Source organism: Tachypleus tridentatus, chromosome 8 (assembly GCF_004210375.1).
Source record: "Tachypleus tridentatus isolate NWPU-2018 chromosome 8, ASM421037v1, whole genome shotgun sequence".
Lineage (NCBI taxonomy): Eukaryota > Metazoa > Arthropoda > Merostomata > Xiphosura > Limulidae > Tachypleus > Tachypleus tridentatus.
In genome coordinates this window covers 1,276,765-1,348,853 of record NC_134832.1, presented here as the reverse complement: position 1 = coordinate 1,348,853, position 72,089 = coordinate 1,276,765, and positions in this window count along the sequence as shown.

Sequence of the window (72,089 nt, the reverse complement as noted above, 5' to 3'; positions counted from 1 at the left end):
AGAAGAGTTTTATTACTCAATCAATAGAGGTTCCTCATCAGTTCTATCGAGACATATATTATTTTTGTACTGTGTTATTTTCCCTGAAGTATAACTTGAACTATGTTTTTTGGTTTGTGACGTTATTTCCATAATGATTCATATCCTTTAGTTTGCGTTTAAGCATCTAAACTCTGTCATGTAGCATTTTATGAAATTGTTAAGATATGGCTTGTAAGAATTATGTATCCATACGCAAACATCTATCCATTCACGTAAATAAAACATTCACCATATAAGCCTTATAGACATCATGTTACACCTATTAGTTGTAATATAATGAATCCCAACTGACAGTTAGGAAGTTTTATTAAACAAACTACTGAGTATTAACATTTGTTATGTGATGAGTAGAATAGTTATCACGTCTGGTCAGTTCCTTTTTTAGCTGTTAGATCATGAAGAAGATGACGCAAGAGGGAAACAATGTTAAAATGTCTTAGTTTAAACTTCTCACAATTATGATAATACAGAGATAATATTCCCATATAACAAGTCTTAAAGTAAGTACGGTTAACTGGTCACTGGTAATCTATCAGTTAGACTAAACTCTCTTAACCAGAATGAAGAAGTTATGAAAGTATAAAAGTGCTACGATTCATCAAGACAAACGTTGAAACCTTACCTTTTCGTAGTGACTCTCACACTAATATCTTTTGGCACTACTTAAACCATATATCTATTAATAAAACTTAAATAAAAAAAAAAACGTTCAATTATTATTAAAAATAAAAGCTGTGAACGAACAAATTAGAATATTGAAAACTTATTATAATAACAATCTTGGAGTAAGAGTTAACAGCATTTTAAGACAATATCCTTAAATTATCTTCAACAAAACACAAAATGTGCGTACATTATCATCTATTCATTTACACGTTACAAAATTTACTTCAAGCCTTCCTCAAAATAGCTTACACAGGTTTGAATTCTAACATATTAGAGTTTTCATGTATTTACGTAAAGTCTTATAATTTTAATACAGTTTTGACGTAAAGTACAAAACCCTAAGGTTAATTTGGATTTGATGATGTTGGTATTTTGAGCGTCCACGAAGTTTGTTGCAATGTTATCTGAGTTCTAAACACTACGATACTACTTTTGATCTAGTGAGGTCAAATCAACACAGCAAAAATACAAAAAAATCAAAATAACAGCTAGTGAACTTGAAGCTATTTGGCTGCAGGCCTCTCACATCGGCCTGTATGTCTTCATAGGCAAGCATAGCAGGAAACAGTATTTTCGTAATATTAAAACGCAATGAATTACAACTAAATAATTCAAACACTTGCTTGTGTGCAAATTATGTAGTTTTACATAATTGTTTACAATACTGGGAACGGATAGGACTGGTAGGGTTAAAGTCCTACAACATTTTATGCTAGTGATTACGTGACTTTAATAAGAAAAATATTATTGGTACATAAAGCAAAGAACCTTACTAGTTTTATATAAGCGATATAAATACACACTTGATGGCCCTACTAACAAAATGTAGCCTCCCCTGGGACTAGTTTGTGTATTAAATATTTGAAATTTGAGTTATAAGAATGTAAAAAAAAATAAAGGATAGATTATATATATGTCAAGTACATAATTTGTGAAGATAAACCACATGTTATCCAGTTCGTGCCTTGTACTGCATAGCTTACGTATCACTCATCCAGAGCGTTTATTTTATCTTTCCTGGATAAATTTAGGGCTTGAATATTTTTTTAAAATTGTTTTTACCTTCCTGTCGTTCCAAATCGCATCACAGATGTTATAAGACTGCCTGAAATATTCCTTGAAGGATCTCAGTAGTCAAATATTAGCTGATTAGGGCTAAAGATGTTTCATTGGATATGTGAAAATATACTTTAAAAGGAAGATACAGGAACTTATAAAGCTCAATATACAAATATTTAATTTTTCTAAATTAATTTATCTAATAGTTTTAGCTTGCCTTAGATGATGGGACAACCGAGATGGACCAATAAGTCTCTTGTCGTCCCTTAGCATTATGTTATGCCAAATTACCTTTTAGTAGACATGTTCTACATGTTACATTTTTACAGGGTTGAAAATCGGTATGTAGTTCCACCCATAACTTATATCTAAGGAAGAAATTCACGTGACCAACACTTGTATGGTCGTTTCAATTTTCTATTTTTCTTATAGTTGCTTTCTCGACATGGTCAACAGCTAGAAATCCAGAACATATTAGTGATTTATAGAAATTAAACCTTTGACCGTTTAAGTCGTAAAGTGCATTCTCGTGTTTCCCACTAAGTGGGATTTATAGAGGTTGCAAGTCCATTAGAAACATTTGTCAGAGAGCCTTTCAATGGAATTCCTTGAGGACTGTCTTCTCTGTGACCAGAGTGGATGACGTCATTTGGGACAGTAAACGCGACTTGGTAATCTAGCTACTTTTTTTTAACAGATTCATTAATTATAGTCACTCTCTACTAACCTAATTAGTGTCTTATATCCTTACCTACATATGACATCTAGATTCCTGAAAGCTACGTCTGTGTGTGATGTAATTTTCATAAAACTCTCGAAGTTTGAAGCTTTAATCTTTAAAAACACACACACACAAAGTTGCTAGAGGTATTCTTGTATCACTGGAAGTCAAAATTATGCAAAACTTATTAACTCTACCAAGTGAATAATGGAATGGACATCACTTCACACTCCTTAGAAACGAAAGCAAAACTGATTTTAAGGAGACTAGAATAGACTGTGATACTTGTAAATAATTTTCATCCAATACGCCGAAATTTAATTTCAAACATACCTATGCTTGAGTACAATAATCTAGAGCTTAACATTGGAAATTAAATAAATGAAATGATATATATCGAACAAGAAATCGGATTCGTATAATAAATACACTTCATGACGTGTTAAGATTAATAAGTGAAATAAAACGAAACTCCAGGCTTAACTACCTGTTCTAACAATATCTCTCATTGTGATTTCTGTATTAATTATATATTTTTAATACTTCTTGACTCGGAAATATAGTTACTGAAACATGATAAGTATCCATATTTATTTGAGTTGGTTTTGTAATTTAAACACTCCAATATGGAAGAAACAGCATCACTGAAAAACACATGTGTCACTTATTTTTACTTTCATTTTGTTATTTCAATTACTGCATGATTTTAACAGAAACTCACTGAAGTATTTGCTTAGGTGCGCGTGCCCAAACAAACACACACACACTCGAAATCATTGATTTCGATATAGTAATTTTATAAAAGTTTTGTAGAAGAACAACTCAGATATTTTGAATATTTTGTGAAAAACTTCACGTAAAAAATGTGAAGTTTCGAATACGGTATATTTACTAATTAGCTCAAACTACATCGTTCGTTTTTTTTAAGCAACGTTCAAACTGTTTCATCCATGATACTCATATATAGCTTTACGAAGTTTTGTGTAATAACACACTATGAATGAGATTCTTTTTTTGCATCAGGTTTTTAATTCATATGCTGCTTTTCGCTAACATTCAATTCCAGCTACATGTGATTCAGGCCCTATAATCATGAAAACAATTACTATGTTTTTTAAATGTCATTATGATCTCGTTTCTGTTGTTTTTCGTGAAATTTAAATATAATTAATGAAATTAATAAGAAGTTATTTTACAAAAACCTTATGTTTGTTTTTACATAGCGTATTTAAATTATGAACTCCTTCAATAATTACATTCTCAAAACTTCAAAAATACCTTGCGAATTTGTTGTTATTGTTGGAATATTTATGAGTTTTAAACCTTCAAGTCTTGTTACTTTGTAGGCTTAGATATTCCGATATTTTAGACGTCCTTTCACAATTCTGAAATAGCCATTTTTCAAGTAACTCATTATAAATATTAGACTTGTTTAGTAACTCATGTATTTATTCAATCACAACGTTAGCAAAGTTGCAAGTATTCTTTGGAGTTTGATTACATTAGTTGGTTGTTTATTTGTCACTTTAGCACGAAATTTCTGGTATTTATGGGAGATCGAGATGTAGGACTAATGGGAAATCAGGCAAAAAAAGAGGAAAATAAGTTCCCTTCATACAATTTGTATGCAAATTTCCTATAGTATAATTAGAGATAATGTATTTTACCTTGAACGAATTGTAAACTTTATTACACAGTAGCAGACAGTTTACTTGGTCGAGGTTTCGGCTACAATCTTCTTGTAATTCTAACTATACAGATTATAACAGAACAATAAAATATATCATAACCTGTAATCTATTAACTACTTCGTTTCCATGCTTGCTTAATGAAAATTAATTACATAAAAGATCGTAATGCGAGCTAATTCGATTTCAACAGTTTAATAATAGCTATTTTGGCTAATAAATTATAAAATGTTGTAAAGAAATTCGTTTCAAATATCGAAATTACCTGGTTTAACTTTTTTATCATAGAAATTCTTTATTGAATAGTTGTGTTCAATCATCAGTTTATCTCTTCCTTGGGTAAAGCCGAAGGACGAAGACGAAGAATACGTAGCATATTTGTGAAATTAGATATTAGTCAGAATAATGCTTGGAAGCCCTTCACGTTTATCTCTGTCAGAATTTTAACCTCTAAAGTTGAAGTTGCCAATTCGTCAAACTTGCCAACTGGGTTAAGACCATAGAGTTTTCTAACCAGCCAATGCAGAGCGAATCAGGGCTACCCAACCAGAACAAAGGGATGACTGGAATACGGTACCTTATACAGCTGAGGTGTTCTTTTTGTAAGAACGTTTGAGGAAGTTCGTTACGTTAATGGACTGAAAAATGTTGACATTAGTAAGTTTCGTTTCAGGTCTTCATCGTTGCACACAGTAGTAAACGTAAACTGCAAAGTAAATTAGTGCGCTATTTGACATTTAAGGATGAGAATGCTAATGGAAGTTTGTAATTTCTAAACGTGTATCAGATATAGCTTCTAACATTTCCCAAAAATGGGACTAAAGTCGTTTTAACGTTAAATAACGTTTGCAGACGTAAACAGTTTTTTGTTGTAAATCCAGAGAACGTGAAAACGGAAAATAAATAATGCTTCATCACGAACAAAAAAAAACGAAACGAGCATGTTAACATTTAGCGACTAAAGTTTTCGTAAAAATAAAGTACAAAGTTAATTAGGGTGTTTTTTTGAACCTTCGCACTTCTTATCTACTTCAAAACTTGATAACTCACATACTCTTTAGGATGTTGCCACCAAATAAAAAGAGCTATTCATTTATTTCGTTGAAAGGTAACTAAATTTTGTTAATAGTTTACTAAATCAAAAGTTCTGAATTATTAGTATTATACGTATATATTTAATGTAGATTAATATAGATGATTAATTGTTCTGTATTTAATATCCAGCATAGCTAGGTGGTTAATGCACTCGATTCGTAATCTGAGGGTTGCGGGTTAGAATTCTCATCGCACTAAACATACTCGCTTTTTCAGCCATGGGAGTGTTATAACGTGACAGTAAATCTTATTATTCGTTGGTAAAAGAGTATCCCAAGAGTTGACGCTGAGTGGTGATGACTAGCTAGCTGCCTTCCCTATAATCTTGCAACGTTAAATTAGAGACGGTTAGAGGTCGTGTCGTTTTGCGCGAAATTCAAAACAAACCTGAATTCAAACAATGTATTTCACTTATTTTTGGTGTTTTATTATTTAAAACGTATTGATAATCTTTTTTTTTCTACTGTATTCCTTTCAACATTAAATAACACCATATCGAACTTACATATCAAACCGCAGATACAAAAGTAGCACAACACTGAATCGGTGTAGTAACCTAGGAAAGAATAACTCCATGTTAACCGCTCAACGTGCTCTGTTCTTTTAGCTGCGGGAATTTAAATTTCATAACCAATGTTGCTAACTGCCGAAAAATGACTATGTAATCAGCAGATGCTACTGATTGCTTGTCCGCTTTCAGGTCAGCTGTTCTAAATTAAAAGTGACTATGCTTGAATCTTGGGCAAGGTGGGAACATTGATCGAGTAGTTTAACCCATGTTTTGTATAAGGTGGGATAAGTTTGAAAACAATAAAAACTAGGTACTATACTAGATGTTATTAACGTTGAAAATAATAAAAACCAAGTATCACACCAAATGTCATCCAGATTGAAAATAATGTACCATACTATATGTAAATCAGCATGAAACTAACAAAAGCCTAGGTACCATATGGATTGAAAATAGCAAAAACTAGGTACTACACCAGGTGCCATTCAATTTGAAAATAACAAGAAAATAAGCAAGTACCACAATTGGTGCCTTTCAGACTGAATGTAACAAAACCTAAATACCAAATTCGATGTACTTCAGGTTCAAAATAACAAACACCAGGTACCATGCTAGGTACCATTCAGACTGTAAGTAGAAAAATATCAGGTACCCACTAGATGCCATTCTGGTAAAATAGTAAAAGTCAAGTATCACATTGAACCTATGTAATAATCCATAAACACGAAAATACTGAAACGATGTAAACAAACGTGAAAATGTCAAAACGTTATTCCAATGTGTCGACAAATATGTAAACATATGTAATAAAGTACTATATTTCACCAATAGCCGTTTGACTAATATTCATAACAGTTCATCTCTAATTTTCATAACGTCAGTTTTGTTTGTTTTAGAAAAAGTTATCAGTGAATTAAATAGTTTCTTTCACTGAAGCAAGGTGTCCTGGAAGCTAAAGAAAAGTAAACCTAATTTCTTTTTTTGCGACGTTCACCAGAAAATAGGTGGCTGAGTTGCTTTTGTTAGTGGCTAATGGTTTGTGGCATTCTCTCAGATTAATCGTGGACCTGCTGAATCAGGTGAAAAAGACGTCAAGAATGATTAGGAACAAAGAACCCCTGGTTTCACTAGCAAAGAAGAGACATATATGAGTTCGTGGTATCTCTGTTTTTATCAGTATTTTTTCTTCAACTTCATTTAACTATGTTCATAAGACCTCTTTCATATATTATAGAACTAAACGTTTTTATCAATTTATTGTTATTATAGAAGCTATTTTCCCTCTCTTGTCGTCACAACCTTTACAACTTCCTCAAACGTTAAAATTAACTTATCCTATTAAAAAACTTTATAAAACTAATAGAAGGATGTTTCTTACTTTGTATAAAAGAGAGTTTCGTTCAGATTACTTTTGTGCTAGTAATAACATCGCAGTGTACTATGAATTTCAATTGTATTCTGCTCAACGAATCAATAACGTCTGTTTAATGTGTAGGATTCGTTCGCTCCCAGTGTCCCTAATAATTTCATTTCTAACGCTCATTTCTCGTCGATTTTTTATATAGTTTAGATGATGATTAAAATTTTAAGGGGAGATGCACCCCTTTTTTTCTCAAAATTTATCTTGGCTCTCATCTTTCACTCTTAGTTTTTCTGCTGCGTCTATACCAAAACCGAAAATATATTATTTTCGTCACACTAAAACTATTCAAAATATTTTCTTGTTCTGCTCCAATATAAAGCTGCATGCTCGTGGCCAGATATGATGTATTTTTTGTTTTTTAAATAATGATTTTAGACATTTCTCCGCCAAACTTAAACTAAGTAGAATTATATTTACTGCCATCGCTCTTCTAAGGAAAGCTGAAACTTATTATCAAATAGTAAAGTTTAGGCTAATCTATAGGAAATGTTTTTTATCATCGAATAATCCACTGTATCAACACTTTACGACCGAAAAAACAACGTAGCCTTGTCACTAAGTTACTGCTTATGATCGCTTCTAGCAACGTTCTTTTTGGAGTTTTACTTTATGTGTAAAGTTCAGGTATCAATTCATGTTTTACACTATATAAGATGAACAAGACTTTTTGCCCCTAGCCTTTCAGCCCAAATGTATTATTCTTCTAGCCACGGATAGAGGGATGATTTTTATACAAAACGATATATGTATATATAACCTTATTTTGCGTTTTAACAAAAATCTCATAAATTTTACAGCATATTGAAAAACCGTTGAAATTCCCTCCCACCACGTCCTTTATCAAACGTATCTATCTCTCACCAGATGTAACTCCAGTACATAACGTTTTCACTTAAAACTTCTACATATTTAAACGGAAACCAAGAATATCAAATCTAAATTATATAACGACACAAAAGTATCAATTGCAACGAGGTTACCATGGATGTTTGGTTATTTAATGAAATAATTTTATTTAAAAGTCTTAGCGATGGGACATTATACAATAATTCATCATACTTTGTTTGGTTTTTGAATTTTACGCAAAGCTACACGAGGGCTATCTGCGGTAGCCGTCCCTAATTTTGCAGTGTAAGACTAGAAAAAAAGCAGCTAGTCATCACTACCCACCGCCAACTCTGAAGCTACTCTTCTACCAACGAACAGTGGGATTGACTGTCACTTTATAGTGCTCTCTCGGCTTGGAGGGCAAGTATGTTTGGTGTGACGAGAATTCGAACCTGCTACCCTCGGATTACGAGTCCAGTTCCTTAACCACCTGGCCATACCGGGCCTTTACCATAATAAACCATTGGAAGACATTAAATGTAAAGTAGGCCTAATACCTGTTAAGTTTACTTTTCACTTTCTTTCTAATGTGACTTCAATACTTTTATTAAATCTACGTAAATAATGAGATAAGTTCTTTTCAATGCCATTATTTATATATATATAAATGCATGTTTTTATTGTGCAATTTCTCGGCCGTGAGTTCAACCTGATGAGTCTTTTTCACCTAATTACATTCTAAATTGTTTTAGGCTATTACACAGTTTAAGTTGTATAAAATCACAATTCCGTTCATGTTTTCATTCGAAATGCCGAAGATTACTCGTCTAAAAATCTTTGTTAATGAACATCTTGCACCAGAAGTGTGATTATGGTCGAATCGTTTCACAATAAAAATATTCTTTGCAGTTATTGAAAGCAATTAATAGCAAAAGTAGTTTTTATTAACAGAGACAGCTGATCTTAGAAGAAAGTTGGTATTTAAAATGACGACAAGTTAAGTCAACATGAAATATAATGTTTTAATGTAAACTTGTTATCTCAAAACAGAATTTAAAAAGGCAACAGCCTGAAAGCCAGTTCAATGTCTTTAAAATGCACCCTGTGTGCCACCGAATGGCACAGTGATATGTCTGTTGACTTATAACATTAGAAACCGGGTTTCCATCCCCGTGGTTGGTAGAGCACAGATAGCCCATTGTGTAGCTTTGTGCTTAATTACAAACATTTGACACTCTGTGTCAAATATATTATTATTAAATTGATTAAACATTTAAAAATAGAAAATACGAGTTATAATTATAATCTACAAATATTAATGTTTAAAAATAATCGGTTTGTCGTCTCCAGGTAGTTATGGCACTCGAATCGCAGTCTGAGGATCGTGGGCTCGAATCTTCCTCCCACCAAACATGTGATACTCAATCCCACTAATCGTTAATAAAAGAGTAGCCCAAGAGTTTATGGTGGTTGATCATGACTGACTGTCTTCCCTCTATTCTTACACTGCTGAATTAAGGACGGCTAGCGCAGATAGTTCTCGCGTAGTTGTGCATGAAATTTAAACCATGTCTAAGTCATCAAGAGTAATAGGCCAGATATAATGCCATATTGGTCTTCCAAGTAGAAAATTTTGTTTGTTTGTTTTGAAGTTAAGAAAAAAGTTACACAATGGGCTATCTGTACGTTGTCCACCACGGGTATTGAAATACAGTTGTTTGATCATCCTATCTTGTTCTGGAACTTTGCAATTAAGTCTGAAATTGGAGTAACAAATTGTTTCCTGCATTTATGTTTCCTGGGTCAACGAATTGTAAATTGTATTAGGACTTAATAACCTTCCAATAATCAATTATATATTTTTTATTTATAACAAATATTAGGATCAGTTAAGTTTTTCATATGCTTCGAAACTACTCCATTAACGATTTGTCATTGTTGTGTGAATCTTTTGAGGCCACTCGTTTGTTTGTTTTTGGTCATGCCCATCAAGTACATTAGAATAACTGATCTTGGCCAAACACGTTTCCTCTTTTAAATCATATTTTCAGCTTCCACGAGGCTTTTGATTAAAATATCTTTACAAATGGATCAGGCAAAATTAGGCCTAAATTGGTGGGTTTGGTTGTTGATAGTTTGTACACAATGGGTTATCTGTGCTCTGTCCACTAAGGGTATCGAGTCCCTATTTTTCTAGGGTGATAAGTCCGCACACATGTCGCAGCGCCACTAGAGAGCAAATTGGTAGAAATTTTGAAAATTGATTCCTATTGACGATTTCGCTTTTAGTGATAATCGATCATATCTGAACGACATGAGGGTCCATAGAAACTTCTCCAGGAGGCGGGTGGAAGCAAAGTCTAAATCAAGAGCATATATCAAGATATATATATATACACACACACACACACATGTATACTGAATAAATAAAGAAAGAAGTGTCTTTGTGGATAATTTTCAAACAAATCTCCGAGGTATTTTCCTTTCTTTTTTAATTCTCAATAGATATTTTAATCCCAAAATTTCGCACAAAACACGATAGTGGCCGCACATATTATACAATACAAGATCTAGTTCCTCAACTCTATCAAACCGTTTTATCTACTATACAGTTTCCGCGAATTCTGTCTATAGATATAGTCGACGAGGTACTGTTGCATGTCCAGGCATTGTTGTCTTGAATGTGATGATTTCTGCTTAGAATCACAAGCAAATACTTTTCAAATTAGTTGAAGAAATTAATCTGATATGTCATGGACAAGATGGTACTACTGATAAAATTAACTGTAGTAGACCAGCATGTGTATTACTTGTATCAGGGCATCATAATCGATACAGTCCAAGAGAGAATAATGTTTAATCTTAGATCAATCAAAAGATAATATTTATAATCGCTTTTTATTTGACAGTTATGGTACAATAACATGAACACTTCTATTAATGGTCATTAAATGACACAATTGAAATAAATAATTACAGACTTAAAATGTATCTCAATACGGCTGATATTAAAACTTTTATTAAAATAAAGTGGAGAACTTCTTAGGTTATAAGAGTTTTAATACCCATATCAGCCGTCTTGAGATACATTTTTACTTCAAGTGGGTTTCTTGCCATCAAGAATTACAGATTTATTCCAAGTTAGCAATTTGATTTCGTTTTATTCCATCATATTAAAAACTTCCGAGTGCTATACTGCTTACACCTAGGAACAGTAACGATGGTTTGATTTAGAATAAAAAAAATATTCATTCGAATATTCACAAAGTTTAAATTATCACTAAAAAAGTTAAAGTAGAAACAGTATTTCACCATACAAGTTAAAGTGACTTTGAACGATGAATTTCTGAACAAGAGAGAAAATTAAACAAAATACTTTTGAAATGGAAATCACGTATAACAATACAATTCTAAGTAAATTATTTTTAAAAGATATAAGCATGCCTTGGTGGTTAGGACGTTTGACTCGTAACCTGCCTGTCGCGAGTTCACATCTCCTTCACCGAATATATTCGCCCTATCGGCTATAGAAACGTTGTTGTATGACAGTCAATGCCACTATTTGATGATAAAAGAGTAGTCTAAAAGGTGGCGATAAATGGTGTTGACTAGCTGCCTGTCGGTCCTAAATTAGGGACAACTGGAGCAGATAACCCTTGAAAGACATTCAAAACAAACAAACCAAATTTTTAAAAGATGTATTTTCTACCAAAAGGCCTAAATTTTCTGACAAAAAAACAGTTACACAGAAGATTTGGTTTTCAATTACACTTAAGTTTCCCTTCACAGTTTTCAAATTATAGTTGTGGATAATAACATTTCATCGGTGTTTCTTCTCAACAAGACACGACCGAATGACTTTTTTGTTAAGTGACAGTTGGGATGGACGATGACAGTCAAAACGTTAGACGAATCATTGTTGATAACTACAGTATAGCTTGATTTCTATCATTAATATTAGGTTTGTTGGTTTCAAATACTTTGCCAGTTTTCGCCAATGAAACCTTTCACTTGTTCAGTGCCGTAGACGAGATAACTCGTCCAAGCCTATCGGTAACACAGTGCCACGGACGAGTTTATTCGTTCTCAATAATACCTAACTTCAACGCTAGTTGTCAGCATCATACATACATTTGACCTACTTACAAATTGTTTCACTTTCGATCCAAAATGGCGTCACGAAAAAGTTACAAAATAAAGAAACATTAGAGTTGGATTGTAGCAGCTGAAATACTTGGCAGTCAACAGGTTAGTACATACTTAAAGTTGTAATGCTTAATGCTTTTCTTACTCTTAAGTCATATTATTCTTAATATAAAATTCCGTTGTTTCGTGTAACTTTAACTCAAAACGTATATCACTTAATTTTATATTGAAACTTAATTGAGCTGTCAGGTTTCTACTTTGAAACCTATTTTATTTAGCATTTTTTTACTTCTTAAGGTAAAAAAGAACGGTGTTTACACACACTTTATTTCACATTATTTGAACTTTACAAAAAAAAATTAGCGTTAAATAATGCAGTTTAAAATTGAAATAAAGTAAAATAACACAGGGCGAAAGGGCGTTAAACTATAGAATTTTTATACAGAAATTAAGTAAAATAGCTTGTGCTTAAAGTAAGCATAACACTAAGCGTTACAAATGAAAGCACTATTAGTTTACACGGGTAAGCTAATACATCAACTTCGCTGAAACCTTGAGTAACTGGACAAATATTCTCTTCTAAACAGAAAGACAAATTCATCCGAAAACATTCCCAAGGGAAATACTTGATAATTTACAGGAAGAGTTCTCTTTAAATCAAAGCTTGGAATCTTTACTCTGGCGTAGAATCTTCTATTGTGTTCTCATTGGCACGTATTTACTTTTACTAGTAAAAATCGATCGAGCTTTTCAAATCCTCTAAAGCCACTTTACTATGATATGTATACACATATATATATATACTATGCTTCCAGTGAGACGAGTTGTTTCCAATCGACCCATATCCTTCTATGTTGGATAGTGAAACCGAGTTCTTCAATTAAGACTGTTTACCTCTCAGAATTGGGCTAACATTTCATGTTAACTTGAAGAAGGGAATTCTAGACTCCCCAGTAAGTCCAATGATTAGCAAATGGGGAAGTCATATAACGACTATCTTTTCCTGGGAAGAGTACTTTTTTTTTTTACTATGGTGTGTGTGGGGAGGTATTATAATGCGTATTGGAAAATACAATTTTCGTGTTACTATGATATTAATGTGTGTGCATTGATTGTTACGCGTGTTAATGAGTACGAGTTTCATAACTGAGGGAAGCAGTTGAATCTGTAATTTTACTTTGAATTTAAGACAAAATTATATTGGGCTAACCGCTGTGTCTACAGTAAGAAATCGAACCCATAATTGTAGCATTGTAATCCGTAAATGCACTGCCGTTCCACCTTAGGATCTTATTTATTATACTGAGCAAGTTGAAACCAATACCTTAAATCTAAATAATTATTCAACGCATGCGCAACCAGTAATAACATAAACATCGTTTCTGCATATGCACGTTGTGCGCAAAAACTTTGCAGACGAAGTTTGACTCATAAACCAACAATCAAGCTTGCAAACTTGGTAAATCGAATATTCTATTATTGTTCATGGCCTCGTGGTTGAGTTAAAAGTACTAGTTTCGTGACCTCTTCTCTCAATCTTCATGCAATCCTGAATAAAATCTGACACTTCTATAGTACTAATACTAACACTTCTGTAGTTTCCAGAGTCACAAACACTTCTACAGTATCATTACTAACACCTCTGTAGTTTCTATCGTACCAATACTGACATTATCTAGTTTGCAAAGGTATCAACACTTATGTATCTTTCAGAGCTACAAATACTTCTATAGTAACATAACTAACACTTCTGCAGTTTCATGAGACACAAACACTTCTGTTTTACCATTACTAACACTTCTATAGTTTCCAGAGGCATATACACTTCTATAGTACCATTACCAGCACTTCTGTAGTTTCCGGTGTCACAAGAACTTCTATAACACCAATAATGATATTTTTGTAATTTCTTGAGGCACAAACAATTCTATAGTACCAATACTTTTCTGTAACACAAACGCTTCTATAGTTTCAATATTAATTAACCGTTCCCTAGATGCCAGAGACACAAACATTTGTATAATACCAATAATGACTCTTCTGTAGTTTCTAGAGAAACAAACACTTCCGCACTACCAATACTAACACTTCCATAGTACCAATACTAACATTTCTATTATACCAATACTAACACTTCTGTAGTACCGATACTAATACTTGTATAGTACCAACTCGAATATTTCAATTGTATTAAGAGGATATTAATACTTTTCTAGTACCCAAAGATTCAAACACTTTTTAGTCCCCACATTAACGCTTCCTTACACTAAGAGGGTAAGTGACATGAACCTAGCCAGTGCTTACTGATACAACAAAAATAATTATTCATTTATTAAAGGTTAAGAAGAGGATTCTGATAGTAAATACAGTGAATTTCGTTTACACAATAATTCGTCTCATTTTTGATAAACAATATTTCTCTCACTTAACTGTAACTGTTTGCTTTAAGCAACATATACTGCATGCGACAGTATACTTACTAGAACTATAACAGTAAAACCATACATGGCAGTGTATTTACTAGAACTAAAATATTAAAGCTAAACATGACAGCGCATCCAATGGAACGATAATAGTAAAACAGTGCATGGTAGTGTATTACCAGAACTATAATAATTGCACGGTGTATGACAGTGTATTTACTAGCACTATAATAGTAAAGCTAAACTTGACAGAACTAAAATAAATGTCTACTCAACTGCTAACAAGGTTACAATTTAAAGAACTCTAGTAATATTAAAATAGAACTACTGTATTTGAAATAGGAGCTGTAGACCATAATAGAACTACTGTATTTGAACTACTGTATTTGAACTACTGTATTTGAAATAGGAGCTGTAGACCATAATAGAACTACTGTATTTGAAATAGGAGCTGTAGACCATATTTTTTACCAGTACCAAAATAAATCAATGCATAAACATCAACAAAGTGAAATCGTTTTTGATTTAAATAAAATATTTCGATTCATGAGTATAGTTCAATGTTCATCAACACACTTCCTTCTACTATTATGCGTTAAAATCTTTTTTGTTGTTTCCCGGCATTCCTTTTCACCAACAACCCCGCACACCAAGACATTGAACAATGCTAATATCCGGTATTATTAAGTTGTAATAAATTTCTCTTGGTCGATTCTTTTACGTCTTTTCTCACTATTACATGCTTGTAATTTACCAGAAATTTTTGTCAAGTGTGCAATATATTATCTCTTATAGTAGACAACTATGTTTCAAATTAACTCAAATAATTAACCCTGGTGACGTTGAACTGCAGATTTTAAAGTTATATCAAAGAAGAAGAAAAAATACATTTATATTTTAATAATCGAATTAAATGTTAAGGGATGAAAGCGCAGTGCGAGGTTTGTGGTGTCTTCTAACAAAGAGTGCGATTAGCTGGTTGTCTTTTACTGAAATGATTTTTTTTTCTGGAACTTTTACTCGATATTTTTTGTCATCGAGTGACGTTGACTATATGTTAACATAAAGAGTCTGCAAGCAGCAGTAGATGGCTATCAAAGTTTCCCTTATAACCAACCTTTTGGGGTTAGATAGAATTAACAACTAAGGCGCCCTCCTAAGCGTCTGCACAGTATTTGTTTTTAATTAGAATAACGAATCTCGTTAATTTCTGTTAAAGACTTTTTACATGCAAAATTAAAACTTGTGAGCCGAATTTGTTAGCACTGATGGAATAAAGATGGTTTAAAATTAAATTCGAAACAATTTTAATTAGTTCGACGGAAAGCAAGCATTCGAAAGTGACAGTGAAAAAAACGGTAAAAAATGAAATGCGATTTCGACACAAAGTTTATCCAAACATGCTTAAGATCGCTTATTTTTCAAATGAAAAATAGTTCCGAAAAATGACTTCTGATCTAAAATCTATCTAAGACTCGACTATCCCACCCCATTAGAAGTAAGTAAAACAAACAAATAAGACAGGCTCTACCATTGAACTCACTCTGCTGTCCTAGTTATAGAGTTTTACACTACTGAAAAACTTTGTTTTAAATGCGATGGCATGACACCAAGGTTAGGGGGCTCGACTCTCAATCTGAGGGTAATAGATTCCAATCCCCATTCCATAAAACGGGCTCATCATTTCATCCTCGGGAGTGTTATTATGTTGCAATATACCCTACTGTTCGTTGGAAAAAAAAATCCCAAGAGTTGGCGGTGAATGATGATGACTAGCTGCCTTCCCTCTAGTCTTACACTGCTAAATTATGAACGGCCAACGCAAATAATCCTCGTGTAGTTTTGTGCAAAATTTAGAACAAACCATATGTGGTTTGTATGTTTCGACTGCTTAGGTAAAGTGAGAAATAACCCGGAATCAGAAATCAATAGTTATAATAGTAAGAACACGTGTTTGAGAGGTTACATAGTATGAATAGATCACTAACATATTACCGATAGAAATAATATAAAATAAAAAAGTTGTGTATATAGCAACGAAAAAACTATAAAACTTAAAACTGTTTCGATTACACTGATGTTATAAGAGCATATTCAATTGTATGGTACCAGTGGTATATGTTTGATGTTACAGAAATGTCATGATTTTGTTTTCAGCAAGAATTTCTTGTACGAGATAGCACCCAGATTACGGGAAGTTCTGAAGCATTCCAAACACGTGGAATCCTTCTGTTTTTCTCGGTGTCTTTCCCTATTTCAATATCATTTTTCAACACCATCGAATCGTTTATACTTCGCCGTGAGCTTCGCGCATCCAGCTTGTGTAAATGGGCAGTGAGTGAACGAAGTGAAACGTTAGGACCAATATACACCCAACTAAGTAATTACATGTCTCAGTAAATAGAATAGAACTCGTAAATTAAAAACTTCTGCTTTTATCAACCCTAAAGAAAGCGTACAGCAAGAGAAACATTCCGATCTTTTTTTCCCTCAGAGCAATTTTCTCTCGAAATCGGGATGATATATTTCCCCATGTTCAACACTCTTGTTGGTATTTTCAATTCCGTGCCAGTGGACCAGTTTAAGATTTCAGTCTACTAAAAAAAAGAATGGAAATGGTAAGAATTTTCCGAACAGCTAGAAAGAAAACCTTAGAAATATTTGGATGTATGTTCATAAAGCTTGTGGAAAATAAAAATTAAATAATAAAAAAATGAAAGAAATCACTATGTTCCATTACATCATAAATTCTTACTTCTATTTAAAGAAGAAAAAAAGTAAAATTTTGAGTAAATCAGAGAAACAATATGTTAACAAAACAAAGGAAATATGTCGTTAATCATCTTTCAGAAAATATCTCAAAATATTATATAACTCATTTTAATTTTTCTTCAAAGCTTTGATAACCGGTAAATGAGGATATGGATAAAAATGAGAGTATTGAGGACATACGTATAGAATGGAGTGCTGAAGATACGCATACAGAACAGGTGTATTAAGAACGTATGCGTAGAACTGGAGTGTTGAAGATGTGCGTACAGAGTGGGGATATTAAATTAATGCAAACATAATGAGAAATATTGTGGATATGCGTATAGAATAAAAGATAGTTTCACCTTTTCCATGCAAAACTTTGTTGTAAATAAATGGTTTACACAGATCGTTTTTTCACAAAGAAAGTTGAAATCAGTCCTCAACCTGGTTTCGACTGATGTAAAGTCTTGGCAAGATTTGGTAGGTTTCATCCAACTTCGGTCTTTAAGTTGGGTTATGGCATTGCAAACATTCAAAAAGATATCTTTCCATAATAAGAGATCTACTCGCTGCTCTGTTCCTCCGGTTTCTCTGATTTAAAATAACCCTTAGTGTCGTACTGACACTGACTAGATATGCTAGCCTATGTAGCTTAACCCTTCTTTTCTCTAACACTTAAATAGACGTAGTTTTAAGGTTTTCTTCTTCAGGAGGTGGCTGGTGGGGACTCGAAACGTTAGCCATAACAACTGTCACTGTCGAGGGTTATATTCCTTTACAAATGAAACACTGAATTACTGCCAGTAATACTTAAGGTCCTTACGTTTGTTTAAATAGGTATATGAGTGTAGTGTGTACGATGTTTGGGTTTATTATATGTATCTGTACGTCATTCTGTGAGAACAGCAATTTTTTGCTTTGTTCTTCAGTTCTTATTCTCTGATTCATAAATACCTCATTCATTCAGAGTACTTTTATGACCAGAAGCTTTCATCACTAATTAGGATATCATGTAACATGTTTATGCTGACCATCCTTCTGAAGGGGAAGACATTGGTACCTTTATATCATGATGTGACATTCACATTGCTATGACTTTTGTTCGTTGGTTATTTTTGTTTGTTTTCTTTCTTAAATGTTCTTACAATAAACACATTTTTTTTCATTTCTCAACCATCACTTTAATAATTCTCGATGTCTATGTCAGGCAAGAAGATAATATTTTCTGTATATGTAATAACCGTTAGATTAGATAGAAAATTTTTCCTTTAAAATTAAGAAGAAAAATTAAAACGTCATTACCAAAATTGACATGATAAAATGATCGATAATCTGAATACGTATCATCTCTGTCTGATTACTAAAGCTTTTACAAACTGCTTATTTATCTATAATCTGAATGTATAACATTTCTGTCATATCATTGGAGATCTAACATACCGCTTTAGTAATCTACGATTTAAAATTTTTGTGAGAATGAGTTTTGGTATCTTGAATTCATTTTTCTCATGAAGGAAATTTCCTGGAAACCGCATGACATACCCTTTAAGTGCACAATATACCGCAGTTCTTGCACTAGGACCTGAAATGAGTATCGTACTTGACAATTGTTTAGTTATCTATAATCTGAATACATAACACATCTGTCTGATCACTAAAGCTCTAAAAAACTACTTTAGTTATCTATTATTTGAATACATAACATTTCTGTTTGATCAGTAGAGATCTAATAAGTGCTTTAGTTATTTATAATTTGAATACTTAACACATCTGTCTGATCACTAAAGCTCTAATAAGCTGCTTTAGTTATCTATTATATCCGAATAGATAATATCTTTGTCTGATCACTGAAGCTTTAATCAACTGCTATAACCTAGCTTTTACATAAAATATGACTTGACAGTGGTGATAAATAATACCTTGTCTAGGTTACTGTAAATATATCATTATGATATTAAACCGTACATCATGACGTCATCAGAGGCTTTCAAGATAAGATTTGTTGAAAGAATGGTTTCATATGTTGTCACCAGCTGTTTTGAAAACGAAAGAAAAATCTTCTACCACTACTGGAGCGATGTAGTTGGGATTTCTTACATACTACAGATACTACAGTCCATGGAAGCTGGTAACTTGTCAGTAATGACGCAAGTGAAAAAAAATAACTAAACCACCTTCACATTTTTTATCCCTCACAATTAATTTTTAAATTCCAGCTGAACAGCTGGAGTGCGTTAGTTTATTGATTTATAAACATGAGATTAGAACTAAGCACGTCGATAGATTATAAAGGTATCCCACAATACCTTGTAACTGGCTTGTATCCTGTATTTTTGTTAAAAAATAACAACAACCCACGTCGTCCTTCGAGTGAAAGGAATATGACGGTCTTTCAATATCACGATTAAAATCGTTGTTATTACTAGATGACCTGTTGTTTTGTTTTCTGTTTTTGGTCTCATACTTTTTCAGAGTGTCCTCCCCTAGAGTGAGGTACCACAAAATAACATATAATATATTTATTAGTCATCAAAAGTTTCCTATTATAATCGCCGATGCTTTTATTAGTTTTTTTCTCCGAAAAGCAAACAAACAAAAAGAGCAGTTTGCTTTGTAACAATTGTGGCTACAAGTTTATGAAAACGTTATTGTTGATTATAATTAATCAGTTACTCTCAGGGTAAAAGTTGTTTAACTAAAAATAGAAGAATGTTAATGGGAATTTAACAACTGTTATGATAAAGTAAGTTTGATGAAGAGGCGGGAGAGTTACGACTTACTTTGACGATAATTATTCAAATATTGTTATTTATAACTTCGTAATTGTTGAGAAATTAGTTTGTGGTCGTTTCATATTAGGCTCTAAGTCAGAAGGTCCAAGGTTCGCGCTCCTTTATCTGGTTAACATTCGGATAAGGCCTTTGTATGTGTGTGTTGGGGGGTTTACTGCTGCTGTTCTGTTCAATAGTTCAGAATTAAGAACAATTACACATAAGCCCTTGAGTTACAGTTACAACAGAAAGTGTTCGTACCCCTGTGTCGTGAGTAGTTTTTCCTCATAACTTAAAAAAATATCGCGATTAGGATAATAAAAGTATGATGTATTATAAATATTATACTAACACACATCTACATACATTTTTATGTAAATTAAACGACAAATATACTGTTTATAAACAAATAACCAAACATAGAAGGGACAGAAAGTGTTCGTGCATCTACATTAATGGTCAGTTGTGTAGCCTTTCAGGTGAATTACTTGGCGCAATCTCCCCTTATAGCCCTCCATGATCGTTTGACAGTACTCGACTGGTATTTTGTTCCATTCTTCTTTACAGAAGGCCTTCAACTCTTGGAAGTTTTTCGGATGACGCTGATGAACCCTGGTCTTCAACTCATGCCAAACGTTTTCAATTAGGTTGAGATCGGGTGACTGCGATAGCCACTCCAGAACGCTTATGTGGTTCCCCTGCAACCAGGATTGCACATATTTCGATGTGTGCTTAGAGTCATTGTCGTTCTGGAAGATCCAACGACGCCCAAGCCGCAAGTTCCGAGCATCATTCTTGATATAAGGGCTTAATATATCAACGTACTCTTCTTTTTTCATGATTCCGTTGACGCCGTGAAGGCTGCCTACACCAGAAGAGCTGAAGGAACCCCATAGCATGATCGAGCTATCTCCGTGTTTAACTGTAGGGACGGTGTTCTTTGGAAGATTTCGTTTCCCCTTCTTACGAAAAATATAGCGATCATCATTGTGGCCGTAAAGCTCGATGTTACCCTCGTCTACCAAAGAATACTCTTCCAATAGGTAAAGGGTTTATCTACATGCTTTCTTGCATACCGCAATCGTCCTTCTAAATGGATAGGCTTTAAATATGGTGTTCTACGAGGACGGCATGCTTTAAACCCAGAAGAGCGTAAAATGTTTGTAACTGTAGAGGCGCTTACTTCAACTCCAGTTTCCCTTACCAGTTTCTGTATGTCATTACGTGTTAAACGAGGGTTCCTACTAACTTCTCTGAAAACCTTCATCTTGGTTCTCCCTGGTTCTCACTTAATGTGCCGAAGCAATACCAGAAAGAGACGCACGAGACTTGTATTTTACAATAATTCGTTTTTTTTTTAAATCACTGGACAGTTGTTTCCTGTTCGCCATGATGACAAAGCAGATAATAACGGAGACTGCGCTAAATTGCCGGAAGTACATTTCTTGCTGACTAAATTCCAATAATTATGAACCCATTGTCAAGTTTTGGAAGGGTATAACGTAGTTTATTCGCCAAACTAAACAAAATTTTTACGGGAATATCAGTTTTGTCACACGTTCTGAACTGTACGAACACTTTCTGCTCCTCCTAATTTTTGTTTATAAACAGTTTATTTTTCGTTTAATTTACATAAAAAGTTATGTAGATGTGTGTTAGTATAATATTTATAATATATTTTACTTCTATTAGTCTAATCGTGATACTTTTTAAGTTATGAGCAAAAAAGCACTCGGGACGCAGGGGTATGAACACTTTCTGTCGTAACTGTAAGTAACCTGACAGTTCAGCCCACGTGTACATAAAGTATCGTTCAGAATGGCAAGTTCGATATCAACACTGTCTGTTTGGAAGAAGATTTTAAATGTTTAAGACAAGCTATGAGCTTCTGACCCAGGAATTTCACCAATGAAATCGTTCAGTGAGCTTCTTATCCACGCTTTTTACAACTTAAGGAGAGACATTCGATTTCTTACTCTACATTACTACATTTCTAATCATTTCATCTTTTTCTTTCTTTATTTTATACACTAGATACAAAGGTAGAAACTTCATGTGTTTTTCACCAAGAATAACACAAAAACCGAAACTTAAATGAAATAATTCAAGTAACTTGTAACTCTAGTAATTTATAACTGTAGTAATTAGTTACTCTAGTAACTTCTAACTAATAACTTTTATCTTTAGTAGTTTGTAACACTAGTAGCTTGTAACTCTAATAACTTGTATCTTTAGTAACTTGTAGCTCCAGTGATTCATAACTGTAGTAATTTGTAACTATAGTAACTTGTAGCTCCAGTGATGTCCAACTCCAATATTATTACTTTTATACACATTTTCAAATCTAACCCGATTATGTTATAATCAGTCTTTTCTCAGCTTTCTTTCCTGAATATGTGTTGTGTTAATATCACAGATAGATAAATTATACGAACGTGTCATTCACTAGCAGTGACAACTTACCATGATAAATGGATTACTTGAACGTGTTATTCATTAGCGGTAAACAATTTACCATGATAACTGAATTACTTGAACGTGTTATTCGTTAGCAGCAAACGATTTACGAAGAAAGATACACTACATTGCCAAAAGTATGTGAACATCGCTTCTAATTACTGGGTTTGGCTATTTCAGCCACACTCATTGCTAACAAGTGTATAAAATTAAGCAAACAGCCGTGCAATCTCCATAAACAAACATTGGCAGTAGAATGGGTCGTACTGAGGAGCTCGGTGACTTTCAACATGGCACTGTCATAGGACGATACCTTTCTAACAAGTCAATTCGTCAAATTTTTGCCCCGCTAGAACTGCCTCGGTCAATTATAAGTGCTGTTATTGTGAAGTGGAAACGTTTAGGAGCAACAACAGCTCATCCACGAAGCGGTAGGCTACACAAGCTCACAGAACAGGACCGCCGAGTGCTGAAGTTCGTAGCGCCTAAAAATCGTCTATCCACAGTTGTAACACTTACTACCGAGTTCCAAACTGCCTCTGGAAGCAATGTCAGCACAAGAACTGTTCGTTGGGAGCTTTATGAAATGGGTTTCCATGGCCGAGCAGCCGCACACAACCCTAAAATCACCAAGCTCAATGCCAAGCGTCAGCTAGAGTGGTAAAAAGCATACTTCCATTGAACTCTGGAGCAGTGGAAACACGATCTCTAGAGTGATAAATCACGTTTCACTCTCTGGTAGTCTGACGGATGAATCTGGGTTAGGCGGATGCTAGGAGAACGCTACCTGCCTGAATGCACAGTGTCAACTATAAAGTTTTGAGAAGGAGAAAATGTTAATGCTACAGCATACAATGACATTTATGTTCCAACTCTGTGGCAACAGTTTGGGAAGCATTCTTTTTTTGTTTCAGCAAAGCGAAGTCCATATATACATGGTTTGCCGAAGTTAGTGTGGACGAACGTGATTAGCCTGCACAGATCCCTACTCTCAACCCCATCAAACACCTTAGGGATGAATTGAAACGTCGACTGCGAGCCACGTTTTTTCGTCCGAACTCGCTAATGAATGCTCTTTTGGTTGAATAGGAGCGAATCCTCGCAACCATGTTCCAAAATCTAGTGAAAAGCCCTCCTAGAAGAGAGGAGGCTGTTATAGCAGCGAAAGGGGTACCAACTCCATATTAATGCCCATGGTTTTGGAATGAGATGTTTGAAAAGCACATATGGATGTGATGTTCGGGTGTCCACATACTTTTGGCTATGTATCATTCGAACCTTTCTTCTACCACCACTAAAAGCTTAATTTTATTATATTTAGGTAAAAGCACAAAAGCTTGAACTACAGCTGGTATAATATAACGTCACATGAGATCTAACACTTTGAGTTTTAAACAAAAAGAGACAAAATATATGCATTCGCTAGCATGATTATGAAATAATACCCTCATATTGCTTCATTATAGAAATTATCTAACAAAATCAAATATGCCCAAGAATATTACTATGATATATACTTCTTTACTGCTGTGATATAAAAAGAAATTTCTCTGAGATACGTTAATCTTCTGACTAATATATTAAAATAGAATTTCAGACGAAATTCTCATCTTCCTCCGGCTTGGAATATTTTGGACGTCAATGAAGCTCGTTGTACAGCCTTGATCAAAATGTTTACATACCGTTCTGTATTGATGTTATTGTTTACATGTATAGAATTATTACTGAGTAAATGCTTAAGTAGCAACAGAAAATGTAGCGTATGATCGGACAAACATTTGCGAGTTGTTATTATTGTATGTATAAGTTGTTTTGAGCATATGTACTTCAAAACACACATGTATTCCTTTTCGTACAAAAGAATTTGCTTTTAGTATAATATATTTAGCAACAGATCAACGCTTTGTTAAGATAATTTCTATGTACTTGGAATAAAGTCGTGCCTCGTCACGTGTCAGACGTTCTAGGGCGTCAAACTGTTTGTCAAAGTAGCGTTTCAGGACTCTGGACTACAGGAAACATTGTTTCAAGTACGTCTATTAGAGACACCGAAAAATTACTGCCCGAAATGACCATGTTCTGATCAGGTTAACAGGTCAAGATAGAAGAAAGTCTTGTAACAGCTTATAATAACAATAGCATAAGCACATTAATAACAGGTTGTCCAGAAGAACAGCGAATAGGAGACTGACCAAAAAGGTTATTTTTTAAAAAGGGGCTAATTACAAACCGATATTAACCAGAATTCGTTACAGTTACAGTGTTACTTGGACAAGACATCATACCAAGCTGCAGTTAGGACACTGACGACATGTCATATTTTCATATAAGTCCTGTTTCCGGGTTGTTAAAACTAATGTTAAGATTTGTGTCCGTCGTTCCTTGGAGAACAGAAGAGGGAAGATTGTCAGGAAATTCACAGAAGCTGGTGTTTTATATGTTTGGGCAACTATTTATCACGGTAAAAAATAATCTTCTCATATCCTCAAAAGAAACGTCAGTGGCGCCTTCTATATGGAAACGATATTTGTGCCATATGCTAGACCAAGATTTGGGAATAACTTTGTGTTCCAGGATGTCAATGCTACTGCCCTCAGTGCACCTACTGTACATGATTATCTCGACTAAGATGATGTTACAAGATTGTCATGGCCAACAAAGTCGAGATTGTTGAGAACTATTAGGCTAAAAATCAACTAGAAAATTGCTAACCTAGACCCTAAATCAGTTATTAAAGCTGATTTGCTTCGTCTTCTAGTGACAAGTTATGATGAAATCACGATGGATTACATCAATAACCTCATCTACAGCATCCCACGTAACCTTAAGGAGATTATTAGATTTGTTTGGTTTGTTTGGAAATTTCGCACAAAGCTACTCGAGGGCTATCTGTGCTAGCCGTCCCTAATTTAGCAGTGTAAGACTAGAGGGAAGGCAGCTAGTCATCACCACCCACCGCCAACTCTTGGGCTACTCTTTTACCAACGAATAGTGGGATTGACCGTCACATTATACACCCCCACGGCTGGGAGGGCGAGCATGTTTAGCGCGACGCGGGCGCGAACCCGCGACCCTCGGATTACGAGTCGCACGCCTTACGCGCTAGGCCATGCCGGGCCGAGATTATTAGAGCTCAGGGAGGACCAACCAAATACTGATCGTTTAATGTGAACTGATATAAATTTACAGATGCTTTCTAAAATAACTTGCTATTATATTTTATCATTATATATGTTTCAAAATATTTTATTGTGGTTGGTGAATAATGAATTGCACATATTTTTACAAGTGTCTGATAGAATTGTTTTCTGTTCTAATAAATCATTCATAATGTTTATCGATCTTCTCTCATTATATTTTATATAACATACATTCTTCAGTTTGACAGCACTAAGTGTATTTCTATTCCATTTTAAAATTAATAATTTTTTTCAAAATATTCAAAGCTTTTGGCCGAGACTGCAAAAAATTTGAATATAACTTCCATACTTAATGTGCTTTATGTAATATAAATAAAGCACTAAATAATAGCATTTTCATGACAAAGGGCATTAATTAATTAATTTTTAAATGTAAAGTCCAAAGAGGGAAGGAGGTAATACTTACCCAACGATTTCCAAAACTGTTACTTTTCTTAATTTGGTATGTACTAGTCATGTATTGCAGCTTTCATGAAAAGTTTGATTGCACTGTGGTAAATAGTAATAACAACTTAAATGAAATACAGAAAGAACTAATTAGTATAAGACAGTGTCCCCTGTTGGAAAAGCGTAAGTCTACTGACCTGGAACGCAAAATCCGGGATTTGATTTCCCACGGTGAACACAACAGATAGCTCAATATGGCTTTGCTACAAAAACAACAAACAGTACAAGATGAGTAAAATGTCTACAACTGGATATTTAAAATTTTAACCCCTTGTAACACAGCAGTGAGTCTGAAGACTTATAACGCTAAAACTCGAGTTTCGATTCTAGTGGTTAAGCATAACACAAATAGCCTTGTGCTTAACAACAGACCAATAACCAAGTTTACTGATTTAGCTGTATTTATTTCAATAAATTTAACCGAACATAAATACAAAATGTATTGTTCTAATATTAATTTTATCTTAACAGAAGTAAAACTTTGAAACTGTTACCAAATTCAACAGCATTTTTAGTTCTAGCATCAGAGGTGTTATATATAACTTGTGCTGCATCATTTAGGCCTGTAAAAATGGGTTTTGATATCTTGAGGTCATAGGTCATTTTTCTCATGAAGGGAATTTTGTGAAAACCATGTGACATATGCTTTGTGTGCACAACATACCACAGCTCTTACTCTAGGACCTGAAATAGTGTCTTACTGAAATAGGTGAATTTGAATTGTTCGAATGCTTTGACTACATGTCTCGACTTGATATTTGCAAGTGAATTAACATAAAACTGTTTCCTTGCTGACACAAATAGGATATATACCTTCCATTTTCAGAAACATTTTTGCTTAATCTGGTAAGCACCAAACGCAAGGGAACAAAGGATATCTTCAGAAGATTGTTTAAAACTACATAATGGTTTCCATCTTTTCCTGTAGTTGCTTTCAGTGAATGATTCCCTGAAGTACACATTTTTCTGCAACTTGTTTGGCAGTTACGAGTAATTTCTTTATGCTACAGTAGAGTGATCACTTACATTTTGTACATAATTAAAACACGAACATTTGGAAATAGTACTAAAAGTTTGGAAGTAATCGTCTGTGAGAGGCATTTTTTGGTTGGTGATAATAGTGATAATACCTTTATTTGTTTTGTGCCGCCATTACCTTTCTTGGACATCCAACATACTTTGGCAACTAATCTTAACAGTCTGGATTCTTTATCCGTTAACGTCCTTAACAGAAAAAAACACGCCAACTATTTTCCAAATCCATGGTCTTGCGTTAACCAAGACCTTGGTTTAGAACATTAATAACATCTTCATTCATCTTAGCATGTCTTCAAAGTTCTTTTAAAATATATATAATTTAGCGTATGAGCGGCCCCCCGCTAGTACAGCGGTATGTCTCCGGATTTGCAACAAGGTATCTTGCAATGTTTTTTCGTTTGTTTTTTTTCCATATGCTAATTATTTAACTAGTGTTTTATTTACTGTATCACTATAATGGTAGGTTGGTAACAAAGATACCTGTTATGTGCTTTGTTAACATGAAGTGTATTCTTTTCTACAAGTTTTCTTTTTTATCACAAGTGTTCCATTGTTTTCTTTGTTTTATTAATGTTTTTCGTGTAATTTGATTTAGATACTTACCGCTAACCATTACTTCTTTTATATTTTCTAATTCATTTTATACCTTTTGTTGTAATTTTTTAACAAGGTGGTATCTTGCAATGTTTTTTCTCCATATGCTAATTATTTAACTAGTGTTTTATTTCATGTATTTTTGTTTATACCCCCTCTTTGAGGTGGGATGAATAAAGAGAAAAAAAAATCTGGATTTGCAACGCTAAAAGTAGGGGTTCGATTCCCCTCGGTGGGCTGAGCAGATAGCCCTTTGTGGCTTTGCTATACGAAAAACACACACACGCGTATGAGCATTGTTATTTCTTCTTTCAACAAGGTTCTGTCACATAATCGACACGGTTTATCCATCTTTATACACGAATATCATCAGCTTTACAAGGGGTTGTAGGTGTTTTAACTCCATCGTTAAGATGTATATTTAGGACTTTCTTTATATGTAGACCTATGTGCCATCTACAAATAAGTTACCATCATGCATGCTATAACCCTTTCGTTTTACTGTATAGTTTGCACTTTTTAGTTGTTACGTATTTTATTTTATCTGGGACGAGTCTCCAATTTATTATGTTACGTATTACGATTACAAATAGCCTGAAATTGAGACAAATTGTAATTTTAATTTATAATTTAATTGAATGTAGAGATATATCAAGTTTATTATATTTGCCAACAGAATTGATACACACACTTTTATTTCTTAAAACAAATCTATCTTAATATACAAACAATAATACAGGTTATAATAACGGTTAACAGAATAGTTTTTACGAATAATAACTTATATACAAATGTTTTACAAACTTACATACAATATTGAGTCTTCTATCCGATCCGGAACTTTTTGATATCTTATAGTGAGACAAGCGAATTAATTTCGAGTTGATTTAGGCACATTTCAGGAAGCTAGCTAGCTCTTCATCCGTAAGTTTTATACAGCTGAAGTTGTATAATGTCTCCACAGAAATACTAACATCCGAAGTTAATCCGCTAAAGTTAAACAGTTTGTAATGTTCGAAATCTATAATTGTTTTTGGGCAAATATTTGTAGATTTTCAATTAATAAGCGTTTATCACAGTCATAGCTTCCGAGGATTGTAGTATACCAACTGTAGCAAACCAACAATACATACTGTCTCTTCACGTATTGCGATGGCAACCTTTTGTAATCGTTAGCCGAGGTTCTCGAAATTTCAGTTGCCAACAATACTGACAATGACTAGTGTTTACATACACACGTAGTATATTTTTGATTCTTACATTCGACAGCCCTCTACAACTTAATGAAAAGGCAGTAATTTGGAAATGCATACTTAAGTTATAAAGTTGCATGCATTTCTAGATATATATTTGACAAAACAATCATCGAAATTAAAATAGATATATAATATTAAATTCATTACATAGTAGATAGATATATATATCATCTAGAAGAAGGATCTTGTTTTATCCCTTTAATCAGTTATCAAGCAGGGGTGTGAATTATCTCTCGACGTCTGATTTGCTAAAACACAAATAAAATGAAAAAAAAGTCACTGATCAAGGTTTCACGAACTATGATGGCTGTTCTTCATATGAAAACAAAGAACCTTTAAGTTTAAAACTATTGTCAAGATCATATTTAGCAAGCCATTACGAAGTTTAATCAAGGAGACAACTAAGTATATCCGCGTACCTTATAAGAGTATGGAAGCTTAGTTAATAAGATGTCAAAATGACATATTTATAACCATATAAGACTGGAATATTACCCATCTGTGGGTTTGTGTGCCCGGTCTTAGTGTATTCTTTCCTATTCCTGCACAGTTGTTACAGTATTTTGCATCAGTCTTGTAAACGTTCCTTCAGCTGAGTCGGTTGAATGGAGTCTATACAAATATATATTCTATTTATGTGACTGTAACAACATCTTATTCCAGCAAGAATAATAATATGTTGACCTGCAAACATCCAAGATCTGACTTCAACTGGAATAACAGTTAAATTCCCACGTTTGGGTATACAACACGCTTGGTATTACCTGTTTCTATTGATCTAATACTTAGTTTCACACACTTTAGAAACTCAACAAGTAAATAACTATTCTTGACGTTTTCAATGAAGAAATATGAATATGGTCAGTTTTGTTCATACGGTCATCAACTGAAGTAACTGACGTTATGTGTAGAAGGTCATTTATACCGAAATACTGCTGATACCATTCTCTATGGATTATCACTCAGAAGATAAAGTTTCTTTTGACGTTACGATGTTCAGAAGCTGATCTTGTCCCCCGTGGGTTTTGGTATAAAATGGCAACTATTACATCTGTATTCTTTAGATATCATGAATCAAGTAACTTTGTAAGTATTGGAATAAAAGCGATAGGTTTATTTTAATGAATGTAGCTAGCAATGTGGTAAATTCTCATTGGTTGACAAAGTGAACATATGTCATATACCAAATTGGCAAAAACCTTCAAAACTTGTGATTTATGATTGGCTGTACAGATAACACTATTATTTATTTAACAGGTATTTTAGACTCAAAAAGTATATAAAGTACAACATTAAAATCATGAGAAGTATCAAAAGTACGACATTAAAATTTATGGAAGTAACTGTACAGTTTAGTTATTGCGGTAAAAAGTCTGATATTATTATTAAGGGAAGTGTTAGCACAAATAAATCATTGTCGGGAAAATTAATTAAAGTTCAGTGGAATACTAAAATGCAGAATGTTAAGTTCAGATAAATTAATTACGTTTGAAATAAATAACAGCGCTTTACTTTGACTGATACAGCTAATCATACAAGAAAAGAATACACGGTACAAGATCGAATCACTACTCGCTCCTGCCACTATGACTGTGGTCGTTACCTCTTTTGTAATGAATACAATCAAATTTCACCGTTTTCCTTTAAGTGTTTCAAGTATAAATTATAGGGTATGATTCCCAGAGATGAATTTTTTCACGTATATAAGTACAAGATTGTTTCTTGGTACGAAATCTTGATGTCGCACTTTCTTTCTAAATTTGATTTTAACAATTTCCAAGAATTTATTAACGCTTTTTAGACAAACCATTTTTTACAAGTTTTCTTTATAAAACATTAATAACAATAGTAACAACTTAAAGGAATAAAGATGGCAAAGACATCAAACAACAGTTATAACGGTAAATGTGTATTTCGGTTACTGACAAAAATTAAAATTGCACTTGTTAATCTATGGCGAATTATACGCTCCATGCCCCCATACTACTAATCATTTATGCAAAAACTGAAAACACAAAATTTAACTTGCTAAAAGAAATATGTTTCAGTTGAATTAGCTCTATCGTTTCGGACTTACCACGCTAAAATTTGGGTTTGATTTCCCTTGGCAAGGAGAGAACAGATAGCGCATTTTATAGCTTTTCGATTTTTATTATCGTTATTACTAAACATTATGTAGTGTACAGGCGTACTCTCACCACCCACTTTATCCAGTGTTACTGCTATTAGCGACAGATAATTTAGCCAGTACAGAACAAAGATTTCACGCCCATGATAGTATCAGTAGACTAAACGTAATAATAAATGTCCGCTTCCAGCAGGTAATAGTGACTTACTGTACCACGGAACAATTACAAACTATACTGCTACCCAGGGTTTCTTTAGAAGTTAATATTTATGCCATGTGGTGAACAAAATAATGAATTCTAAGAAAAGTATTTAAGAGGTTTGTTTTAGGGTTGATTTATTCAGATCGTGTGAAATGTTTGAATCTTATTTATGCAATAAGTTTTATGTTTGTTTTTTGTTTAATTCCTTGCTCTTATAAGAAAGCATTATTTTGATAAATTGAACCACTTGGCCAACTTTGATCAACAACCAGTTTAATAAATGACGATAACCTTCAACTTCATGAAAGGTTAAGAGTCCTTTTAGATGTTTATAATGCCTAATAGAAATAGCAGTGATCAATGACTTGTTTGAATCTTATTTATGCAATAAGTTTTATGTTTGTTTTTTTGTTTAATTCCTTGCTCTTATAAGAAAGAATTATTTTGATAAATTGAACCACTTGGCCAACTTTGATCAACAACCAGTTTAATAAATGACGATAACCTTCAACTTCATGAAAGGTTAAGAGTCCTTTTAGATGTTTATAATGCCTAATAGAAATAGCAGTGATCAATGACTCTAAAGTGATCATGTTTTGTCTTTAGTTCCAACACCGGATTGACAATTACTGTGATCTTAAAATAGAATACTCCACACCTCAAACTGTCAAGTGCAAAAGTTACCTTGTAATAATGGTCCTGTACAATCTTGTAATAATAGTACCGTATACCAGGTACAATGTAATAATGGTCCTGTACAATCTTGTAATAATAGTACCGTATACCAGGTACAATGTAATAATGGTCCTGTACAATCTTGTAATAATAGTACCGTATACCAGGTACAATGTAATAATGGTCCTGTACAATCTTGTAATAATAGTACCGTATACCAGGTACAATGTAATAATGGTCCTGTACAATCTTGTAATAATAGTACCGTATACCAGGTACAATGTAATAATGGTCTTGTACATCAGGTACCTTGAAATAATGGTCATGTACACCAGGTACTTTGTAATGACGGTCCTTTACAAAGACTAGGACGGTGATTGTTTCAAGCTGCGTGTGGTGAGAGAACGAAATCATACAGAAATAGAAATTCAAAGTGCAATAATATAATAATAATATTTCATAAAAATTGAAAAACATCATTGTCTCTAGTATGTCTGAACAAAGTCACACGAAAATCTTATTCATCCTGCACTTCATCTTGTACCGTATAGAACCAACCGTGAATCTTTATCTTCCATCATATATGACTATATATCTTTGTCTTTTTCCGTATAAAACTGTCCATCTTTATATTTCACTATATAAAACTGTACATTTACATCTTCCACTACATACTATTGTATACCTCACCTTCCACCAGCTGTCTCTCCTCTTGTCTTGCACTGCTAAATTAGGGACGACTAGTGCAGATTGCCCTTGTGTGGATTTGCGCGAAATTCAAAAATAAACAAACTTAATGAACATTCCTGACTTGTACGCTTTAATAATAATATTTATAAAAGTGAATGTTTTATTCAATAAAATTACAAATATGTAACATATACATTTCTTTCTGCCTCTCTCTTTGTGTGTGTGTGTGTTTGTTGCGCGTGCGCGTGATATCTCATATGGGAAACGTAAATCATTCAGTATTATGTTCGTGTTCAATTGTTATACTTTAAACTATTACGATTGATTTTCGGTCGACTTGGGCCCTTTTCACCACTCTGAAATGTAGCTTAAAGTATCACTCAATGTCTTGAATAATTTGAATTCCAAGAACTTGGATATTTTGAGTCATTTAATTTCAATGTAAATGTTTCCCGTACATTATTGACCACATCTTATCAAAGAACTTTAAATAACTAAATTTATATTTTTGGAAATTTTGTCCTGAAGTATAGGCACTCTAATAACACTTGAAGTGATGTTCAGCAAACCCCTGAATCTGTTAAACAAGCGAAGAACTCACTACTGGTGATCGATAACGTTCAAGGCGACTTTGTAATTTACGGTTATAGAACTTGTATGACTGCAATGACATGTTAGTTGCTTTCGTCTTACGTTGTATTATAAAGATGATAATGTTGTTTTTTTTAAATCAAAGGCTGATTGATCTTAACCAGTAAACTGATCACTTCACTTACCTCTATATTTAGAATTCGATCAACAGACCTATTCGCATCCGGTCCTAGCTCTGCAATTGTTTGGCTGAGAGAATCCAATAAAAGAAAAACACATTCAAATGGATTTTCAATTTCAGAAATACTTGGGATCTTTGGCAGTTCTTGTTGTTACGGACGTAAAGCCTGTTTGTCATGAACCAAGAACTGAGTCGACGCATTTCTCACATCTTATCTCGGCTTTCTTTTGCCAAAACAAACACACATTACGCTGCCCAAGTCTGTGAAGCAGCAAAATGGATTTAGTCAATTTCTAGTTTGGAGACGTTGGAAAAAGGTGAGTAAACACATGGCGAGTTTTTAAGAAAAACAGTAAATGCAAACTTCCGCCCATCAAAAACTTGATGCTTCTGTAGCGTGTTGCGCGTGTTCAGAACATTTTTACGTGAATGTTGTTGAATATGAATAAAACTTTGCCAGGTAGTTTGAAATAAGATGCTGCAACACATGCGTTATAAACATATCTTGTTACTTGCGAAATTTGTGGCACATGTACCGATCGCCTGATAAGCTATTTAACTAAAAGCACTTTGCAAATACCGACTTAACAAACAATTTAATTAAAGGCACTTTACAAATACCGAGTTAACAAACAGTTTAATTAAAAGTACGTTACAAATACTGAATTAGAAAGCTGTTTGAATAAAGGTATTTTATGAATACTGAATTAAAACGTTGAACACAAAAGTATTCTAAGATAATTATAAAATTTCGTATAAAGATTGATATAACAGCATTTTTAACAGCACATATATATAGTTATTATATTATGTCAAAATACAATACATATCGTCTACTGGATTGCACATCATACCTACGGTAGCTCAGAACGTTTGCAAATCTGTATCAAGCACATACTCGAAGCACGCCGCATAACTCAGTACTGTAAATATATTCAAAAGCTCTCAAAAAGTAAAAAAAAAAAAATAATACAAAACATGAAAAGCCATTAACATGGATTACTTTCGTCACATCCATGCAGATGTTTCATGTTCAAAAGTTCTTTTGCTTTCAGGATGAATCATAAACTTGTGGCTCCAGGTGATTTTAAAATGTCCATCCGTCTTTTACAGTTGCGAAGCAAAACTTAAAAGTGAGAAAACTATATATTTAGTACTAATGTAAGTTTTCCTCTATTAACTCTGTCCTTTAAAATCCTATATTGAAGAGCCTGTATATAGATAGATAGATACGTTGTGCAATAAAAAATTTGAGTCAGTAAAGGTGGGTTGTCTTGGATAATAAAAATATTCATTTTAAACTGCGTAGAACGGTAAGTATATAATATATATAAGCCAGTTGTCTTTTAGTAACGCTACGTGCGCCTGTGTCGCCTAGCAACAAAAAATATCACCTGATATTGTTACCCTAAGTGTGCATATAATGATACTTCAAACATTCACGAGGGTTGGCTTGAAATATATTGTTTCCGATTGTTTTACATGTTAGCTTATGCATATACTAAGCTTGACATAACTGTTTCTTTTAAAAATCTAAATTATAGGCTATTGATGATAATTCGCATGTTTTCATTGTGAGTTTTTACGTCTTTTTATTACTTCTTTGGAGACTTTTCTTTTCTTCTTTTTCCCAAAAGTTTAGCCATTAATTTTAATTAACAGTGGTACTTAAAAAAAATTCAGGATTAACAGTATTGATAATTTTTTTTAATAAATCCTAAATTTATTGTTTTAAAAGCTTCGTTAAATTGTAATGTTTAGGTTAAATGATGTAACTAGAAACATAAAGTATGATGATATTTTCTTTACGAAACTCTGGATCAACTTCTAATAATACCGTAATTTGTTTAAAGTATTTGTGTAAGGCAGTTAAATACTGCTTTGCGTAAACACGAGGACTGATATCGGTTTCAAACTCTACCAGCTACTATATATGTAAAAACGGCTCGTTTGGGTTGAGAAAATATTTTACATAGAAGAGCGAACAACGTTTCGACCTTCTTCGGTCATCGTCAGGTTCACAAAGAAAGAGGTAACTGACCGGAAGCTGACCACACGTTTGAAAGGGGTTGTGTAACTGAGTGTCGGAATGTAGAGAGCGGTGTTAGATGTTTGAATATATAATTTTATTGCACTGAAACTGAATCTCTCCATCTTTTCTATCTCCCTCTCTCTCTATATATATATATATACAATGTTGTAAATACAAACATTCTGCTAGACAGTTTATCAAGTAACACTGACACTATATCTGCTGCATAAAATGTTAGTAAGAAATAACAGTCTCAAAAGTTGAAATATAATTAGTTAATCAGTAATATCACTATGTCGAAAGTTGAAATGTAAATAATCAGTAATATTACTGTCTATAATGTTCAAATATAAATAGCAAGCAATATCACCGTCTCTAATTTTGAAATATAAATAGTCAGTAATATCACAATCTCTAAAGTTGAATTATAAACAGTTAGTAATATCACTGTCTCTAATGCTAAGATATAACTATTTAATCTGTAATAACACAGCCTCTAAAATTGAAATATAAATAACTAATCAGTGATATCACTGTCTCTAATCTTGAAATATAACACTATCTAAAATGTTGAAACATAAATAGACGGTGATACGGCTGTCTCTAACGTTGAAATATAAATAGTTAATCAGTAATAACACTGTCTCTAATGAAATATAAATAGTCAGTAATATCAGAGTCGAGAAAGTTGAAATATAAATAGATATTAATATCACTGTCTGTAATGTTGAAATATAAATAGATATTAATATCACTGTCTGTAATGTTGAAATATAAATAGATATTAATATCACTGTATGTATGTTGAAATATGAATATTTAATCAGTAATAAAACTGTCTCTAATGTTCAAATACAAATAGTTAGTAATATTTTCTCTCTAATCTTGAAATATAAATAGTCAGTAATATCACTGTCTCTAATGTTGGAATATAAATAGTTATTCAGTAATATCACTGTCTCTAATGTTGAAATATAAATAGTTAGCAATAACAGTGTCTTTAATATTCAAATATAAATAGTTAATCAGTAATAAGACGTTCTCTAATATTTAAATATAATTAGTTAATCAGTGACATTAATATCTTTAATTTTGAAATATAAAGAGTCAGTAATAGCACTGTCTCTAATTTTCAAATATAAATAATTAATCAGTAATATCACTGTCTGTAATGTTGAAATATATATAATATCACTGTGTCTTATTTTCGAATATAAATAATCAGCAATATCACAGTTTCTAATGTTGAAATATAAATGGGTAATCAGTAACAACACTGTCTCTAATGTTGAAATATATATAGTTAATCAGTAATTTTACTGTGTATAATGTTGAAATATAAATTGTCAGTAGCATCACTGTTTTTAATGTTGAAAAATAAATTATTAGTAATACCACTGTGTCTCATTTCAAAATACAAATAATCAGTAATATCACTATCACTAAAGTTCAAATACTAGTAATCAGTAATAACGCTGTTTCTAATATTTATATACAAATAGTTAATCAGTAATATCACTAATATAATGGTGAAATATAAATAGACATAAGTAATAACATTGTCATTAATGTTCAAATATAAATAGTTAATCAGTGATATTACTGTCTCTATTGTTGATGTAAAAATACTCAGTACTATCACCTACTCTGAGGTTCAAGATATAATTAGTTCGTAATCTCACCATGTATAATTTTGAAATACAAGTATCCAGTAATATCATCATCACTTTGTTGAAATGTAAATAGCCTGTAATACCACTGTCTCTAATGTTCAAATATAAATAGTCAATAAGTAACAACACTGTGTCTAATGTTGAAATATAAATAGCTAATCATTAATATGACTGTATCTAATAATGAAATATAAATATTAATATTACTCTTTATAATGTTGAAATATAAATAGTTAATCAGTGATAACATTGTCTCTAAGTTTGAAATATAAATAATCAGTAATATCACTGTCTCTAATGTTCAAATATAAATAGTCAGTCAGTAATATCACAGTCTCTAATCTTGAAATATAAATTGTGAATCAGCAATTACCCTCTCTCTAATGTTGAAATATAAATAGTCAGTAATATTATTATATCTGATGTTCAAGTATCAATTGTTAGTAATAATACTGTCTCCAATGGGGAAATATAAATAGTTAGTAATGTGACTGCCTCTATTGTAGGAATATAAATAGCTAGAAATATCACTGTCTCTAATGTTGAATTATAATTGGTCACTAATATCACTGTTTCTAAGGTAGAAATATAAACTGTTAGAAATATCACGGTCTCTTTTTTGAAATATAAATAGTCTGTGATACATATCAGTGTCTCTAATCTTGAAATATAAATATTTCATCACTAACGTCTCTGTCACTAATGTTCAAATAAAATAGTCAGTCAGTAATAGAACTTCCTCTATTATTGAAATATAAGTAGTTAATCAGTAATAACAATGTCTCTGATGTTGAAATAAAAACAGTTATCAATATCCCTGCCTCTAATGTTGAAATATTAATAGTAAGAAATATCCCTCTTTCTATTGTTGAAATATAAATTTTTAATCAGTAATTACAGGTTTCTAACGTTGATATATAAAGTCAGTACTATTTTTATATCTGATGTTGAAATATAAATAGTTAATAAGTAATAACACTCTCTCTAATGTTCAAATAAAAATGATCATAAATATAACTACCTACAATGTTGTAATAGAAATATTTAATATGTGATATTACTGTCTCTAATGACCAAATATAAATATTTAGTAATAACTTTTTGTACAATGTTGAAATGTAAATACTTAAGTTGTAATCTCACAGTCACTAGTGTTCAAATATAAAATAGCTAATCAGTGATATTACTGTCTTTAATGTTGAAATATAGAGAGTTGGCAATAACAGTGTCTCTAAAATTGAAATATAAGTAATTAGACATAACAGTGTCTCCAATGTTGAAATATAAATAGCCAATCAGTAATAACACTGTCTCTAATGTTGAAATACAAATAGTCAGTAATATCAATGTCACGAAATTTGAAATATAAATAGTTAATTGGTAATATAACTGTCTCAAATATTGAATTATAAATAGTCAGTAATATCACCGTCTCTTATATCAAAATATATATAGATAGTAACGACAATATCTCTTAAGTTGAAATATAAATAGTTAGTAATATCACAGTCTCTCATGTTGAAAAATAAATAGTTAATCACTAATAACACTGTCTATAACGTTCGAATATAAATAGCTATTTATATCACGTTCTTTAATGTTCAAATATAAATAGTTAATCAGTGATAATAAGGTCTCTAATGTTGAAATATAAATTGTTAATAATAACACTGTCTCTAATTTTCAACAATAAAGAGTTAGTAATATCACTGCCTCTGATGTTGAAATATAAATTATTAATGAGTAATAACACTGACTCCAATGTTGAAGTATAAATTATCAGAAATATCACTGTCTTTAATGTTGATATGTAAATAGTTAGTAATATCCCTGTCTCTATTATTGAAATATATATAGTTAATCAGTGTTGTCACTGTCTCTAATGTTATAATATAAATTGTCAGTAATATCACTGTCTCTAATGTTGAAAAATAAATTATTAGTTATATCAGTATCTCTAATGTTAAAAATAAGTAGTTAATTAGAAGTAACATTATCTCTGATGTTGACATATACATAGTCAGTAATATCACTATCCCTAATGTTCAAATTCAAATGGCCAATAATAACACTGCCTCTAATGTCTATATACAAACACTTAATCAGAAATATCACTCTCTCTAATGTTGAAAAGTAAATACTTAATAAGTAATAACATCGTCTCTAAGGTTGAAACATAAATAGTTAATTAATAATATTACCCTTTCTAATTTTGATATATAATTAGTCAGTAATATCACCTACTCTAATGTTCAAAATATAAATAGTTAGTAATCTCACTCTGTCTAAGTTTGAAATAGAAATATTCAGTAATATCACCATCTCTAATGCTGAAATAAAAATATTTAGTAATATCACAGTCTCTAACGTTGAAAAATATATTATTAGTAATATCAATGTATCTAATGTTAAAATATAAATAGTTAGCATTATCACTGTTTCTAAGTTTTAAATATAAATACTCCATGAAATCACTGTTTCTAATAATGAAACACAAACAGTTAATCAGTAATAAAACTTTCTCTATAGTTATAATATAAATAGTTAATCAGTAATAAAACTTTCTCTATAGTTATAATATAAATAGTTAATCAGTAATAAAACTTTCTCCATAGTTATAATATAAATAGTTAATCAGTAATAAAACTTTCTCTACAGTTGAAATGCAAATTTTAAATCAGTAATAAAACTTTCCCTATAGTTGAAATATAAATTTTTAATCAATAATAAAACTTTCTCTATAGTTGAACTATAAATAGTTAATCAGTTATAACACTTTCTCTGATGTTGAAATATAAATAGTTAGTGATAACACTTTATTTAATGTTGAAATATAAATAGTCAATAACATTATTATCTCTGATGTTGAAATATAAATAGATAGAAATACCACTGTCTTTAATGTTGAAATACAAATAGTTAATCATTAGTAAGCCTTTCTCGAATGTTGAAATATAAATAGTTAAACACTAATAAGGTATTCTCGAATGTTGAAATATAAATATTTACTGATAATGCTGTCTCTAATGTTGAAATATAAAGAGTTAATCAGAAATATCACTGAATCCAATGTTGAAATATAAGCAGTTAGCAATTTCACTGTCCAAAATGTCAAAATATAAATAGTCAGTTATATAACTGTTTGTAATGTTGAAATATAAATAGTGAGAAAAAACAGTCTCCAATATTGAAATATAAATACCCTGAAATATCACTATCTCTAAATATTAAGCAATATTACTGTCTCTAATATAAGTCATCAGAAATAACACTGTCTTTAATATAAGTGGTCAGAAATAACACTGTCTCTAATGTTGAAATATAAATAGTGAGTAAAAACACTGTCTCCAATATTGAAATATAAACAGCCTGAAATATCACTATCTCTAATGTTGAAATATAAACACTTTATCAGTAATAAACTTGTCTCTAATATTGATACATAAATATTAAGCAATATCCTGTCTCTAATGTTGAAGTATTTATAAGTGGTCAGAAATAACACTGTCTATAATGTTGAAATATAAATAATTAATCAATATTATCATTGTCTCTAATCTTGAAATATAAATATTTAGTGATAATACTGTCTGCAATTTTTAAATATAAATATTTAGTAATAATACGGTCTGCAATTTTTAAATATAAATAGATATTTATAACACTGTCTATATTTTTGAAATATAAATGGTTATTTATAACACTGCATCTAATGTTGAAATATAAATAGAAATGTAGTAATATCACTGTCTCTAATGTTTAAATATAAATAATAAGTAACATCACTGTATGTAATACTGAAATATAAACAGTTAATAAGTAATAATAATGTCTATAATGGTGAAATATAAATAGTTATTCATAACACTGCTTCAAATGTTGGAATAAAAATGGTTAACAAGTAACAACACTCTTTGTAATGTTGAAATGTAAATACTTAATCACTAATATTATTGTGTCTAATATTGTAATATAAATAGTCAATAAAATTATTTTCTCTAATATTAAAGGATAAATAGATCGTAATAATACTGCTTCTGATGTTGAAATAAAAATAGTTTGTAATACGATTCTCTCTTATGTAAAAATATAAATAGATAGTATTATCACTGTCTAATATTCAAATATAAATAGTTAATCAGTACTAACAATTTATCTGATGTTGAAATATAAATAGTCAGTAATATCACTGTCTCTAATGTTGGAATATAAACGGTTTATCAGTAATAACATTGTCTCTAATCTTGATATATAAATAGTTTGTGAGCAATGTCACTCTTTCTACTGTTGAAGTATAAACAGTTAACCAGTAATAACACTGTCACAAATGTTGAAATATAAACAGTTAGGAATATTAGTGTCCCTAATTTTGAAATATAAATAGGTTACCAGTAATGTCTCTGTTTCAAATATTGAAATATTAATAGTTAGCAATATCACCGTCTCTATTTTTGAAATATAAATAGTCAGTAATAACGCTGTCTCTAATCTTGAAATATAAATATTTAATCAGTAATATTACTGTCTTTAATGTTTAAATATAACTCATTAATTAGTAATATCACCGTCTCTAATGTTGAAGTGTAAATAGCTATAAATATTATTGTCTTTAATATCTAAATATAAGTAGTTAATCAATAATATAACTATCTCTAATGTAGAAATATAAATAGTTAGTAAATGATAATACTGTCTCTATTGTAGAAATTTAAATAACTAGAAATATCACCGTCTCTAATATTGAAATACAAATAGCTAGTAATATCTCTGTCTCTAATGTTGAAACATAAATTAGTTACCAATATCACTGTCTCTAATGTTGAAATATAAATTAGTTATCAATATCACTGTCTCTAATGTTGAAATATAAATAGTTAATCAGGTATAACACTATCTCTAATGTTAAATATATATAGTTACTCAATAATAAGACTTTCTATAATGTTGAAATATAAATACTCATTAATATCTCTGTCTCTAATGTTGAAATGTAATTAGTCAGCAATATCACTTCCTCTAATGATGAAATATAAATAGTTAATCAGTGATATTACTGTCGGTAATGTTGAAACATAAACAGGTTGTCAGTAATAACACTGTTTCTAAGGAACAGAGCATAATATCGCAATCGAGGTAAAAAAAATGATTTACATTTGTAACTCAAATGTCGTACCCTAAAATAAAATGAGAATGTTAAGAGTCGAGAACCACAGACATTATTTCATGCTGAACATTTATATTATACAGAAGTAGGAATGAAACAAAAATACATCCCTTTCGATGTTGTTGTATTTGTTACTGATGTTTGGGGATCGTTATAAAAGTAGAAAGGATGAGCCACTAAAACGGAAAACGATAAAACGTGCCATTTTCTTCAAGGAAACATTACCAATTGAATTACAAAATTGTTCAAAGAGACACTATTTCTGATAAGTCCATTTTCCGTTTTATCTGAACTTTTACAACAATCAGATCGTGGACTTCATCATATTTATAATATGCTCGAATAACTTTTATGTTGGAAGACTTAAAGTTACGTCTTTAAAAATCGTAAATATAAATTTATTTTTTAAATGTTCCTACAAATTTGTAATAATAGAATAATAAGTCCTTCAACTGTTTAGTCCTTAAAGCTTGTTAGGATAGACAGATTTTATTCCAGAAGAGTGGAATAGCGCATTAGATTTTTTTTAAATACTTCTTTCCTACTTCTTATTATTGTTTCAAATGATATAACTATTTAAAACTTCTAATCCATTTCTCTACGCTAGTCCATTCAATGCACATGACAAAAACTTGCATATGTATCGTGTTTTTGTTGTTGTTTTCTTTTCGCATATTTTTTTGGCAATAAAGGAATTTCGTTTGATGCAGCTATGCGTGAAATGACTTGCTGTGCTGTTTTACTGACTGTATCATTTTTCATGAACAGTCTCGACAATGATAAATTAAATTCTATACAGTAACAATCACATAAATTATTATTTCTTCTTTCTGTAAATTTGTTCCTTTGTCTAGTTTTATTTAAACAAGTTATTTTATGTATTTTCTGATATAATATTGACAAAAACAAAAAATAAATTCTGTAGTATTTTTACTGATAAATTTGTTTTTGTTTGGTTTTGAATTTCGCACAAAGTTACTCGAGGGCTATCTGTGCTAGCGTCCCTAATTTAGCAGTGTAAGACTAAAGGGAAGGCAGCTAGTCATCACCACCCACCGCCAACTCTTGGGCTACTCTTTTACCAACGAATAGTGGGATTGACCGTCACATTATAACACCCCCACGGCTGAAAAGGCGAGCATGTTTGGCGCGACGGGGATGCGAACCCGCGACCCTCAGATTACGAGTCGCACGCCTTAACGCGCTCGGCCATGCCAGGCCTTTTACTGATAAGAGAAAAGTATTTCTTTTCCTTAAGTAAGACAAATTGTAAAGGTTTCTGTACTGAAATTTACTACAAAAGATCTATTTTAATTTCCTTTATGTAAAACTTACTGATTAAAATTCCTAAAGCGTCGATCTTGATACGAAAAGCACGTTTCTAAATAATATATTGAAGAAAGTGTCTGTTTGCTAATATGAAACAAAAGTATTTATTTAAACACTTGATGCAAGTATTCTCATGAAACAAGCAAACATTTTTATTCGCGTGAAAAAAGTAATTAACACGTTCGCTCCCAAGCCTACTTTGTAGATACTTTCCAGGGTCCATCTAAAGAAAAAAATAGGTGGACTTAGAAAAAAAAATGTCCTGATGTCTCACTACCAGCCAATAAGTGGCCCTTTAACAAAAAATATAGCACGACTCACCCACCCATGGATCGTGTGGGTCTTACTGGAATGCTGTTACGACTCATCTGTGGGTCGTATGGAAGCCAACGTGTTAAGTAACACTGAAACAAATTTTTAGTTCCTCGTTCAAAAAATATGATTATTTACTCACCCTAAGCAAATTATTGTTTAATAAGACGTTTCAGCTATTTACACATTTTAAGCAAGCATTTAGGTCTAGTGGTATTTATTTAGACACAAAAGCAAATATTGATCTCTTCACAAGATCAAATTTATTTGTCTCGAATTACAAGTATCTATTACTTACATTACTTTATTTACTCCTTACCTAAAACAAACATTTATTAATTTTCTTAAGGCAAATATCCAGTAACTCATATAATACAAGTATAATTTACTAACATGAAAGAAGTTTTTATTCACTCATGTTGTGTAAGTATTTACATTTTAATAAATTGTTATTTATCTGACCCAAGCGGTTTTAGTATAATAAAACATATATTTTTATCTTCATACAAACAAGCATTTATTTACATACACGAATAAAGTATTTCTTTAAGCGCATTATGGAAATACTTATGCACTAACATAAATCAAGTATATATTTACTGACATGATACAGCTATTGATTTACTCATACCATGCATTTATTCACTTACTTAGACTGATAACACGAGCCAAGTATCTGTTTATTGACATAATAATAAAGCTGTTTATTTTCCTTATTTTTATTCACTCACCTTAACTAAGTATCTATAAACACGTAAAACAATTTTTTTACACATGACGCAAGTATTAATTTACTCATCTTTAACAACATGCACCCTCGTCAGTTCTGTACAAATTATTGTTCAAAGCCTTTACCACGAAGCTATACTGCTCGTGTAAAGCAAAATCTAAATTCATAGCTATTCACCTACTGCTTCAGAAAGCTTTACCTTATTATAAGTTCGTTTTGTATGAGTATCACTAAACCTAACTGGCATTATAAAGTACTTCTAGGTGAATGACTTTGAATGCAACATATTGCTTCACTGGAGACATAGAGAGTAGTCCTTCCAAAAATTCATCTTTTATGAACATATTAAAATGGAAAGACTCAAATACAATAAAAACAAATATATTTAATTTAATACATTCGTTTAACTGTGAGGAACTGCTAGAAATAAGTGCTCCTATAATTATAAGCATACATATATATTCCCGTATTTCTTAGGTTTCATGAATAGTTTGTGCCATTAAAATTCCAACCATGTTTTTTCTTTTAAATAGAAATAGAACAACGTATTTAACTGGAACAGCTTTGTATGTGAATAATAATTATTAAAAGGGAAAATTAATGTATTTATACGATCTTGTAAAACACAAGTTTTCAGTAACGTTAGTTCAACATTTCAAATGGAAAAGTTTGTTTGTTTGGGAATTTCGCACAAAGCTACTCGAGGGTTATCTGTGCTAGCCGTCCCTAATTTAGTAGTGTAAGACTAGAGGGAAGGCAGCTAGTCATCACCACCCACCGCCAACTCTTGGGCTACTCTTTTACCAACGAATAGTGGGATTGACCGTCACATTATACACCCCCACGGCTGGGAGGGCGAGCATGTTTAGCGCGACGCGGGCTCGAACCCGCGACCCTCGGATTACGAGTCGCACGCCTTACGCGCTAGGCCATGCCAGGCCCCAAATGGAAAAGACCAGGAAAACTTATACTTGTATATCATTTGTACAATTACAATATAACACCAAAATATTGTTAACACATAACTACAATTGATTCCTGAATTTTCGTGAAAAGTATTGGAATTTTCTAAAGCTCTCTCCTCAATTTGTATATTAAGTGTCTTTACAACTGAACTTCACGCAAACTGTAAACTGACTTATAAACTTTAGTTCTCAAATTGTATTTCAAGTGTTTTTGTAACAGGTCCTACACAACTGGTAAACCGACTGTATAAACTTTAGTTCTCAAATTGTATTTTCCAACTAACCTTACACAATTTGTAAACGTAATGTGTAAAAATTAGTCCTCAATTGGTATTTGAAGTGTTTTTATAATTAACATTACACAAACTGTAAACATATTGTGTAAAGTTTAGTCTGCAGTTAATAACTTGTAAACGTACTGACTGTGTAAATTCTAGTACTCAATTTGCTTCAAGTGTTTTCATACATTACCTTTCAGTTACTGTAAATTTTTGTGTAAAATGTTGTCAGTCCTTTTTCGACACTTCAAGTGTTTTCACAACTGATTTAAACAATTAATAAACGTACTATGTTTAGTCCTCAATTTGTACTAACTGACCATTACGTTAATAGGTAAGATAACATTGAAGTTTTACAAGTCTTATTACCCTCTTAAGCAAATTTATCCTATGTAAATTTACGGAAAGTATTTAAACCGATATTTCCATCCGTTTTCGAAGAGGACTTCCACATTATATAAAAATTAACATAAACAGAGAATTTATTTGCATGTAAGGTACATAGATATATTTGAATTTTCGGAAATATATTAGAAGCTCCTAAACTCTATTGTGTCGTTCATCGCACCAAAAGGATTGTTTGTTTCGTTTTTTGAATTTCACGCAAAGCTACACGAGGGCTATCTGCGCTCACCGAAATGAGAACTACATGAAAGATAATTTTAATATGTTCTAATGATGTAGTTGGCGTGTCGAGTGCACTTGTTAAAATCATATATTTAAGTGTAAATGATATGGGATATGCATTTTTCGTAATTAGATATAATTAATATACGAAAATGTTATATGTGTTTGAACTTAACCAGTTCTTGTAGTTTTTTGTTTGTTTGTTTTTTTACCGGTAACGAAGAAAAAACTGTTTAAACAAGCCATCTTGAAAGTCCTAAGTTTACCTTATTCGTGTTTTCTGGACACTTACACAAGCGACTGGAAACCGCGTAACAGAATATGTTTACATACATACACACACACACCTTTAAGAAGTAGAAGACAGCCATCTTTAAGTTGTCTCTAATACTAAAGATGGTACGCTGTTTTTGAGTTGTTGTTTTTTTTTCTTAATGAAACATAATCGCCAACTGTGTGGTTCCCTTCATATCGGAAGCCAGAACCTACTAATACATTAAATTTGTAAAATTACTCAAAGTACTCTGTGAAGTAATTTCTTAATGGCTTGTCAAACACACGGAAATTAATGCGGTTCTTCAAGGGGAAAAGAAAAAAACAACAACGGACACTTGATTCTTAACTTCACTACGCTCGCAGAGCTACCTCTTGATTTAAAATTTTATTTTATTTACCTTTGTGCTGTATATGTATGTATATATATATATACGTAAAAGTTTATAATCGAAATAACGATAATTTCTGATAATAAAAGTACTATATGCATCATTTAACACTATTGATTAAAACTACTAATCTGAAACATGTTTTATCTGAAATTACTAATCTTATGTAGTTGTTTCGACATAAAATAGGCTTCATAGAAAATGTTATATGTCTTCTTAGTAAAGTTTATACAACTTCATTATAAAGATTATAAAATTTCAAAGTCAAGGCCACAAAATTCCACAATGAAGGTTATGCAACTTCAAACTAAAGGTTCCAGAGCGTCCTTCATTAAAAAAAATTAACATCCAGCTCACAATAGTTTAACATCCACTTCCACCATAAAATAAAAAATTTAAACTCTCAGATCACATTAGTTTAACATCCACTTCCACCATAAAACAGATAATATAACACACAAGTAACATCGGTTTAACATTCACTTCTTTAAAAAACAAAACAGTTAAACATCCATTTCCACCATAAAACAGATAATATAACACACAAGTAACCTCGGTTTAACATTCACTTCTTTAAAAAACAAAACAGTTAAACACTCGGCTCACATTAGTTTAACACTCACTTCCAAAATAAAACAGATAATTTAACACACAGCTAACACCGGTTTAACACTATGGAACTTGTGATACATTTATTCTTAGGTTCGCTTCATAATATTTATCTAAATGTTAATTAATTATATCTAGTTCGTGTTTCCTTTATTTGTATGTTTAACCATTAGACTAAACACTACATACTTGATATAGGTAAAGAATAATATAATAACTCTATGATAAATAGTTCTTCAAACAGAAAGTAATGGCATAGCGTGCCTAGAAAAGTTGCCGTAGAGAAGGCTGGAAGAACATATAATCTCTGAGCTAGTTAGAGAAGGTATAGATGGTGTAACACACAAACTCTGAAAAGATTTTTTAGTGTTGACAATTTTTTTGCATCTTCGGCTCTTTGTCGGATGAATTATGAAGACTCAAACTCCTTGAGTATCTGTGGTCCTTACTTGGGTGTTCGCGTCTCCCCGTTTATGAAACACGCACAGTTGCGTGACGAAAATGATGAGGAAAGATTTTCACCAGATGGCTGTTCCCCTGTTAAACCTAACATTAAGCGTTTCACTGTCGGAATTGGACACAGGTTTTCAATGTTCTGTAGATATATCGCTTGATATCACTCCCGTTACACCATTAGCTCTTCCAGAGTTGACTACGCGCTCTCCACTCACAGATAGGTGCAAGTCGATTCTTTTCTGATTAACGAGCAAAGACAGAGTTTGGTGGAATATACACATGTTTACTCACCGTAACTTGTATCATAAAGCATGTAACTTTTCTGAATATTTAGAACATGAATTTAAAGATAGCTCCTGTTTATAATAAAATATTGTAAAAGTTTATATATATAAATATGTGAATTTTTTCGAAATCGTGGGATAAATTTTCATCCGCTACAATTATAACCTTAAGAGAAAGATATCGTGTTTTAATTTGGACATTCGTTTAGCCATGCGCACCTGTAATCTAACTTTCTTTAGCTCTGTTCTTCAAACACCTGTTTTAGCTAATGAAGCTTTCTGTCCACGAGCACCAAACTGGAACTACTTTGTTCAGTTATACACGTGGGAGTAACATTAAGATAATTTGTTTATTTGAAGTTAAACAGTAAGCTATGTGTGCTCTGCCCATGACGGGTATCGAAACCAGAATTCTAGCATTATCAGTCTGCAGACATACCAATGTGCCACCAGGGGACGTAAAAAGAAACCAGTCGTTAGTGTTTAATCAGTCCATCGTTATTCGTGCTTGAGTTTTCACTGACCACAGGTCACTTAGTATGCAGCATAGACCTCACTGAAGAAGTTTATTCAGTCTTTCACGACATAGAAGATTCTTATCTCTATATAATAGGCACTTTGTTTACTAGGTATCAATCTTATCGAAGAGAAAAACAACAAACCAGTAGACCATTTTGAACGAATACTTATCGATAACATGGCCTGGCACTTATCGGAGAACATCGAGAACAAAGTTCTACATTGTATGTAATCACGTCGGAAGAGAGTATATTAGATCACGATAAAATCTTCCAACAAATTCTGCAGCCCTGATGCTAGCAGACAGCCAGTATCCGCTGGCAAGTAAACCGCCGGTGCACGGGATCCCACAACTGCCGACGTGAGGAGGTGGGGAGCAGAGTTGGCGATCCTCTCGAACTCTATCTTTTATGTTTTATTTTTTCTTCTTCTGCAGTAGCAAGAGATAAGAACAAGGATAATTCACTTTTAACCTTGATAATAAAAACTTGTTTAAAAAGGCTGGATTAATGTATCCGTGTATTAAAGTTCGTAAGTAACGCAGGTATCCTCGACTAATGTTGTTCATACAGAACACTTGGGAAAGAGTCAACTTAGCTGCCACAAATGAAACACTACTGGTCCAAACATATATACGTATCAGTATCAAATCAATAAACGTATCAGTGACATATATACCAGTGTGTTTGTGAATATCACAAGAAGAGTTAAACATCAGTTTGTTTTTATTTATTCTAAAGGAAAGTTAGTTATTTAGTTCACCATCGGTAAATAATAAAAATGTGTATAATTATTGTTGAATTGCTTTTCATTCATAATTCCACACGTAAAAGGCCTGTGGCACAAATTTACAAAATGTTAAGAGTCATATCTTTGAACATTTTACTAAAACATATTAGGTTTAAAGTTTCAATCAAAATAACAGACGTCAGAAAAATATTATATTTCTTTTGGTGTTTTGATTCACTTACGTTCCGATAATCCCTTAGTGTCGTAAAAATACACTACGTGTAAGAACATGTTGAACTAGCCTGAACCCACAAAATCCTTATTTTTATTGTCATTGTACAGAGAGAGATTGCAGTTGTAGCACGATCCCTAAATCTTCACATAAAACAACTACAATTCTCTGAATAATCCAAGTGAAACAGCACCAAGTTTGTTTTAATACTTATATAATATTTTCAACTAAACACCTTCCAGGTTATTTCAGTATTTTTATTTTGAATTAAAATATCAGAGTAAAAATTAATAATTGACAATAGAGGTTTTGTAAGAGATACCTTTCGGATGATTAACGACACGCAAAGAAGAAAGACACATTTCGTACCTTTTTTATTTTCTACAATATCCATCTAAATAATGATACATCAACAATTAGGCTTCGTTTAGAGACAATGTTATATATCAAGCGGGAGACATTTATTAGTTCATAGAAGAATAACTTTAAAAAATTACACATTATGATTTAGATTTTTTAGCGAAAATGTTACATATAAAACGGGAGACATTTAGTTCATACAAGAATGATTTAAATAATGAACATCAAGAATTAGGCTTTGTTTAGTGAAAATGTTACAATTAAAACAGGTGACACTTAATTCACACTTGAATATTTCCGTGACAAAAGGTAGGGGAACCATTTCGAATCTTTCATATGCCTGAATGTTAGGATCTAGAGTTATAACATAAATAGGTAAAACTTACAAAAATAATTTTCCTTTATTTCTTCAAATCTGTATGGATAACAACTGATGTTATTGTTCAGGTAGACAACAACAATTAATTATTAACGGATATATTAAGCATTAACAAAGACAATTCATTTTATTGTTTATGAAAAAAACAAAACAAGAATGATATTTACGCATTATAGAGTATAGAGAAATATCACGAACTTTACTGTCCATTGGAATATTGGACAAAAAAAAAAAGAGTTCTTCTTCCGTAAGTGTCTCTAACAGGAAATAAGTAATTATTCATATAAAGATCAGTAAAATACTTATAGCTTTTCTTTTTTTTTTAATTCAAGAAAGCCCTGGAAGAAAGAGACACCGACTTTAAATATTCGTGCAAAATTCATTTTATTGTTCCAAGACTAAATATAAACACGTGATTTTATATCTTTTGAATTCGTCTTAAATGCAATTGTTTTCACAGAGTTTACAATTCGTATATATATAGAAATATAGAAGATTTTCTTCACTGGTCATGGAATTAACAGAACTACCATTTTGAGGGTTTGGGAATAATGTACATTTAGAACAGAATACGTAAAAAAAGCTTAAAAGTACTTCTAAACTTTCTAAATGGAGCATATGTTGACTTTTTGAACATGAAACTGCTTATTTTACTCTAAACATGGGTGTTAACATTTACTAGGAGGCTTAGGAAAACAAAACTGCGCTGTTCTCAGGATCGAAAATATGTATATAGGTATGAATAAATTGTGAAATATTCTAAGGTCCAATAAAAGCATAGATGTGGTCGATAAAATCTATTAGAAAGAGAAAAACATCGAGATCAGATTTATATGATCAAAATATAGCTAGTTCGTAGCAGACAGTTATTTCGCCTTCTTTTCAATCGCCTCCACATGAATGAGCGGATTTCTCATCAGAGCCACAACGTAATCAGCCAGTGGTAAACGTAGTGTGAAGAGAGGCTTTCGCTGGAGAATTGGCTCGACAAGTCCGTAGTGTAACAAAGGAAGAATTTCAGAGACGGGGCCCATACTTGCTGACAAAGGATGGCCGCCGATAGGTATGGGAAGATTCGTTTTTCTTTTTACGGCGGATTTTCTAGTTTCTGTTCGACTTAATTCGCTTTTTTTTTCTCTCTCTCTCTCAAAGCGCGAGATCCATCAGGACGAAGTGCGGAGGCTAAACACCCTTAGAGAAAAAACATATAAATAGTTCCGAAAAATATTGCTATACGTGAAATGCGGATTCAAGAAAGCTTCAAACCAGATCTGGCTTCTACACATTATTCCCGCCACAAATAATAAACGTTCGATAGTCATTACTTGTATTTCCACGTCACGTTCGCTAACTATGGTTATTTAGTTATTAGTTTCAGTTATTAAGACTGAAACGTTATTAATTTTGATAGTTTGTTTGTAAATAATCACAAATATACACAATGGGCTATCAGAGAGCAGAGATAGGGAAAACCGGTTTCTAGCGATCAAAATTCGTAGACATACAGGGGGAAGGGACAAAATTATTGATTATATAAATTTATGAAATAGAACCAATGACATATAATTTAAGGTTCTTAATCTCGTTATTACCTGATGAAGTCCTAGAAAATCCTAAGACTACTGATGAACTGGTAGAAGGAAAAGGTTAGGTTTCCCCACAACAAATTGACCTTAATAACCGTCTTAGATATTCACTCTTAATAATACTACATGCATATAGAACCTACTAGAGTGTCCAAGACATGGCTCGTATCTTCTTATTATTTGTATTCTAGGCACATGATCTTTCATATGAATGAACTAAAATGAACTAAATATTCAATGAGAGTTCTTGCTGCATTTTCTGTGTACATTTTTGCTTTTAATTCGTGCAACAAAATGTACACTGGTTAAGAATTAGTGTTATTCCTTTAACAGTTTTAAAATAGTTATGTACCAAATGCAACATAACTAACATTATGTTTTAACCCGGGTATGACGCAAGAATTTAAAAATATTCATATATATTTTTGTTACAGGTTTGTATATGTCTACTCTGTTAAATACTGTTGTTGTTATTTTTAAGTAATGAGAATATCCCAAGTGAGAAAACTGGATCAAAACTTTTCACTATCAAACAACCATTATGAAGCTGGATAAAAAAGTCAATGAGTAAAAATGTTCTCATAAGTTAAATGATAAAAAATCTGTCATAACGTCATTGATATCAATATTTTCACCCAAAGAAGCGCAGTGGTATGTCTGTGGACTTATAACTCTAAAAACTAGGTATCAATACTCGCGATGGGCAGAGCATAGATAGCCCACTGTGTTGCTTTGTTTTTACAAAAAAACTTTTGGACAGGTATGGCCAGGAAGTTAGGGCGATCAACTCGTAATCTGTTGGTCACGGGTTCGAATCGTCGTCATACTAAACATGCTCATTCTTTCAGCCGTGTGGTCGTTATAATGTTAGGTCAATCCCACTATTGTAACATTATAGTAAAAGTGTAGCCCAAGAATTGGCGGTAGGTGATGATGACTAGCTGCCTTCCCTCTAGTGTTACACTGATAAGTTATGGACGGCTAGAGCAGATAGCTGTTGTGCAGCTTTGTATGAAATTGAAATCAAACAAACAAATATTTTCAATGATTTTTAGGAACTTTTAAAATGGCCAGCAGGACGCAACTTCTAAATATCGAATGCAAAAGTAGAATAATATAATATGTTATTTTAGGAATTAAAAAAAAAACACAATTTTTTTTTAATTTTATAATCTTCATTGCAAAGTGTACACTGCATGACTTCGAACAAGTAACTCAAATATTTACCTTTGTGACGAAAGCATATTACTACTCTGAGTTTTAAAGCCCAAGTATGTAACGTAGTTAAAACTAAAAAGTTTTCTGGAAGGAGTTTGCATGATGCTAATTTATCAAGCGACAGAAATACTTTCTCGTGCATGAGCGAGCGAGAAGCAGGCAAGGCAGGGTACTCAAATCAAATCATTTGAGATTAAGAGTATGTTGTACACAGAGAGTTGAGGTCGTAGTGGAGTTCGAACTTAATATTAAACCATTTAAGTCGGTGAAATCTTTGTGTTGTTATTCCATACAGACAAAACAGAAAGCACCCTAGCGACAGGGTTTCTTTTTTCTAATTTTGCATTGAATCTCAGGCGTGACATAACCAGATGGTTAGGTCGCTCGACTCACAATCGGAGGGTTCAAACCCCTGTCAAACCAAATATGCTTGTCCTTTTAGCCGTGTGAGCGTTATAATGTTACGGTGATTACTACTATTTGTTGATAAAAGAGCAGCCCAGAAGTTGGTGGTGGGTGGTGATAACTAGCTGCCTTCTCTCTACGCTGCTAAATTAGGAACGGTTAGCGAAGATAGCTCTCGTGTAGTTTTACGCTAAATTAAAAAATAAACACTGAATTTCTATAAACTACCGATAAGACCTCCAAAGAATATAGATTTTTAGTTTACAAAAATGAAATTATTTGTTTGCTTTTTTACAAAATTCTATTATACGCATCGGCCCAGATAATATAAGCTTTAGTTTTTTTTGTGTTAGTTAACTACAGTGAATATATGGCATTGTTTATTTGCCAATAATAATAATAATGCGTATCTTTGAATTGAATATTTATGTTCTAATGTCACGTTGCCCTGCTAGGAAACACGTCTTTAAACACGCAACAGATGTGGTAATGTGACATATTCCTTGTGTCACTAAACCATCTCCAAATCTGAGTAGTAGTAGCCAAAGGAAAAAAAAAAACACATCAAATGTTAGTTGATACGTGTGTCTGTGTCATCTTCTTTTTCTAGAATCTTCTGGCTTTGATTCTGCGTATAAGAATCCCCCAAGAAAAAATAAAATTGACAAAACACATACAGTATATTTGCTTAAATCTCTGTGGTAATGTTGACCTAATCAAGCCAATAAAGTCTCTTTAAAGCTATTTATGAGCACCCCTCCAAAAAAAAAGTGAAAAACACAGAGCAGATATGAATTACATCTGTGTTGATATACCACCTTCTCCTGGTACACATTTATATCTTTAAACCGGTACAAGTAACCTCCCAACTCCCACACCCCTCCAGAAAGTGAGAAAACGCAGAACGTATATGTGTGGGAGCTAATGCCACATTCTTGTGCTAGAACGGTCCATTTTTAATCCAGTGTGCACATGATCCCTCTCTTCCCGCAAAACCAAAAACAGAAAAATGAGAAAACAAAGAGTAACCGATATTTAATGATATGTGTGGGGTTATTGTTACCTTCTGCTGTCAGAAGACACGTATGAATAAGCCCAAAAATGTGAGAAAACATTGAATAAATGTGTTTTTGTGGAACATAATGTTACCTAATTTTATTACCAAACTGTTTATCGACCACATGGTAACATCAGGCTTACTATTCTATGTTGTATCAACAACTGCTCAGCCTCGAAAATTTACTATCGTCACAATCTACGGCTTATAAGCTATCGAACTTCTTGTTAAAATAATGTCTACGCTAGATAAAGGAGATAAAAATCTAATACTTTGTTGTAAGAACTGGAATACAAATGTCTTTCTTTTTAAGATAATTACGTCTTTAAAACTAAGGAGCTGACAAATATTCCTTAATATCTTGATCAGGTTTTTATACATTTTGTTCATATCCAAAGACGTTTGTTTATTGGATCGAAGAGAACCTACAAGCGTTACGTAATTTATGTTTCGCAGTCTTTACTTTATCCTTCAGAACTTTAGGGAATTATACTTGCTAATACACGACAACGAAAGTTTTGTGTATTTTATCTCGTAGTCCCCGATGCATCAAATCAGTGACAGCAAAAATACTCGAGATACATGTTATGTTTGCGGTACGTTCACACGTTTCTTTCACACGTCTCGATCGTGTGTCTCAAAAGACAAAAACAGAGTTGTTAAAAAATTTATCGTTAACTTTCCACCTGATAAGTTTTTGTTTCACGTCATGCACTTTAAAGTTGTATACGCGTGTGTGTCAGTTTGTGATAATAGCATTAATGACCAGTGCAGTTTTCTTTCTTATTGTAACTTACACCATGACCAAAGAGACTGAGTTGAAAGAATACCAGATACGACGTCAGAAATACCATATTGTTTTCGTTTGGTTTTTTGAATTTCGCGTAAAGCTACACGTGAGTTATCTGTGCTAGCTGTCCACAATTTATTAATATGAGACTAGAGGGAAGGCAGCTAGTTATCACCGCCAACTCTTCGGCTACTCTTTACCAATGAATAGTGGAAGCGATCGTACAGTATAGCGTTCGGACGGCTGAAAGGACGAATCGATTTGGTGTGACGGGGATTCGAATCCGCCACTCTCAGATTGCGAATGGAGCGTACCAACTGTCAGGTCATGCCGGGTCTTATTGTTTTCGCGAAGGTAAAATATATTAAATAATGTTGTTTGCAGCAACTCAAGGTCTAAATCAGACATTAATTTATTAAAAAATAAAGTTTAAATCAAAAAGGAGACTCCTACTAATATATTACGATTTTTTTCTGCCTACGATTTACGAATAAAGTCTATTACTTGACTTTATTAAACGACTAATAAATGCGATTCAACGCTTCGTACTTACAGTTTAGCTCAAGAAACAAACTCATAAATAAATTTAATGAAGTATAACAAAATTCTTTAGTTCAATCTAGACTTCGAAAAAAAATTCAAACTATAAAAAAGTGATAATAATTTTCAAAATAAAAATATCATTAAGTTTAGATCAGATCGGTGTTGGCGTATTCTTGTGGTACAGCAATATGCCTACGGACTTACAATGTTAACAATCGGTTTCGGCCCGGCATGGCCAGGTAGTTAGGGAACTCGACTCGTAATCTGAGGGTCGCGGGTTCGAATCCCCGTCGCACCAAACATGCTTGCCCTTCCAGCCGTGGGGACATTATAAATTGACGATCAATCTCACTAGTCTATGGTACAAAGTAGCCCAACAGTTGGCGGTGGGTGGTGACGACTAGCTATCTTTCATCTAGTCTGACGCTGTTAAATTAGGGACGATTAGCGCAACTACTCTTTATGTACCTTTGCACGAAATTCAAAACAAACAAATAATTGAATTATAAATAACAGAATTATTTTATAAAACTGAACCTAAACATACCACCTCATTTATATATGAAATATTTGTAACTGAGAAGAATATCCCCAACCCTGTAATTAAGCGTAAGTCATTTTGCTAAAAAACAAGCTTCGATACACGTGCTGGGCACATCACAGATAGTTTATTGTGTAACTTACGCTTAACAGCAAAGACAAAAACTTACAAGAAAAAAATGTACATATATTGTTAATTTTCCACTGTTAGCACAATCTATTCTAAGACTTTTATGTTATAAATATATAAATAAAGAAATCTGGACTCGAATATATCTTTTCAAAACTTACGTTTAGTTATCGAGCTTAAAAGTAGCAGGAATTAAATGTTTTTATATATAGTTTCCATTTTGTAAAAAACAATAACTGGCATTTTATTTGAAAATCCTAACGAAAATATAACACTTTTATCTTTTTTATATTGGGGTCTCCTCTAATAAGAAAATCATCTAAAAATCATTTCCTTTTAATTCGAGTTACTTTGGTGTTTATAGGCTTTTTGTCTCAATCGAAGAATTAGTTGCTCCTCAATCAGAGTTACAGGTAGGTCCTCCAGCTGGTGAATTTTAGGGAATCTGTTCCATGCATATATATACACCTCAGTATAACCACATATAAGCTTTCTATAATGTTTTATAAAATTTGAAAGGCAATTACATTAAATATTGCTTAAATTAACGTTGAAAAAAATTGAACTTTTCAGAAATCGAACATCGTTTTCTTAAAATTCAGATTTATCTGGAAGATATATTTTTAAAACACATGATTTGATGAACTTAAACCTTCAAATAAAACTGGAAGGTGGATGTTTTATTTTATTCTCTTCTAATGTCCGATTCCTTTCTATACATCTGAACTGTTTCAAGCTCAGTCTACATTACCGAAGAAAAGAGATTCAGTCAATATATATCGATTATAATTTCATGACAAATCTCTTATAGTAAGAGTTCGACATGAACCATCAGTAACTGATGGCAATAATCAAATAGTAAATTGAGTTTGTGGCAAGTTTGTCTCTTTTTTTTTTATTACGATTTTTGTTGTAATGTATATTGTAAAACTTTCCACGATACAGAACTTTCTAAACTTGCTAATCAGAGTTTGTTAAGAACAATTGTCATATACATTTGTCTACGAATGAAGTCTATTACTTGACTTTATTAAACGACTAATAAATGCGACTCAACGCTTCGTACTTACAGTTTAGCGCAAGAAACAAACTCGTAAATAAATTTAATGAAGTATAACAAAATTCTTTAGTTCAATCTAGACTTCAAAAAAATTCAAACTATAAAAAAGTGATAATAATTTTCAAAATAAAAATATCATTAAGTTTAGATCAGGTCGGTGTTGGCGCATCCCTGTGGTACAGCCATATATCTGCGGACTTAAATGTTAACAATCGGTTTCCGCACGAAACAGCAGAATAATTTGGTTATATGAACAAATCTTATGTTTTTCTTTATCTATTTACAACACACAGTCAGAAATTATACTTCCTAAATGCAACAAGATGTAACTTCATGTGTATTTCCTCATCTGATAAACCAGTACAACATTTCATTTCTTCATATAATAAAACCAGTACGTCGCTTCAGGTGTATTTTCATTACCTGATAAACCACTACGTCACTTCAAGCGTATTTTTTCATGTAAGAAAACAGTACACACTTAAAGCATATTTCCTCATGTGATAAATCAGTACATCTTCAATATATTTCTCGTAATCAGTTTTCATACGTTATGCTTAACAAAATGTTTTGAGATATAACGTTGTTAATTTATATAAAGGTTGAGATCCTGTAGAGACTGCAACGTTCTGAAACTATTAGATTAAGTAAATATTGATTATTTTATTTGGTAAAAATGTTGGCATTATTAAATTCTAGAAAATAAACGTCAAGTTTTACTCTCATTTTTTAAAAGAAATGTTATGTTCATTTTAAATTACAGCTAAACAAATTATAAATTTTAATACCCTAACGTTAAGTATAGAGAAATTAGGTCTAAAAGCCCAAGTCAGGTTACTAAAGAGAATACAATACCTTGTAACAATATCCCAAAAATGTGCCGGCATTATTTTCTGATCTCTGTAACATGATATATGTCTGACAACCAGCCCTTGTCTGTGTTGTTTCTTGCAGAGACTCGTTACTTAAAGTAATAGGATGGTATACATCGTAAATGATTGTGAAGCGTACATTCTGAGACATCAATTTTTTGTCTGTAAATTAGTTAGAAAACTCCAACGTGTTATGCCCACTTTGAAACTCAAGCATGATTACAATTTTTAAAATGCTAGAAGAGTATTTTATGTACATGAAAATAAATTATCTCTTCGAAATCAGATGCTAATCCAATAGTTTTTTTTAAACGAAGTAACTAATTTGAACAATTATATTTATCTATTTGTTTCTGCTAGGTCAGAACTGTATCGCTACTATTTGTAAAACATTGAAACAGAACACTACGACGCGTGTATATTTAGAAAGTTTTTGGTGTTTAGTTCCTTTAAAGGAAAGCCACATTAGAATATCTGCTGTAGCCATTGCTATGAATCGAACTCCGGATTTTAGCGTTATAAGTCCATGAACTTACCGCTGTCGCACCATTAAACAAACATTGGAAACTCAAATTTATTAACTACAGTCGATTCTGTGTATATAAAAATAATAGGTTTTATACTGATATTTTATTAGATACTTCACAGGGTTGCTCTTTGTCTACTGGCTAGCGTGTCAGGCTGTAATCGAAACGGCCGAGGTTCGAGACGATCTTTCACATGTTGGTTATTTTAAGCTAGAGTTAACCATGTTGCTCGGTACTTACATTGGGAATACTTTTACCAGGCTAAATTCCATCTGGTCAGCAGTTCAAAAATAATAAACAACTTTGGCTAGTTCGTCCAGGATTTTGATCTAGTCGCTTAATCTACACACTCACAAATCGCTATTCTATCAGTACCAAATATCCTTTGATTGGTTACTATCCTACCTCTTAAGGATTGTTTGCTTCTTTGAAGTAAAGCACAAAGTTACACAATGAGAAGTCTATGCTCTGCCCGCCACGGATATCGAAACCCGGTTTCTAGCGTTGATAAGTCCGGAGATATAACTTTGCGCCACTGATTGTTTCTCATCTTACTCCCGGCCCGGCATGGCCGGGTGGTTAAGGAACTCGACGCATAATCTGAAGATTGCGGGTTCGAATCTCCGTTGAACCAAACATGTTCGCCCTTTCAGCCGTGGGGGCATTTTAATGTGACGGTAAATCCCACTATTCGTTGGTAAAAGAGTAGCCCAAGAGTTGGCGGTGGTGGTGATGACTAGCATCCTAAAGGCGGGTAGCGCAGATAGCCCTCCAGTAGCTTTGCGCGAAATTCAAAAACCAAAACAAACAAATCTTACCTCCCATTTTTGTCATCTTTACACTAGGTAATATTTTTATTAATGTTGCCTAGCGCCAAGATAATATATGTATTGTTATTATTATTAATTCTTTTATTCCTAAGCCTCATTTTGTTTGCTGGATTACCTGTACTGTTCTCATTCTAAAAATCTAATCGTGAAATTTATACCTTTACTCTTGAGCCTTTCTTTATAAAGCAGTCTTTTCAGATTTGCTTAAATATTTGATTTGCTGCATTTAATATTTTGTGATACCAGCCCTACTTATTGATATTTAAAAGTGTTTATCGATACTGAACATACGCTGTTTTTAAAATGAACTGAAAAAAAATAGTCTCCTACTATTTCCTTATAACATAAAGTGTTGCCAACTACAAGTTATCGCATTACATCCGTTAACGCCCCGGCATGGCCAGATGGATAAGACACTCGACGCGTAATCTGAAGATCGCGGGTTCGAATCCCCGTCACACTGAACATGTTCGTCCTTTCAGCCGTGTAAACATTATAGTGTGAAGATCAATTCCACTATTCGTCGGTAAAAGAATAGCCCAAGAGTTGACGGTAGATTGTGATGACTAGCTACCTTCTCTCCAGTGTTACAGTGCTAAATTAAAGATGGGTAGCGCAGATAGCCCTTGTGTAGCTTCTTGCGAAATTTAAAACTTCAAACCAAACCACGCGTTTCCTAGTTCAACGAAAAATATCACAACAGAGAAAGAGAATGGTTTGGCCTTTTCAAAGGTATTGAAAATTATAATGAAGACCTATTGTAAATTCGGGTATTTGACAAAGGCTTAAATATTAAGAGAAAACTAATCAAACCCGTAACGTTAATGGTATAATTTGACGTTGACATTCACGAGGCATGTCGAAAAAGGCAAAGACCACATGTAGTACTCGTTTTAATGGTCGAATTTAGTCTAAAATACATGAGGTATGTCAAAGAAAGTAAAGTTGACTCGTAGTATTTGTTTTAATGGTCTAATTTGACGTTTAGATTTAAGAGGCATATCAAAGAAGGCAAAGGTCTCATTAAGTATTCATTTCAATGGTCTAATTTAGCCTAATATTCACAAGACATGTCAAAGAAAGCAAAGATCACGATCTTAATATCGAAAAATAAGTTTTAAGTGTTTATCTACTATAATTTGAGAGTCGTGGGTTTGAATCCCGGTCGCACCAAACCTGCTCGCCTTTTCAGCTGTGAGGGCGTTATAATGTGACGGTCAATCCCACTATTCGTTGGTAAAAGAGTAGCCCAAGAGTTGGCGGTGGGTGGTGATGACTAGCTGCCTTCCTTCTAGTCCTACACTACTAAATTCAAAATAGAAATACAAATTATCTGCTAACTTAAAATAATGTTCTATTAATGTGTTTCCAAATTGTGAAGGAATTACTTGCCTTATACAATTCTTATATTACTTGTTTTTTCTTGCTAACTGGTGAAAGTGTTTTATTTCACTTTGAGAAGCGTCAACAGATAGCAAATGAACTAGTGTGGATTACTGAGGCAGTTTTTGACGTTAGTAGCTCATAAAAATAAGTCTAGCAATGAAATAAAATCACATTTAGGCACAGAATATTTAAATATTCCCCTCTACTCCCCTCATCTATGTTCGAAGTTGAAGCCTTGTCATGTGCAAAGTGGTTGGTTATAAGGACGGATCATTTTATAAAAAAAATAAGGAATATTGATGCACATGTTTCAAGAGTCGCTGCTGACGTCTGGTGGAGATCTCAGCTCGTTGCCCTTAGAAATAAATTCATTAAACAACTTGCACTTCTTCGTGATCAGCGAGGCCGATTTTTCTATATAATTTTCTTAATCATGTCAATGTTCACTTACGTATTGAATCTTAAGCTTCGCCCTAATGGGTTCTAAGCCTAATCATATCAACAACGTTTGAGCAGCTACAGGTTGAAACTTAATCGTCCCAACAAAATCCTTCATAATGCCCAACTATGTCAGACGAGTGAAACTTTAAATTAGTTAAAGGCTCTTGAAAGGTAAGTCGGCTGCAATGAAACGCAATCATGCTAATTACGCTTTGAATCTTCTCTAATAAAGGCTTTCTAGTTGAACTCACATGAAGAAGTGTGTCCTCCAGATATCACGCAGTGCAATTTAATTCTCAAAAGGAACGCATTGCCACAACTTATTCCCCTGCGACACAGTCACATAAAAGACGTCAAGTGAGAAAGAAAAACAACGAACAACTTGTATTATTCGTAGTACATATCGTTCAGTTTTGTCTGTCTGTTAATTTCTTCAGCTCTTTTCTCACGAGTTTAAGACTTTACCAATTTCATATGTGTATGAGTGGTTTCGAAAGAATTATGTGAAAATACTGATTCAAAATGTTTAAGGTGAAACACAGATACTTAATTCTTTAGATCAAATTTGAGAACATTGATTCAAAACCCTCAAAGTCAAATGTGAAAACAGATTCAAAATATTTAAGGTCATATATTGAAACATAGATTATAAAACCCAAGATTATATATAAAAACACAGAACCAAAATGCGCGATGTGTCAAACAAGCATGAGCCACATGCTTCGCCACTATTTTCTTCATAATTCTTACTTCAATTGTTACTCAAGTTAGTTAGTACCGTGTCATCATCATAGGCTGTGTTTGATTCACTTTGAATTTTCGAAGCGTGAAGAAGCATGATGGTATATAATATTGTTTCCCTGTAGGAAAACTCCTCCAACTAATAAAGAATAGTAGACTATTCACTCCAAGCACTGTCAGTCTTTATAATTAGTTAAGCTAGATGCTCGTAGGTAATACTAGTAATACTCAATGAAATAATACTGTACAACGTTATTTTAGATTTATTTCTTGTCTACATACATTTGTGAAGCGGTTTTTTCAATACGAATTGCAACAGTTTGGATTGACTGTAATAGTCTAAAGGGTTTTAATAAATCTATGTTAAGGCTCCTCAAGACATTTTATGCATTGACTTAAAACCACCTGAGATTCCAAATAGGTTGGACGTTTAAGGCCATATCTATCGTAGCTGGTGGATTAGGCTTATCTGTTTTGAATTTCACGTAAAACTACACGAGGGTTATTTTTGCTAGCCGTCCTTAATTTAGCAATGAAAGACTAGAGGGAAGACAGTTAGTCACCATCACTAACCGCCAACTCTTGGGCTACTCTTTTACCAACAAATAGTGGGATTGATTGTCACGGCTGAAGTGGCGATTATGCTGGGTGGAACAAGGACTCGAAAACGCGACCCAGACATTGTGAGTGAAGCGCTCTAACCATTTGGCTATGATAGGTCGTAGTTCATTACAGATTTCCAATCTAATAGATGAACTAGTTACTCGAGTACATTTGGAACAATAAACACAAGTTACAGAACTGGTACGTCTGAAGAGTTTCAATGGAAATTGAATATTAATGTTTTATTTCTACTTTTTTTAAATATGGAGCTTTTGCCAATAAAGCGAAATATGTATTTGTCAATAGCTTTTATAATAGTAAGGGCTGAGCTCATTTTAAATAGGTTTAAGCGATTTTGTTATTATTTCGAAGATGTAGTATTCGTACTTGAATAAAACAAGAATTCCCTTGTCGAAGCCAGATGAAAGCAGTGTGATAGGTTTATGCAGATAGTACAGCCTGATGGAACCAACCTACAAACCCGTTTATTGGGAAGAGGGCCTTTAAATATAGCCACATGCTGTCAGTGGATAAAGTTCGGCCATCAGTATGATAAAACATAAATTTTATGAAGTTGATGTCTCATCCCGAGGGAGTCAAAGTTCGTAAACACCACACGAGAGTGCTTAATTTTGTTTTTAACTCCGTTTTGAGCGTATTCGACAGCATCTTCAGTGCATCTTGATCTCTGACTGAAACCTGACATATACTCTGTTATCTCTGAAATATTCAGTTCATTTTTTAAATTTTTGAATAACTTAAAAAATATTTCTCGATCCTACTATAAACCTTTGTTTATTATTCACTGCTAGTCTTAATAGTTTCACTATTGTTTTTATTTTTATTGATTTTTACCGTTAAGGACCAAGCTATAAGGTGTGATCTTATTTTGTCCAATAATTTCAGTTGCAGTTTTTCAGCGATTTTTTAAGGCTACTCTGTTGTTCAATCACCCAAACAGTAAAAAAGTCATATTTTATACTCTTGCTGACCCATTATTAAATTGGCGGGCTGTAAATCTGAGGGTCCCAGATTTGCGTCCCGTTGTTAACGTAAAAAGCATTGCGTTTGGTACTTTATGGTCGTGGTTGCGTTACAAAAGAAACTGTCAAATTGCACTATACGACTAGAATCGTTTGTGATGTCTATTATGCCTTCCCACTAGTCTAGTACTTCAACAGGTCATGGCCAGGTGTTTAGGGCGCTTGACTGGCAATCTGAGAATTGTTGGTTCAAAACCTTGTACCATCAGATATGCTCACCCTTTCAGCCGTGGGAACCGTCATAATGTAATGGTTAATCCCACTATTCGTTGGTAAAAGAATAGTCCAAGAGTTGGAGGTAGGTAGTATTGGCTAGCTGTCTTCCCTCTAGTCTGGCAATCTGGCTCGGCATGGCCTGAAGGTTAAAAGCCTGAACTTCTTTAGTTTAGTTTTTTGGATCACGAAGAGAGAAAAAAGCACACCTTTTGACTTAAAGTAACACAAAACAGTTAATCAAATATATAAAATTAATAACTGTGTATTGTGGAAATAAAATTTGGTTTATAAACACTAAAACACAAAAATTTGTAAAATTAGTAATGGTGTATTAAGGAAATAAAATTTGGTTAATGAAAATTAAAAAAACAAAAATGTCTAAAGTTAATTGTAGAAATAATGTGTGATTTAAAAAATAGCTTTGATCAGAATACATAGATTCGCTATAATTCCAACTTTTACATCACATCACGTACAAACTTAACCACTGAAAAATTGATGTGTAAGAGCTCTCTGTCACGGACGCTCGGATCGATGAATGACGGGAACTTACTGCCTCTAAATAACCTTCCTGTCATTTTAAACATCCATGTATTAAAAAGACACTTCATAAAAACGCATTTGCACGCAATATATCAAGAAACAATATATATATGTTAACTTCAATAGAAGTAACATTCTATAATTAACCATGAAACACTTCGTGTTTCTGAAGTCTGGGATCAACCAAGTGACTGTTTCAAATCAGTCTAATTTATTCGCACATATTTTTCATGTTTTAATACTCATAATGCATCTAGGTAGTGTTAAATAGATAAGCTGCACTTAACACTTTCTGTAACTTCACTTGACATTTTTGCTACAGACTTTGTTATGTTAAGCAATGCCCTACGTATTTTAGCTTTAGACTTAGTTTTCTTGTTTACTGCGAAAATCAGTTTACTCACCTCAGTGGCCCACCATTTAGTTTTCTTAATTCTTGAATAAATAATTTGATTTCAAATTTTATTTGTTGACGAGAAGCCTACTGTGAGTCTGTTTCTTTGTTATTAAGCACAAAGCTACACAAAGGTCTGTCTGTGGCCAGCCCAACACGGATATCCAAACTCGGTTTTTAGCAGTATAAGTCCGTAGACATACTGGGGAGGAGCACTACGATTAATGAAGTTTGGAAACAGCTTGTATGGGTAACTTTGTTACACGTTTAATAAATTAACGAAGATACAAAGTACCTGATGATGATCAAACCTTGTAGAAACATCGTACATTTGTTACTGTGTTAAACATGTAATTAGCTTTTCTTCCTTATCCATAAAGTCATCTCTAAGCTTTAATAATTAGCTTTATTGCTTCACTGGAAATAAAAACATTTCTCGATTTTTGAATATTCTCTTGGTGATAGCGCTGCACGATAGTGTTATTGAACCACATCAAAAACCAGAGCCAATTCTTAACTTTACTTCACACATGTAGCACGAGAAATAACTGTGAAATTAGAAAATAAAACTGGTATAAAATGTAGATATTATAGGGCTGCCCCAATATTTTTTATAATGAACTACTCCAGGATGTAAACATATGCTGAAAGTTTACCCCTCTTAGCAGCTGCAATTCAACCAACCATGGAGTGATATACCAGCATAACTTACATAAATGTACAGGTAATTATACTATTCCCAGCACTAGTCTGATGATCACTCGCTACCCGTAGAGACATACAACTTGACAAATGTTTATAAAACAAAGTGAAAGATTGAGGTGAGGCTTCATGTTTCAGTAGATGTGATATGGAAACTCGAAAAGGGGAAGTACGTGAAAATAATACTGTTTACAATAAGAGGGTTCCAAATGAATAGCCCACGCTTTAAAAAAGGGTTGTTTGTACACGAAAATCTAACACTACGGGCGTTTTGTCCTGAAGGGGAAGCAAAAGCATAAAAGGTAGATTACAAAATAAAAATATATATATACAGGACGGGCAACAAAAATAAAATTAATTACTTGTAGTCATTAAACATATTCATGATTAAGTACTTCCAACTAAAGATAAACACAAGACATATTCATTAAAAAGACAAACACAAGACATATTCAGATACTTATTTTATTTATATGATAATTCCATCCTCCTTTCCATTTGATTGAATAAATTTATTACTTCATAGAAATTGTAAGTTTTTATTTCCAGGTCATTTTGGATTACATTTAACAGGCCAGAAGAACACTCGATTTCTCTAAATAGAATTTTAATAATGGATTATATTTCTTGGACAAATTTACCATTTCTACATAAATGCCACGGTTAGCAGACTCTAGTAATTCATCACGACCTCTAAATGCTATTTGTTGTTCACCCAAGTAACAAACTATTATACAAATAACATAGTATTATACAAATAACAAAGTATTACACAAATTACAAACTATTATACAAATAACAAACTATCTCATTTATTATTTTTAAAATGTCTCTATTCCTCTTCACCTTTTCATTGTACATTTGCACATTTATTTTGTGTTGATCATTTAGTTGGAACTCATTCAGCGATTCTACAAAGCTAGCTGCCCCCCACTGGCTCAGCGGTATGTCTGCGAACTTACAACGCTAAAAACCGGATTTCGATACCCGTGGTGGGCAGAGCACAGATAGCCAACTGTATGGCTTTGTGCTTAATTAAAGAAAAACAAACAACAAAGCTAGCTAGGCCTAGAGTTGAAAATATATGACTGGAGGAATTTTCATATCTTTTAACTGCCTTATGCATATTATTTAAATCATAAAATCCTCTTGAGTTCCATGTCCCAAATTCACTGGTAAATAATAAACACGGCCAGCAGGAAAGCTTCCGCAAGTTTGGACAAACAGTTCAACCAGATGTCCTGCCATATTGGTTTACACTAAATTTTCGAACACGCTGCTTTGTTTTTCCAGTCAGGCTTAGAGCTATCATCGGCCTACTACCATTTCTGATGATGCTTTCTTTATCACTAAAACTCTATGTACTAAACTTGTTCACTAATAAACTTTCAATAATACAGTTACATATTTTCCTATTATCTTTTAAATCCATATTAAAATCTGAAATGTAAAACTTTAAAAAAAATGCATACAAAAACAATAGTAGCATTGTCTAATACATATCTTGCCATAGGCTGCCTACCTGAAGTATAGATGTGAATGTTGTCTCCAGAATAGTGAGATACATATACGCGATAGAGAGGCCAAAACAACCTGATGCAGGCAGGACACACTGTGTCTTTTTAACGGGAGTGATATGTTTAGCAATATTTCACTTTCCTCAGTTCAGGGTGCGGTATTCCAAACTATCAGATATTGACAGTGGATATACTCTATTGGGCCCTTACTTAACATACCAAATTTTAAGGCAGTGCATTAGGTAATACACCAGACATAAAATCTCCAATACTGACATTTTACCTTGTTTTTCTTAATTTGCATCGTAAGAACGGAAAAATTATTTGATAGAAAAATATACTTACCTTTAAAGGTTTTTTTTCAAATTTAGTGAGCTTATAAATATTTAAAACAAGTAATTGTCAAATTTGGTCTAAATATTAGCCTCATGTGCATAGTTATTCAACAAAAACCTTACTTTTTTTGACGAAACTTTTGAACAAGTCTACGCAAAAATTCACGTGAGCTATGTGTCTGAAATGTTTACTATAGCTTCATATAAGAGTAAAGGTAAACTTTCGTTAGTTTTTATCATTCGGATTAAATACGCTGATTAAGAGCAGCAAAATTATAAAGTGAAAAGCTGCACGGAAACATAAGTATTTCTTAAACCAAACAAATTAGATTAGCAGTTTCTAGCTTACGTTTCAATACAATCACACGGGAATGTGGTTGTTATTCATTACTCATTGTCAAATTTTAAGTATAAATTTGCTGAATTTTATAAAATAATTTTTTTAATTTTCCTAACTAAAGAAAGTGTGGCGTCACGTGATATTAGATTAAGCAATTAGAATAACTAATGACACTTCATACGGCTGTACGGAGTGCTTGGGAATGATAACAGGAAACTGTTAATCTAGATTCAATGGTATTGCAATAAAGATTGTTTTAAAACTGTTTAAGAAAGGAAAAATATCATTATATATTTTTTTTAAAATCTGGTTTGTTAGAATAATAGTGTTACAATCATAATTTTAATGTTGGTTACCAACGAGAGTCACTTTCTTACTTGCTGTGGTTTGTCAATGTGTAGGTATTAAAACAATGTAGACAAAAAAGGAATGAGCATGCGTCATGAAGGAATTAAAGTATTTGATCAAATGCACATTAGCACTAGGTGGCCTAAATGAATGTTTAAGAGAGATAACTAAACTTGAAACAAAAGGAAGAGCAAAGCTGCAAGAAGGTCCTGTTTACAGATAAATTCGAATTGTTTAGCCATCAACCATAGTTTGTTTAATGGTAGAGAAACAGTCAACGGATAACATTTATAGTGAAACATATTGCATCTCAGCCAATGGTATTGGAAATGTACACAAAATTGATGGCACCAAGACTCCTGGCAGATACAAGCTCTTTCTTAGCCATCATATTATTCATTTACAAATAAAACTGTTGGGTTTATCTTACAACTAAACGGTTACTGAAGGGATCTAACTAAGGCTATGGACCACTCATAACCATCGCTTGGCTTCCAAAAAGTCATGATATGAATATTATTAAGACTCTAAGGTAACCAAGCAAGTTGGCTGAGCTTTGGAAAGTAACACACGATATTTTAAATAAATTTTCACAATTATTTAATAAAGATACTTCGTCATAAAACTACGTGTAATGTTCTCAAGAAATTAAAAAAAAATACTACTGTACTGGCAGCTTATTTACTGTTAATTTGTATTTTGTACAGTTATTCATTTTACCAGTGATAAACTGACTATTTGTATCTCAGAACGGCTGGTATGGGTATTAAGACTTTTATTGATAAGAAGAGAACAATGTTTCGACCTTCTGAGATCATCTTCAGGTTAACAAAGATAAAATTTGTAATTGACCGTTGATGGACATATGTCCTAGGGACGAGAGTATAAACAGGTATGGGACTGTAGGTGGCGTTGCAGGTGGTTGTCAGGTTGTCAATTAGTATAGGTATAAAGGTGTTTCTTTATATTGGTTTAATTTTGGTTTTAGTTTCAGTATAGTACGGCTTCTTTAATATTGTGTTTGTTTATATTTGTTTCCCTACTTAATATCTGGTTTGTTTGTTTTTCAAATAAACACAACATAACTATAGAAACCACCCAGATATTAAGTAAGGAAACAAATATAAACAAACTCAAAATCAAATAAGCCCTACTTACACAGCAACTAAAACCAATAAAAAGAAACACCTTTATACTTATACTGGCCCGGCATGGCCAAGCGTGTTAAGGCGTGCGACTCGTAATCTGAGGGTCGCAGGTTCGCATCCCCGTCGCGCCAAACATGCTCGCCCTTTTAGCCGTGGAGGCGTTATAATGCGACGGTCAATCCCACTATTCGTTGGTAAAAGAGTAGCCCAAGAGTTGGCGGTGGGTGGTGATGACTAGCTGCCTTCCCTCTAGTCTTACACTGCTAAATTAGAGACGGCTAGCACAGATAGCCCTCGAGTAGCTTTGTGCGTAATTCAAAACAAACAAACAAAGCTTATACCTATACTAATTGATAACCTGACATCCACCTGCAACGCCACCTACAATTCCGTACCCGTTTATACTCTCATCCCTAGGACATGTGTCCATCAACGGTCACATTCAAACTTTCTTTTTCTTAAGCTGAAGATGACCTGGGAAGGTCGAAACGTTGTTCTCTCCTTATTAATAAAAGTGTTAATACCCATACCAGGCCTTTTGAGATAATTTTTTTATTTCAAGTGGGTTTCTCGTCATCAAAAACTGACCATTTAGTTAACTCTAACTATTCATTGTTACTCCTGTACGTATACCTACGTTTCAATGCTGTATATTTGACCAGTTATACTTTATTTTTATTTTCTGGATTCTATTAAAGTAGCGCGTTTAACAAGTTCGCTTAGGTTCACGAGCATAAGAGTAATGGATATGTATATTTGCAGAATTAATTTTACGATGCCACAAAGAAGTGTACGAGACAGTTTTGAAATAAGTTCCATAAAATTAAATAGTCAACACAACAAAAGCATAAACTACAAGGATTAATGAAATGCTGAAGGTTGCTTTGGACGAAATATGCAACGCCCCCAAGCTTTTTCCCTTGATTACACTTTATTTGTTACACAACGCTATCCTAGAGCGATTAACATTATAAAAGGATACTGTCAAAGTTTCAAAATTCAACGCATGATTAGCCTTCAGTCTATTCCCTCGGATATCGATTAAAAATATTAGTAAGCACGCCAAACAAATTTAATAATTAAAATCGTTTACCATGCAAAAGAACGACGTATCTAAAAAAAAAATATAGAAAGTGCATTAAGAGTGGAAGGAAAACCTTGCAAGAAAGAAAATCCAAAAACCGAAACAGCTTATCATTGGTTAACCATGTTGGTATGCTTTATAAACGTATCAGAGTAAGATCGAAAAACAAAACATTGGATTTCACAAAATTAGGTTAAAGGGCTTCAAAATTTTTAAATCGGCCAAGATGGAATTGAAAAAAAAAAATAACACCTTAGATTTTAGTTGTTTATAAATCTTAATTTTTAAATACATGGGATGCCTTTGATACTTACTCTTAAGGGAGTGTTTCTGTGTGCATTGATCTTCGAAACACGTGTATTTAAGTGAGTCTTAGTCATACTGTAGCTAATCTAAAGATACACATAGAAATTATTCGTTAATGTCGGCCTGACATGGGCAGGTGGTTAAGGAATTCAAATCGTAATCGGAGGGTCGCGAGTTTGGATCCCCGTTACACCAAATTTTCTCGCCCTTCCAGCTGTGTGGGCGTTATAGTGTGCGTTCAATCGTACTATTGGTTGGTAAAAGAGTAGCTCAAGAGTTGGTGCTAGGTGGGGATTACTAGCTGCCTTCCCTCTAGTCTTACACTGCAAAATTAGGGACAGCTAGCGGAAGTAGCCCTCATGTAGCTTTGCGCGAAATTCAAAAAAGCAAACACATTATTAGAATCAATTAACACTATTTTTTACTTTTTCTTGTCCCTGGGCAGAAAGTAGTGT